The following is a 72,089-nucleotide window of genomic DNA, read 5'->3' on the forward strand; positions in this document are numbered from 1 at the left end:
TGCTTCAGAGTTCGTACATGTTTTGAAGTTTGTACGTGTTTTGTCTCTAGGGACCACCGTAAATTTTTATTTATTCACTCCACGTAAAATGTAATAAATAAATCATATAATACAAAAACCAATTATTCACATTTCAACTTTTAACTATTTAAAATTTCAGCTTTTTCTTTTTACAAATTTAAAGTGAAACAACACAAAACACTGCAAACCACAACACAATTAAAAATGAATATGAAAAAATATGAAAACAAAAAGAAGATGTATATTCTCTGTCATATGGGCCTGCATGAATAAACTTTCTGAATCCTTTATCATCCGCAACTGGAACTAGTTGTGGATGATTACTAGACCTTTCTAATGTGACGTTGTCAGTGTTGGGGAGTAATGGAATACATGTACTGCCGTTACGTATTTAAAATACAAAATATAAGTAACTGTATTCCATTACAGTTATCATTTAAAAAGGTGGTATTTAGAATACAGTTACTTTGTTGAAATAAATGGCAGTATATATTGTCGCGGGTCAGGACTGATTGGGTTTTGTTTGACAGCTATGTTCTGTTATTTCAGGCGGCGTTACGGTTGCCATGGTTACAGGGTTACGCTCTCTATGCCACTGTGTGTTTCCCAATGACTGTAGAAAGTCATTGGTGTTTCCTGGGTGAGAGAGCACCTTTTTGTTGTTGTGCTAAGCTAATAGGAAGAATGCTACAGGCATAGCTCTAAAGAATGTAGCCTCATGGGCAGTGTAGTCCGTGCTGCAGTGAGAATAGACTGCCGTACCCGTTATGTGTCTGTGAGTGTGAGGAGGAAGAAAAAGGAGAGTGGAAAAGTAGGAGTTGTGATTGAGCAGAAACAGGAGCTGGAAGCATGTAAATATACTAATAACCACTGCAGCCAAGAAGAGTGCCCAGTTGTATGTAAGCTATTCAGACTCGACTGTACACTGTGTTCGTGTTTTCCTCCGAAACAATAAGTTCGGTTGGAGCAGCCTTTCAACGCCTCTCTCTGTCTCTCGCAAGCAAAGTTGACCCAGACAACAAAGTAAATCTATTTTTCGGCTACGAACCCGACGTATTAGCCTTGTTGCAGGCTGCAGACTTTGCATCTTTTGCTGTCAAGTACAGACAGACTTTTGACCGCTTCACCTTGGCCATTTGTAATCTGTCGCTCTGCTCTAAAAGAACGTACATACCTGGGCCCGCCTACTATCCTTGCAAAGGTAAAATGATTGGCTAGAATCCAAAATGTATGAAATCTCAGGTAAAAAAAACAAAACAAAAACAGATACCGGTACCCATCCCTACTGATGATATTGTTGTTTCAATGTGTGCTGATAAAAAATTATCGTTGTATCTTCTTGTAACCTCTGAGTTTTTTGTTTATGAATGTAGATTGTGTATGCATGGAGGAGCCCAGAATGGAAAAGATAAAGCTGCTGTTAACGGGTTTGTAAAATCAACAAGCTGTGCACACAGTTTTAATAACAGTGTAACTGTGATATTTTTCTCACCTTTTGTGTTGAAGACATTGTTTCCCCTGTAGTGGCTGAGCTGAGTCCAAATGGCTGAAATTGTTCCTCTGTTGTTCCACCAGACTCTTCTCCTTCTGTTACTCACCTGGGACACAAAAAGTATATATATGTATTTTATCCCCAACAAAAAGAAGCAGAGCAAATAAAATTACTAAACTCCTCAGTGGCAACAATACCTATGAAACTTCAATGTGGAACCTGAGAAGCAGCTATAAAAAGAAAGTCATCAGTTGCCCACAAGAACTTGAAACGGAAAAAGCCACTGACCGCCCTGCATTTCACTGCCTTTACCCAGTGGATGCTACACCCTGTATATATGGACTTCCGTAGATCCACCGGCTCAAACTCAATGGTAGCAGTATAAACTCAGCCACCTGAAGCACCTCATTAGATTCCACCCACTCCACCCAGACAAGGAAAAGGGTGATTGTATGTATATATTTTCAGGAGCAGGAAGATGACAGTGACATCCTAAGGTCACATGAGCTTCTGGGCCATGCAGACTTAATCTTGTCTTAATCTTAAGCTTAAGACAAACACAACAAGAAAGTCTGTTAGTGCTATCAGTCTACTCTTCATTTGATCAGAAACAGTTATCATAGCTTGTACATTTTCTCCTTACAAATATATGTCAGAATTGAGCCAAATTTAGTAATGCCAACAAAACTAAATAACAATATTTGTGTCTTATATATGATACATCTATTTAAACACTGTCAAAGATACTTCTCTTTGAGTGAAGATTTAAGGTGATTGGAAATATAAATAAATGCAACTTTAATCTTTCCTGAAGCTCAGTATTTGACACAAAGTTCAAGTTCACTGATGTAATAACTAATAATGATTAATATAATAATAACTGTAATATTGGCCGTATAATATTTACATTACTAACGTGAGATGACTTTAGTCTCATGAACAACATTAGCTAATTGTTATTTACTAGCTAATCTTAAAATGACTGTTCAGTACAGAAATGAAGCCCAACAATCATGTTTTTACAGTCCCATGGTCTCAGATACTCAACAAATCAAAGAAAGCTCATATAATAACAAACAGATGAACAAAAACATTTTCTCCTTCATTTCAAACAGGGCTGTATGAAACGTTTCCAGTGGTTCGTATCATGGTTCCTAGGCAACCTGAGCAGCGCCACGGAGGCCAGACCGTCCCATTTCATAAGCCTCTCACTTCCGGTCTTTAAGGACGAGGCCCAATTTTGTTTGATTTGGGTAATGTGGGGGGGCTGGTTGACCTTTTGACCTTTACATTTTCATTAATATCTTTAAAACAGAAGCAGCACAAACAACAATTTTAGCAGCACAAACCAGCACAAACGTAGCACAGTTGATTGACACCCATTTTGTTTGATTTAATTAATGTGGGGGGGCTGGTTGACCTCTGATGACCTCTAGAAATTTATTTATTATTTATTTATTATTATTTTATTTATTAATATCTTTAAAATGATAATAGCACAAATGAAAATTTTTGCAGCACAAACCAGCACAAATGTAGCACAAACGTTTGATACCACTTTTGTTGGATTTGAAGAAGGTGGGGGGGCAACTTCACTCACATGGGGGGACACTTGGGCAGTGCATTTATTGCAGCATATAATGTGTTTTCTAGATACACTGTGCTTTTTCAGTGTTCAGAGACTGATGGCCCATGTCAGAGCACTGGCTATGAATTTCAGACAGATCAGGCCTTAAATTGACAGAAAAGTTATCAATAGTTCTTTTCTTATTACCCACAGCTACATCCACTTCTGTCGGGCCTAGGCTACTCACTAGGGCTGGGCATCATCACTGATTTCTATAATCCATTCAATTCTGGTTCTGAAAGTCGTGATTTGGTTCAATTTTGCCTCAGACAGTCAGAAATATTATAATTCTGATCATTTATCAGTACTGATACATGTGAGACTTCATCAGAATTGTGAACATCACAGCAGATGCCTTTGTGTCAAAGTAACTGAAAGTAAAACACAGAAAAACATGAAGGAGATTTTTCTGGCCTGGCTTTTTATAGCAGATAACCTTAAAAATATTCTGCAATATTCTGTAATTTTGCATAATTGTAAAAATTTTCAATTTCTTCAGTATTCAACAGCAGAAATTAGGCTTTCTTGTCTGATGTCATTTAAGTGAAAAAAAAAAGAAAAAGACAGCAGCCAACAGCGCTGTAAACAACGGTAGACTGGTGGGTAATAAACAAATGAATAATGCAGAAAACAGAGATTTGAGATAGGAAACTGTTCTTGAAGTACAGAGAGAGAGAGAGAGAGAGAGAGAGAGAGCTGTGCATGAAGTGAGATTTTTATCGTGGTGGAACACAATAAAACATCTCAAAACAGCAAAAGTCAGAGGCAATTAATGACGACATTTATCAAATGTGAAGCGTAGTTTGCTGCTTCTTTTGCTGATGCCTCGGTGAATTTTGGTTGGAGAGAGACAAAACCTGCAGCTCAGGATCTAGCGCAAAAAGACGTAAACACAAGAGTGGACCTGATGCATCAGAATCGGTGAGCTCCGACAGCGTTTCCGTCTACGTGGCATCGGGTGAGAAAGCCGAGAAAGACAAAGCTGACTCTGATGTGTCGGGTCCGCTCTGTGTTTAGGTCTTTTTGTGGAATCCGTGTACCTGCTCTCATTTGCTGTTTGGTGGTTGTTGAAATAGTTTTGTGAGCTTTAATCTGAGAATCTCGCGTTTCTGGCAAAACAGAGTTATATTTAAAAGTCGATTCAGGATTTAATGAATCGATATCGCTTTATTCAAGATACCCAACTCTCTCTATCCATCTCCATTTCAAATTGACCATGGCCAATCAGAGAGGTCCCGCCCCTGACTATCTCTGATTGGTTTAGTCCACGATAGGGGCATAATCTGTGTCTCTTGTTGACCACATGGAGAGTTGCAGAGATTTATTTATTTTTTGTTACTCGAACAGTTCACGACCAAAGATTTATTTTTAGTCGCACCATTGAAGATTTGGTCGCATTTGCAACCAAATTGGTCGCACTCTAGAGCCCTGTAAGGTAACAGCATTTTCACCATTTCAGCCAATTCCTTTCGCATAGTGATGGGCAGATGAAGCTTAATGAAGCACTGAAGCTTTTCATCCAATTGGTTTACCCCAGCACAAAGCGTCTTGAAGCTTCATTTGCTCTATTAGGACATCTACTGGACGTAAAAATATTAGTTGGCATGAATTTAAAGAGTGTGGCATTTTGCACACAGCCTGTAAATGTCAACAACAAAAGGAGTGTGTAAAACATGTATATTGTAGTGATGGCAGTATACTGTCTATATTTATACTGGCAGTATGGAAAATGATTATTTGGAAATGCATAAAATGGAAATGATCATTTACTGTGAGGTGAGGTGTGGTTGGGCTATGGACAGTGGTTGTGCATTTGTAACATTGAGGTATGGACAGCTACACACTGAGGCTTTGAGCCTCAGTCCTGCCTGTTCACATTTTATTCTGTAAAAACAAAATTTTCACTGCTTTTATGACCTTTTTAGTGGGGAGAACATAGCTAGGATTTAACGATTTAACAAATCTTTCAAATCCGTTGTCCTCCACAATGCTAAATGGCTGGGAGTCCTCAATCACCATGCTAACCAGGTTTTCATCTATTTGAGACACACGTAACTTATTACAGTTGTATAATATTGTTATATCATTTAGTAACATTACAGCATGCTATATTATCATAGCATTTGATGGCTCAACTGGTCTTGCTCCACAATCAGTGTTCCCCTTATTCTCATGCAAAGCTCTGTAGTGCCTAAGCATGGATGAGGTGTTGTTGTTATATCCCAGCTCCCTGGCACATAGCAAACACTTCACCTTGTACAAAAGTAAAGACAGCTTAACATAAATTGTATTGCGCCATCAGTATTATGAAAATACATCTTCTGTAGAAATTTACATACCTTGTTGGGAGGAATAAGATAAGTGTATAAGTGAATAAGATAAGTGTTCTTACACAGGGGAGGACATCCTCCTCTTCTTAGCTGGCTCCATTCTCTCCTGACTTTCTCTCCTCACTCTCCTAAACCTCCAAACTCTCTCCAAACTCTGACTAACCGCAACTCTCCATCAAACACCCACATTTTGAATGAAGTCTGAGGGGTTTATATCGCTGTCATAGCTCGCGGCAAAGTTCGAACCACTTCCTGAACCAGTCACGTGGTACAGCCTGGCAGCGAGGCTTCGGACATCATCATTTTCAGCTCCTCCCATAAATGAAGCAAGCCTCGTTACGCGCATCGTGGAAACGCCCCCTCCATTACTCGACACAAGCTTTGAAGCCTCGATACAGAATGTCACATCACTACTTTCGCAAAAAATTTTCTCTTGTGCTCAGGCAACCTGTAGGGCCATGAACACACTTTTACACCAGGCTGAGCTTCAAAGTAGTGCTCCATGAGAGCAGTACAAACAAGCAGGGGGGAGAACACATCTGCAAACTGCTGTTGCAATGCAGGAACATCTGCTTTATTGGAATGTGTGAGATGTTAATCACAAAGCATCTTAAACACACACTCTGAAAACTTCATGCCCACACCATGTTTTTAAGAAAAATCAGACATTTTTATCCTTAAAGAACATTTCAGAGTTTTTAATGAGCTGCAGGAACCATGTTCAGTGTGAGTGGAGAACAGCCAATTCTCCTCCTCTGATAAACCTCCACATGTACCACTGAAAACAGTTAAATTAGTTTGAATCTGAAATCAGGGATCAAATTATTTGTTCTGAGACTATTTCTTTATTTTTCGCACCAAACTGTTTAATAAGAAAAACTTTACACAGAGTTCATCAAATATAACTAACGCTTTAACATGATCAGGATTTCATAATACAAACTTCAGATCAACAGGAAAACAGTTGCAAACATGTGGATCAAAATGAATTCATTAAAAAAAGACACTAAAGTGAAAGGAGGAGCCAAAAATAGAGGTTTAATAGAATTTGAATTAACTAAAAGTAGTTACCTGTGATCTTTAAAAACATGTCCTGACGTGTGCTGCTGTTTTTAAATTTCAACATTTTTTTGCTGCCACTGTGAATAAGATTTGTGTTCTTTGCCTGAATGAATAAATGTTACACTGACTCACTGCTTCTGGTACAAACTGGTATTACATGGAAGTACAGCCCGAAACCAGTTTAGCTTGGGTTTCTTTTTTCTGGACATAAAGTCCCAGCAGGTGTTGTTTCAAAGGTGGGGGACAGATTTAGTTCATTTTGGAAGTTTTAAGAGCAACTGCTGTGAAATTATTTGCATATGAATGAAGGATTGAAATTTAACACTGGTCACAGCCGAAGTTCACTTCCATGTATGTACGTTCATGTTTGTTACGATGACCTGATTGTGGGAAGCTTTTGTTACAGTGTCTTCACTTGTATGGTGTCTCTCCTGTGTGGATTCCCTTATGCTTTTTCTTTAATCTCATGTGCAGTGGTGAAGGATGATCCACACTGGTCACAGATGTGCTTTTTGACCCCACTGTGGAAGAGTTCATGTATTTTTAATGTACTTGGTGTGTGGAAGCCTCTCCCACGTTCTTTGCAGTAGTTCATATTGTTTCCAGTGTGTCTACGTTGATGTGGTTTTAGGTCCCGTTGATGATTGGAAGGTTTTCCACAAAGGTCACAGAGAAACTCTTTCACACCACCACAGTGATGACAGGGTTGAGAACTGGATCCATCTGTGTTGCTCTGCTTCTAAACAAAGACAGCGTAAGTGTTCACTGCCAATGTCCAATTACATTTTATTGTTTACATTATAACACTCAGCTTACTGGGCGAAAATGATTCTTCATTTTTCAAACTGTTCATTCAGTATAACTCCATATATTTACTGGTCAGACTTGTTCCAAACAATCAGGTTAAAAATACAAGATAAAAAGATAAATACATCCTCACAGTAACTGCACTTGTAGAGTTACTTTCTGGTGTGGATCTGTTGGTGGTTTTTCAGGTGATGTGGAGCTTTAAACATCTTCTCACACAGGTCACATTTATAAGGTCTCTCCTCAGTGTGGATAAACATGTGTTGTTTTATCTGTGCATCTGTTGTAAACAGTTTCCCACACTGATCACAGCAGTAAACATCATTTCCAGTGTGAATCCGTAGGTGAATATTTCGGTAGTGTTTGTCGCTGAAACTTTTTCCACAAAAGTCACAGCTGTATGCCTTAATTCCAGAGTGGGTAACTAGATGCCTCTGTAAGTTGCTATTTCGAGCAAAAGGCTTTCCACACAACTCACAGCTGTAAGGTTTAACTCCACTGTGGATGACTTGGTGTGTTTTTAAGTCTCCAGTCTGGGTAAAAGACTTTCCACACAAGTCACAGCTGTAAGGTTTAAATCCACTGTGGATGAGTTTGTGTGTTTTTAAGCTTCCAGCCTGGGTAAAAGACTTTCCACACAACTCACAGCTGTAAGGTTTAACTCCACTGTGGATGACTTGGTGTGTTTTTAAGCTTCCAGCCTGGGTAAAAGTCTTTCCACACAAGTCGCAGCTGTAAGGTTTAACTCCACTGTGGATTACTTGGTGTGTTTTTAAGCTTCCAGCCAGGGAAAAAGACTTTCCACAAAACTCACAGCTGTAAGGTTTAACTCCACTGTGGATGAGTTGGTGTGTTTTTAGGCTGTCAGTCCGGGTAAAATCCTTCCCACACTCATCACAGCTGTAGGTTTTCTCTCCCTTTCTTCTGTGATGTTTGTCGGCCTCCTGAGAGCGCTGACTTCTCACTCCATGTTGGTCCTGCAGTGACAGAGATACAAACAGAGGCAGTGAGTGAAATGCATTTGTGGAACAAACTGAAACTCCCTCCATCAGTGGAATCAAACATGTCAACAAACACATTGTTGGTGTGTTAGCACCACCTTCTGGTCATAGTATCACATTGCAATGATCTGATACAATGAGAGTTGTAATTAAAATGACATTATTGAAGAAATATTGATCAGTGGAGAAAATCTTTCATTTCATAAATAATTGTTAGTTGAACTTAGGGGTGGGCGATATAAACGATATACGATAGAAACGATATAAATTTGGCCAACGATAGAGATTTTGACTATATCGCTCTATCGTGATAGCGCATGTTGATGATTTCATCAAGCTGCGCCTGCTTTGGGCGAAAACATGGCAGCGGCTGCAAGCATGGAGCTTACACGTGATGAGGAAGAGGAGGTGCTCGTAAAAAAGACCGGTGCGACGTCGGTCATATGGAACTGGTTTGGTTTTAGGCAGTCAGATACTGAGCAGAAAAATATAATCTGCAAAGTATGCCGAGCGACAGTGATTTCAAAGACAGGAAATACCAGTAATTTGTTTTATCACCTCAAGACTAAGCACATTTTGGAGGACCAGGAAAGCCAAAAACTGCGCACTGCACAAACGCCCAATCAGTCGAGTGGAAATAAAAAAGGTGACCTTACACGCCAGCAGACCAATATTTTCCAAGCCTTTTCCAAAGGCACTCCGTATGCCAAAACGAGTCAGCGGTGGATTGACATCACAAATGCCATAACAGTGTACTTGTGCAAGGACATGGTGCCGTTTCTCACAGTGGAGAAAAGCGGCTTTAAGAACATGGTTAAAACACTTGATCCACGTTACGAGGTACCTGACCGGAAACGTATCAGCCGAACTGAAATGCCCAAACTGTTTGACCAAGTCCGTGAGCAAGTGAAGAAAGAACTCCGGAGCATAAAACACTATGCAACTACTACGGACTTGTGGTCGAGTCGCACAATGGAGCCTTACATTAGTCTCACAGTCCACTTCATCAACAAAGAGTGGAGTTGTGCAGCAGATGTCTACAGACATCTTATTTCCCCGAGGATCACACAGGTGAACAGATATCTCAGGGATTAAAAGAAGCACTGGAGTCATGGGGACTGAAAGAAGAATTTCAAGTCTGCATAACAACCGACAATGGCGCAAATATCGTGAAAGCAGTGGAACTGAGCGGTTGGACAAGACTGCAGTGCTTCGGCCACAGGCTCCACCTCGCCATCGGTAAGTTAAACGTTTCTTTTAGTCCTAGTTCAATAATATGCGCATAAGTGGTGTGCAAAATGCGCACCAATTTTCAGGCTTTACTGTGCAAATGCGTACCTAATTTATGACTGAGACCAGGAGCCCGGTGCGCACTTCCCAACTTGGCCGAAATACATAAAACATTTTTAATTTTGGTGCGTACCAATTATAATGTCGTACCAAGTACCAATGTAGGTACTCATTAGAGTTCTAAAGCAAAAAAAAAAAAAAAAAAAAGTCAACCCCTGATTATATATGACCCATCACAGGGTTTCTCAAACATGCGCACACATACAATGCGTGTGTTATTATTACATCACTATACAGTATATAATTTATCTATATAATCTAACATTCTATATTAGTAATACTACATATTAATGACTAAGTATGGTGTGGTGTTTTTAATCATCAAATAAAATACTTAATTCAGTCTTATCTAGGATTAGATAAATACCAGTGGTATTTGTATATGCTGACAATGTGTTTGTACAGATGTTTTGTTATCTTGTGCATGTGTAACGGGACTAATAATAATATCTTCCAATTTTGTCCTTAGAGAGAAGCATGAAAGATGCCTGTGTTGAACGTGCAATTGGCAAGTGCAAGAAAATAGTGAGTGCCTTTTCTTACACTTGGAAAAGGAAGAGAGAAATGGCTAATGTCCAGGCTGAGCTAAACCTGCCTCCTCACCGCCTCATCACTGAAACGCCAACAAGATGGGGGTCTCGACAACAGATGATTCAGCGCGTACTTGAACAGGAGAAGGCCATATCACAGGTCCTGAAGGCAGACAGAAAAACCAGGCACCTGCTACCAACTTGGCAGGACACTGACCTGTTAGAATCTGTGAACAAGACACTCAATCCACTGATTGAGTTCACAGATGCTCTGTCTGGAGAAGAATATGTTAGTGTGTCATATGTCAAACCTGTGCTCCACCTTCTAAATAACACAGATCTTCCTCTAGCTGATGAAGATACAGAACTGACGAAGGACATGAAGAGTGCCATCCTCAAGTATTTAAATGAGAAATACTTAGACCCTGCAACTGATGACCTCCTGGATATGGCCTCCTTTGTCGACCCACGCTTCAGATCATCATATATAGCTGATGACCGAAGAGAGTTCATCTTAACAAAAGCAGCAGCAGAAATTCAGTCACTGCTAGAGACGCTAGCTGTGTCTGAGTCACCACCATCACACACAAGCACTGCTGGAGAAGCCCAGAAAGAACCCAAGAGGAGTAAAAGAAGTCTGGGCAGCTTTTCAAAAATGCATCTTCTCAGCCTGGCCCAGCTGCCCTCACTGACAGAGAAGTGATTGAAATTGAGCTTAAGAGTTACCTGCAGGCACTGCATGTTGACGGAGAAGCTGACCCACTGGATTGGTGGAGGCTGCACCAGGCTAATTTTCCCAGGGTGGCAAGCCTAGCCAGGAAATACCTTTGCATTCCTGCCACGAGTGCCCCCTCAGAAAGGGCATTCAGCACCAGTGGCAACATAGTAACATGCCAACGACCTGCACTAAAGCCAGAGACGGTTGACAAACTTGTGTTCCTGGCGAACAACATCTAATGGTCCTGCATGCAAGAACCATAAATACTGATGTTGTGTTGTATATCCAATACATATTGTAAGTTTGAAATTTGTTGTTCTATATTTAACAGAAAAGAAACCTGTTAAACTTGAAGGGTTTTCAGTTCAGATATGTGCATCTTTGTTTTTTGTGCAATATAAATACGTAATCAGGACAGCAGGGAGAAATTTAATGTTTATTTATTAACATTTTGCACAATTTAGAATTTTGTGTTTTACTGATATTTTACTTCCATTTATTTATTCACAAATGTTTGCACATTTATTGTCATTTTTATTTGTTATTTAAGAATTCTGTGTTACGTTGTTTGGAAAAAGTTGAAAAGTTTTGTAATTTATACATTTTTTTTTATAAAAGGACAATAAATGTTCTTTAAAATGGCATTCTGTACTTTTCTGAAGTGTGTTTATTATTCAGGAATGTATCTGGCATGTGAGTCAGTTTTAATATATCGCGATATATATCGTTATCGCACGTGCTACAAATTATATCGCGATATAAATTTTAGGCCATATCGCCCAGCCCTAGTTGAACTCATGATATTGTTGTTTCAATGTGTGACGATAAAATATGATCTTTGTATGTTCTTTTAACTTCTTTGGTTTTTGGTTGTGAATGTAGATTCAGTATAGAGATTGAAAATGTGACGTAAAACCGCAAAGGATTGTGGGTACCAGTGGCAAGCGGTACTAGCGCACGCAGCCTTTCACATGAAAGCAGTCACACAGCTATAAAAAGAAACACAAATAATGGCAGGAAGCTGTTGTATTATTAACTGCAATAGCCGGTCGCACGACAGCTACAGGAACCCGACGGGTAAAGAGATCGGCTTTTATCGGATTACGTCGTGGAAGAGAAATAGTTCAAGCCATGTTTCTGAAGTAATAAAGAGCCGACGGATGGCCTGGATTGCAGACCAAATCTAATGTTTCACAACAATCCAGCTCACATGTTAGTCTGCTCCAAGCATTTCCACAAAGGTAAGTCTTCTGTTTAGTTATTACGTAATTTATCATAACATAATTGTTGATGTAAGTTACTAATAAGTCTTATATTGATTTAAATTGAATTTGTTGTGCTATGCTGCTTTGTTCACTGTGGCTTTGTGGGCTAATGTTTGTTGTGTTTTGTAGGAAAGCCAGCCTACAAAATGCAGGAATGCGATCCAGACTGGGCACCCTCTATCAACCTGGGTCATACCAAGTTTAAAGCTACTAACACAGCGAGATTTGATCGGTTAAGAGAGAGAGAGCGATATCAAAACAGCCATGAAAAGTCCCTCATATATGTGCCCAAGTGTTGTATTGAATCAATCAAGTGATGAATAACTGTCTTCCATTATGTTGTTTTGGTATGGTTTTTTTTGCATTGTTGATTTGTTTTTCACCAAAGCAGCTAATTAAGCACAATGGAATACAATTTTGCCTCTTTCCTGTAAGATTCTAGAATAGAATGAAACAAAAATGCCAGTTATAAATAAAGACAATAAATTGAATGAATTATGAAACACTTATTTTATTTCTATTAGATCTGAAAATGTTGTGTAATACTACAACCTGAAACAACAAATAGATAAAGAAAAAAAATTAACAACAGCTGTGAAATGGAATAGTCCAAATCAGCAAAGTAAACTGGACCTGGGCTTGTTTGCAGGGATCTGAAATTACTAAACATTTTGTGTCTTTGTTTTTCTACATAACTGCGTTTGAGGCTAATAAAATGCAAGTTGGGATTAAAACCGCAGAATTAATGATTACAGATGCTGGAAATGCTACTGCTTGATGCAGTGCTTTGATTTTATTGCCACTCGTACCCACAATGAAATGCGCGAAAGTCACATGGTCTTTCAATCTCTATATATGGATGAGCCCAGGATGGAAAGGTTTAAAGCTCCTGTTTTTAAAAACCAACTAGCTGTGCACACAGTTTCAATAACAGTGTAACTGTGATATTTTTCTCACATTTTGTATTGAAGTCATTGTTTCCTCTGCAGTGGCTGAGCTGAGTCCAAATGGCTGAAATTGTTCCTCTGCTGCTCCACCAGACTCTTCTCCTCCTGTTACTAAGCTGGGAGACAAAAAGTATATAGACGTATTTTATTCCTGATAAAAAAGAAGCAGAGCAAATAAACATTACTACACTCCTCAGTGACAACAATACCTATGGAGCTTCAAGGTGAAACCCCAGAAGCAGCTACAAAAAGAAAGTCATCAGTTGCCTGCAAGAACCTGAAAGGGAAAAAGACACTGACTGCCCTGCATATCACCACCTTTACCCAGGGGATGCTACACCCTGTATTTATGGACTTCCATAGATCCACAAGAAGGGAGTCCCGCTCAGACTCGTTGGTTGCAGTATAAACTCAGCCACCTACAACATTTCCAAGCACCTCATAAAACATTTCAAAAATCACTTTGTTAATGTGGAATTCAAAAATGATTTTATAACTGCAGAATTTATTCTACAATTCATTATGTAAGCACAAAGTTCTATTTTTTTAATGTGTGTGGCTATTGTAATCCTTCATATAGGGAGAGCAAAAATCAGATAGGAAGTGGCACACATCATGAGGGGGTACCTGTTGAAGGTGTTAACAACACACAGTGTGGTTGGCTAGGTTAACTGGCAAACAGGATTTAGCTGTGCCTGACTACAATAGAGACTTTTTTTTTGTTGCTTTTTTAATGTTTTGCTGTTTTAATGTTACTGAAACAACAAGCTAGCAGTAGAAACTTAATTCGACATAAGAAGTTCTGCTATCAGCAATAAACATATGGGGACTGACTGGACTGATAATGGGGACAAATATTTGACTGACTTTACACTTTTTAACGAACCAAGAGGGGGACTGAAAAGAATTTGCAATGGTGAGCTGTTTTTGATTAGGGAGTATTTTCAACCGGACCAACGGGGAAAGCCTTGCTGCTGCGATTATTGGGTGCAGGTTCCTAGAAACTTAACGAGTTTGGGTATTCTAGCGTATGGTTTCTTGGACCGGTTTTAGGTGGTGGAAAGGACATCTCACCCTGGCTGAAGAGCAAGGGAGAGACATGATATCACTGGACCCAGTGCGCAGCAGTTGAGGAGCCTGGGAGACGCATTGCGGAGATCCAGAAGGATCTGACCAAGCAGGTCCAAAGCCCTGACTCAACTGAGTCAGAAAAATCCCAGACACCAACTGTAGGGGCAGAAAAATCTCTTGGTCTCTGGAACAACAGATCTCGGGGCAGTCTACCCCTGACATTGAAGCAAGAGGAGGAAGAATGCAGAGAATGACCCAACATGGACTAATACTTGTAGAGCATATTTTAATGGAATAGACGTGGACTACGTTAGGGTCCACTACGGCCTTTACTTGCAGTTGACCATGGTGACCTTGAAGTGGAAACAGCCGCTGAATAGTGTGATCTCTCTAAGACAGATCTTCCCAAAGTGTGGGGCCCACCCCCTAGGGGGGGCGCAGAGCCATTGCAGGGTTGGCACGGTATGGAAGAAAAAAGAGAACGCTTGGACACTGCTAGCATAGTGGACAGGTTTTTGACGGCGCTCCCACACAAACGCAAAGCAGGAGATGAAGCATCGACAAATATGTTTTCTTGTAAAACAAAGGGGAGCCTAGCAAAAAAAGTTTGGGAACCACTGCTCTAAGAGATCAAAAAGGGGATCGTAAGTAGAATAAAATAACAATTAGAACAGAATGTGCTTAGGTTTGCTTAGAGAATAGAAATTGAAAATGTGACGTCATTCCAGGGTAAAACAGCAAAGGATTGTGGGTATGAGTGGCAAGCAGTACTAGCGCACGCAGGCTTTCACATGAAAACAGTCAAACAGCGATAAAAAACACAAATAATGGCAGGAAGCTGTTGTATTATTAACTGCAATAGCCGGTCGCATGCCAGCCACGGGAAGCCGACGGGTAAAGAGATCGGCTTTTATCGGATTACGTCGTGGAAGAGAAATTGTTCAAGCCATTGTAACTCATGTAACACTGGTGGTGCAATACTAGTAGTGGGCATGTAAGACCTGTTAGTGTTACTTCTTGCCTTCTTTGCATGTAGTACAGGCAGTGTAGTTACCTTTAACCACAGTACGAGGACAGAAGGGAAATATGGGCCAGATCAGACAGGTTCTAGATTCGTAGGAGCCAAGGGTGTATGACAACAGAGGACTTGTACACAGTAGGTGTAGAAAACACAATTGCATTTATTAGCAATTATTAAAATTTAGCAGGTTGTGCACATTTAACAAAAGTAGAGCGCGCTTTTTAAAACAAAAATAAAATAGAATAAACCCCACAAATGGTCGACCCAAGGATATATTGTCTTTTGTGTCTTTTTTTTAAAGTCAATTTCAGTCTGTCAATGTTCAATAGTCACTCAGTGTGTTTGTAACCAGTCAGGTTACAATCTACCAGTTCATCCGGCTCTTTGGGCTGGGCTCGCCATCCAGTACTGGAAAAGGGATCCTCGATTCTTCTCAGGTCCTCAAAACCAATCCAATCCAAATAAGCAAAGGAAAAAAACCTGACCTGGGGACCAGGCCAGAACACAGTAGTTCAACATTTAAGCTATGATATCTGTAACTTATTACTACTAGTAGTTGCTTGTAGTGTTTCTAAATTTCTTTCAAAATATGTTGTACAACAAATTATTCTAATTTCAAAAGGGAAAAAGTGCATAGGAAACACACATTTAAAATAATACAAAATAGCTCAGCAGTGCATTAAAAATACACATTGGCTTGAGACTTATCAAGTTCCAGCTAAGTAAAGTGCAGGTGAAGGCACTTAACTTCACGTTGCTAATACTCAGTGTGCAGAACTATAATTAGCACCATGAGAAAAGTGAACATGTGCTAACATAACTTCGCACAAAACCATACATTACACATCAATACCACAGTAATGTGACATGAACCTTTAAAGAACATTTCGTATAAAGTGCAGCAGACTCAGTGCTAATTGCTTTAGCCTCCGAAAGGGCACTTTCATTGCAAAATGGCTAGCGGAAGTTAGCATCGGAGCTAGCGGCAAGTAGCATGCTATGCTAGCGCACGTGCACTGCCTGGGACTTACCATGTGAAGCAACAAATGCTACACGGGGCTTCACAGTGCTCACGCTGGCTCACGGCCTCTGGAGTACAGTATCACTCTTATTATTCTCACCGAAAACAGGACTTTTACTATCCAGCTAGCTTCTTCACCGCACGGGTAACCGGACCTTTCACCGTCTGTGTCTCTGGCGTTTCTGACTGGCACACGCAGGCACGCACAGGTGTCTGAGCAGCGCACACAGACTGGGGGAGGGGTCAGACCGGCCAATGATTGGTCGCTCAGTGGATCTAACAAACACACTCCACAGGACTAAGTCCTGCCCCCACACCATTTATATATTACATATACATACGTACATATTAATTAAACTTATGTTTACATGCTTTTTTCAATATTTATTATATTTACCTTCTTTTTAGCAGTATTTATTACCATTATGAAATTAGTATTTTAATCAAATGAGTATTCATATTTATGCTTTTAATCCCGTTTTTAACACTGGGTTACACTATCCCCCCTTAGAATCATGCAAGTCCCTTTGCATGGGATAGCTAAACGGTAATGACAGGGGAACCAGCATTCATGGGGATGACCACAGGATCTTGTTCTGTCAAGGCATTGGTAAAAGCCAGGCTTAGACCTTGAAACAGGGACTGGGCAATGGAAACGAGGGGATTTCCCAACTGACTATATTGTAGTCGTTCTGGTTGGGTTCTTGTTCTCTCTGAGCGCCTTATAGCCGCTGCAGCTTCACTCTCAGTATTTGACTGACTTGAGTTTGCTTGATTATCATTTGAGTTGTCTTCTTCCACTGGCCCATCACAGGTAGGTCCATCGGGTAAGTTAGAGTCACTCTCGCTTTCATTGTCAGTGTTTGAGTGTTCCACCATGGTTTCACTCTCCTCTAGGCTTCCACATCCAAGTGGATTTCCACTTTCAGGTAAGTTGTCACATCCGGTTAAATTGTCACCTCCAGACAAGTTGTCATGTTCAGGTAAGTTGTCACGCCCAGGCAAGTTGTCATGTTCAGGTAAGTTGTCACGTCCAGGCAAGTTGTCATGTTCATGTAAGTTGTCACATCCAGTTAAATTGTCACCTCCAGACAAGTTGTCATGTTCAGGTAAGTTGTCACGCCCAGGCAAGTTGTCATGTTCAGGTAAGTTGTCACGTCCAGGCAAGTTGTCATGTTCATGTAAGTTGTCACGTCCAGGCAAGTTAGTTTCAGCATGGTTGTGATCATTAGGGTGTGTCTTTGGCTGGGGAATCTCATAGACTCGAGTGACCTTTATGGGCTCTTGAATAGGTTCCTCTCTGAACCAACAGACATCCTCATCCTCCAGTTCCGAATGATGACATTCCTCATGTTGTTTAGGTGATTGCCTTGTTTTTGGTTTGCGTACATGAGTTGGTTGGACAGGTTTCTCCTCAACAGGGGCAAGAAAACAACAAGGGAGCAAGAGATCGCGGTGGACTGTGCGGACTGGGCCCTCTTTCGTTAGGGGTTTTATACTGTAGACGGGCAAGTCACCTGCTTGGTTCACCACAACGTGAATATCAGTCTCCCACTTGTCGGCTAGCTTGTGCTTGCCTCTGAGACGGACTGCACGCACCAAAACTCTGTCACCTGGGTCTAGTTTTGAGGGTTTCACTCGCATATCAAACCTTGTTTTGTTTCTTTCTGCTATTTTGTTAGCATGGTCTGTTGCTAGTTTGTAGGTCTCTTGTAGAGTTGCCTTTAGTTTTGTTATGTACTGAGAATGCGACTTGAAACTTTTGTTGTTAAAGGGCAGCCCAAATGCTAGATTGACTGGCAATCTTGGCTGACGGCCAAACATCAACTCATATGGGGCAAAACCAGTTGTATCATTTTTCGTACAATTGTACGCATGAACGAGTGGTTTGACATAGTTGTGCCACTGAGTTTTGTCCTTTTCCTCAAGAGTACCTAGCATACTTAGTAACGTTCTATTGAAACGTTCTACCGGGTTCCCTCTGGGGTGATAGGGTGTTGTCCGAATTTTGCGAATGCCCATGATCTTGCAAAGCTCTTGGATAAGGTGGGACTCGAAGTCGGGACCTTGATCGCTATGCAATCGTTCGGGTATCCCGTAGTGGACTATGAAGTTGTCCCAAAGGGCTTTTGCAACGGTCTGAGCTTTCTGATTGCTGGTAGGGATGGCTGATGAATATTTTGTGAAATGATCAGTTAATACAAGCACATCCTTTACATTACTTCGATCAGGCTCAATGGACAGGAAGTCCATGCAGACTAATTCGAGGGGTCTGCTGGATTTGATATTCACAAGTGGAGCTGCTTTTTCTGGAGGAGTTTTACGTCTTACACAGTGGTTGCATGTTTTGATCTTGTGTTCTATATATGCTGCCATGCGAGGCCAATAGAACCTTGTTCGGGCAAGATCTAAGGTACGCTCAGTGCCTAAATGGCCCATGTCACAGTGGAGGCTTTGGAAGACTGAGTCACGGAGCTGTTCAGGTAAGACAAGCTGGTAAGTAACATCTCCTCCATCTTGGCGAGTTCGGTACAGGATGTTATTGTGCATCGCCAGTCGATTGAGCTCTCGGAGTAAAAGATTGATGTCAGGAAGTTCAGCTCGCACAGTTGGTGGGACCTTCTCTCCAGTTTCAATTTGTGCAATGACTTACCTCAGACAAGGGTCTGTTCTTTGTTCGTTTGTGATCTGTTCAGGGGACATATGGGGTATAACAGGAAGACCACCACAGTCATTTTCATTGACAAAGTCACCTGGAATGGCAGCTGCAGAAATGGCTAGCGAGTGAACCAAAGGGATGGTGTCATTTTGAGAGCTGCATACAAGATGTTTCTCACAAATAGCAGACACTACTTCAGGACTCAAACTGCTGTCAGGTAGGGACAGGTGAGTCTGTGTGAACTGCTGTATGCGGTCGAACTCTTTTTGGGACACTGCGTCGTTAAGCAACTCGCCATGTGGCCTTCTAGAAAGGCCATCTGCATCTGAGTTAAGCTTGCCTGCTCTGTACTGGAGCTTAAAGCTAAACGTTGACAGGGCAGCTAGCCATCTGTAACTCATGGCATCCATCTTAGCAGTAGTTAATATGTACGTCAGAGGATTACTGTCTGTCATGACAGTAAACTGATTTCCATATAAGTAATCTGCAAACTTTTCCGTCACTGCCCACTTCAAGGCTAAGAACTCTAACTTATGGGCAGGATAACGGGATTCACTCCTGGACAACCCACGGCTTGCATAAGCTATCACCCTGGTCTGGCCATTCTGCTCTTGATAGAGCGCGGCGCCAAGCCCTGTAGTGCTGGCGTCGGTATGGAGCGTATATGGCAGTTTAGGGTCAGCAAAACCCAATACAGGCGCAGTACTGAGCTTTTCAATGATGGTTTTGAAAGCAAGATCACAAGAGGGAGTCCATCGCTCGCCGAAAGGTGTCTTGGGGTCATGGTACTTTACAGACTTAGCTTTAGGCTTTGTGCTTTTGCGCAAAGGAGGGTAGCCTGATGTTAAGTCAGTGAGGGGCGCAACGATACTCGAATAGTTCTTAATGAACCGCCTGTAGTACCCTGAAAAACCTAAGAATGAGCGGAGCTGTTTAAGATCACGAGGCACAGGCCAGGTACTTAAGGCTTCCACCTTTTCAGGGTCAGTCTCCACTCCCTTGCTGGACACAATATGCCCGAGATATCTGACAGAAGTTTGGAAAAACTTGCATTTCTCGGGTGAGAGTTTGAGCCCGTATTCTTTCAGGCGATCAAGAACTTTCATTAAGCGAGCCTCATGTTCTTCAAGTGTCTTGGAGAATACAATGATGTCATCAAGAAACACGATCACTTCACGCAGGTTCATGTCACCCATACATTTCTCCATGAGTCGCTGGAACGTGCTGGGGGCATTTGTAATGCCTTGGGGCATTCTATTAAATTCCCAAAAGCCGATGGGACATACGAACGCCGTATGTCCCATCTCAATTTGGTGAGATGGGACATACTCACCAAATTGAGTGAGTATGTCCCGGGGTACTACCATCTCAATTTGGTAGTACCCCGATTTTAAATCCAGGACAGAGAACCATTGCGACCCGATCAAGGTGGAAAACGTTTCCTCCAAATTGGGGAGAGCGTAAGCATCTTTTATAGTCTGCGCGTTAAGCTTTCTGTAGTCGATACAGAGGCGGACTTCACCATTTTTCTTCCGCACGACTACAATGGGTGAAGAGAAAGGGGAGGTAGATTCCCTGATCACACCAGCTTCTTGCAGTTCTTTGAGGTGCTTACGGACTGCTTCCAGGTCGTTCGGATGGATGGGACGCGCTCTATGCTTGAACGATGTTTAATCTGACAATCTGATTGTGTGTTTCACTTGATCCGTTTTTCCAAAGTCGAGATCAATTTGTGCAAACACTTCGGGCATTTGGCTTAGCTTTTCGGTTATGCGCTCCTTCCATTCAGCGCTAAGAGGGGAAGAGTCAAAGTTATATGTTACATTTGACTTCTGCTCAGTTTGGGATCTTTGAGTTCTCACTGAGTGCTCTTGAGATAGAACTCTTTGATATGCACTGACTTCTCCGATGACACAATTTAGAGGGATTGTCACATCATGTTCGGATTCATTGGTAAGTATAACTGGAACAAGGTAAGGTGCTCGTTCAGGTAGGTCTATGAGACAAGGTTTCACAAGGATGTCACCAGGTAAGGCTGACATTCGTGGATACTCTAACAAGACGGACTTTTCACCATTACCGGCTGACACAGCTACAGCACCATCCAGAACAACAGTTTGGCCTGCTGGAATCAACTGTGGCTGTTTGTTGTGCATCGTCACTAAACCAAGACTACTGTCTTTGGACTGTTTGTGTCGTGACTCAAGAACTTTTAGAACTGCCCTATAGCCATATGGCATGTTCAGCTGCAGTTCATGGCACGCGTCAGAGTACAGCTCATAAAGTACATCTAATGTGTTTGTGCCAATTAGCACTAAGGACTGAGAAGCTGTGCGCACATCGGGGACAACTAAGGCAAGTGTTGGCACTTCAACTTCAATGCCAAGGAAGTCTTTTGGGAAAGTGACATGCAGTTCAATGTAGCCTAAGTAAGGCACAGACTGACCGTTGGCACCTTCAACTTCTAAAAGTTCAAACAATGGCTTAATCTCATGAGAGGACAAATGCTGATGATAGTAGGACTCGGGGACTGTAGTCACCTGGGAACCAGTATCTAGCAAACAACTCACTGTGTGACCATAAACTTCCACTTGTGCAGTACTCTTTGTACCAATTAGACCTTTAGGAAGGTCAAAGGAATCTGTTCTTGTGTGTGACTTTAGGCTGGCTTTTAACTTCTTGTCGATTTTCTGCAGTACGCAGGAGAAGCAATAGCTCTGCATAAGTGGGTGGCTCCTTATGCTTTAGCTCCAACTGCAACTCCGTTAGCAAGTTATCATCCCAGCAGCCTCTGTAAAACTGTTTAAGAAGCTGCTTATTTACTTCATGTGGTTCAAGCCCACCTCTGCGCACGGTGTGATTGAGCGCCACCTGCAAACGAAGCAGATAAGCAGAGGGCTTTTCACCGTGATCTTGGAGGGTGTTCATAACGCGTACAAACAGTTCCTCACCGTCTTCGACGGTGCCAAAAGCTGAATCCATAAGTTTAAGATAGTCTGCAGGAGTGGCTTCTGGCCCAAGAGGGCGGATGACATCAGAAGCGGGAGCAAGGAGACTTTCAAGAATCCTACGAGTTTTTTCCAACTCAGACAAAGAAGCATCTTCCATCAACAAGTCAACGTGAGAACGCCATGTTTCATAGTCAGCTTCGCTGTAAGGTCTGGGCATCTTGCCAGAGAAAGCTCTGAGTCTTAATGTAGAGTGAGCATGTGATGTCTTCTCAACACTCTTGACAACATGCTCAACTACTATTTTCTGAACCTCTGGTGGGTTGAGGTCAGTTGGGCTCAACATTTGAGGTGTCAAGTTTGGTCTCATGGGGCGTTGGAATGTGCCCTGAATGGGTTCAGGAGGGTGAGGCAGTTCAGTTAAGACTGAAGGTGAGGCTCCAAGTTGTGTGGATCCTACCACAGGGCAAATCTGATCAGCAGTATCATTTTCGGGGTTTATCTCAGCTGTCTCAGCAGCTTCGATGGTCTTCCCTATTGTGGACATGGCCTCCCGCAACACTTCTTCGAAATCCTTCCCACTTAACTTGGCCAAACCCTTCACGTTGCTAATGTAAGCCTCAGTAACACTGCCCCCTACGCTCTTAGTATAGACGTCCGTTAAGGCTCGAATGCGGTAACTGACATCTGGATTGTCAGTGGACTGAAAGAGGTAAGGCAGCTTAGGTGCTAACATTTCAACGGATGCACCGGACTCGAACTCTACAATCTGACTTTTGTGGAATGCAGAAGAGTCATCATCGACAGCGAGCACTCTACGAATAGTACCATGTTGCTCCAGAAACTCAAATACCTCTTTGTTTTTCTCTCTATCTGTAACACCGCTAACAATAATGGCATTTGGTACTTTAACGGCATACTTCTCGACAAAATCCATTTTCACCGTATGTGAGCGTCTGATCAAAGGTCAAAGAGGATTCCAATGTTGTCACACAACACTCTAGGCTCCTGGCTGGCTCGCCACTTTTGTAACTCATGTAACACTGGTGGTGCAATACTAGTAGTGGGCATGTAAGACCTGTTAGTGTTACTTCTTGCCTTCTTTGCATGTAGTACAGGCAGTGTAGTTACCTTTAACCACAGTACGAGGACAGAAGGGAAATATGGGCCAGATCAGACAGGTTCTAGATTCGTAGGAGCCAAGGGTGTATGACAACAGAGGACTTGTACACAGTAGGTGTAGAAAACACAATTGCATTTATTAGCAATTATTAAAATTTAGCAGGTTGTGCACATTTAACAAAAGTAGAGCGCGCTTTTTAAAACAAAAACAAAATAGAATAAACCCCACAAATGGTCGACCCAAGGATATATTGTCTTTTGTGTCTTTTTTTTAAAGTCAATTTCAGTCTGTCAATGTTCAATAGTCACTCAGTGTGTTTGTAACCAGTCGGGTTACAATCTACCAGTTCATCCGGCTCTTTGGGCTGGGCTCGCCATCCAGTACTGGAAAAGGGATCCTCGATTCTTCTCAGGTCCTCAAAACCAATCCAATCCAAATAAGCAAAGGAAAAAAACCTGACCTGGGGACCAGGCCAGAACACAGTAGTTCAACATTTAAGCTATGATATCTGTAACTTATTACTACTAGTAGTTGCTTGTAGTGTTTCTAAATTTCTTTCAAAATATGTTGTACAACAAATTATTCTAATTTCAAAAGGGAAAAAGTGCATAGGAAACACACATTTAAAATAATACAAAATAGCTCAGCAGTGCATTAAAAATACACATTGGCTTGAGACTTATCAAGTTTCAGCTAAGTAAAGTGCAGGTGAAGGCACTTAACTTCACGTTGCTAATACTCAGTGTGCAGAACTATAATTAGCACCATGAGAAAAGTGAACATGTGCTAACATAACTTCGCACAAAACCATACATTACACATCAATACCACAGTAATGTGACATGAACCTTTAAAGAACATTTCGTATAAAGTGCAGCAGACTCAGTGCTAATTGCTTTAGCCTCCGAAAGGGCACTTTCATTGCAAAATGGCTAGCGGAAGTTAGCATCGGAGCTAGCGGCAAGTAGCATGCTATGCTAGCGCACGTGCACTGCCTGGGACTTACCATGTGAAGCAACAAATGCTACACGGGGCTTCACAGTGCTCACGCTGGCTCACGGCCTCTGGAGTACAGTATCACTCTTATTATTCTCACCGAAAACAGGACTTTTACTATCCAGCTAGCTTCTTCACCGCACGGGTAACCGGACCTTTCACCGTCTGTGTCTCTGGCGTTTCTGACTGGCACACGCAGGCACGCACAGGTGTCTGAGCAGCGCACACAGACTGGGGGAGGGGTCAGACCGGCCAATGATTGGTCGCTCAGTGGATCTAACAAACACACTCCACAGGACTAAGTCCTGCCCCCACACCATTTATATATTACATATACATACGTACATATTAATTAAACTTATGTTTACATGCTTTTTTCAATATTTATTATATTTACCTTCTTTTTAGCAGTATTTATTACCATTATGAAATTAGTATTTTAATCAAATGAGTATTCATATTTATGCTTTTAATCCCGTTTTTAACACTGGGTTACACCATGCTTCTGAAGTAACAAAGAGCCGACGGATGGCCTGGATTGCAGACCAAATATAACGTCTTAGAACACTCCAGCTGACATGTTAGTCTGCTCCAAGCATTTCCACAAAGGTAAGTCTTCTGTTGTAGTTATTACATAAGTTATCATAACATAATTGTTGATGTAGGTTACAAATAAGTCTTATATTGATTTGAATTGAATTCGTTGCGCTATGCTGCTTTGCTCACTGTGGCTTTGCGGGCTAATGTTTGTTGTGTTTTGTAGGAAAGCCACAGTGAGCAAAATGCAGGAATGCGATCCAGACTGGGAACCCTCTATCAACCTGGGTCATACCAAGTTTAAAGCTACTAACACAGCGAGATTTGATAAGAGAGAGAGAGAGCGATATCAAAACAGCCATGAAAAGTCCCTCATATATGTGCCCAAGTGTTGTATCGAAGCAATCAAGTGATGAATAACTGTTTTCCAGCATGTTGCTTTGATATGTTTTTTGGCATTGTTGATTTGTTTTTCACCAAATCAGCTAATAAAGCATAAAGGAATACAATTTTGCCTCTTTCCTGTAAGATTCTATACAAGAATAAAACGATGACGCCAGTTATAGATAAAGACAATAAATTGAATGAATAATGAAACACTTATTTTATTTCTATTAGATCTGAAAATGTTGTGTAATACTACAACCTGAAACAACAAATAGATTGCGTTGGCCTGTACACGAGATGGAGGAAAATAATTTAACAACAGCTGTGAAATGGAATAGTCCAAATCACCAAAGTAAACTGGACCTGGGCTTGTTGCAGGGATCCGAACTTATTAAACATTTTGTGAGTGTATGCACTCACACTTAAGACCATATATGTGCGTGATGAAAGTTAGGCAGCAGACTAACTGACTTACCGTGACTACACTAAGTCACGTGGTCTGTCAATCTCTATAGGCTGCGGCTGTAGATCAGAAGAAAACGATACAATTTGTAAGTGTGTGTTTTGTTAGGATGACTTTGTTAACCCCCGTTTAAAGCATAAAAGTGGGGTATTGTTCTGCAAACATTTCATGTCATCTTAAATCTCACAAGAATGAGATTAAGTTGCTGAAGTATTCAGATGTGACACAATTAAAATTACCACTACAAATAATATTAGCAGACAAAAAATTACATTTGGAACAGAAAAACAATCTAAACGAGTGGACTAAAACTCCTTAAAGATATGGTATGATGAATGCAAAAGCCTCAAATCAGTAGCCGACATAAAACAACTCAGATGGGTCACATATGATAAGGAATTTATCCCTGCACAAATAGATGGATTTTATACAAATTGGTTAACAAGGGGAATTGGACCATTTTGCTCAATGTCAGGAAAAGAAGGATTACATAGTTCTGAAAATCTAAGAGACACCTATGGTTTCAAAACTAAGATTTTTTCTGATATCTCCAAGTCAGGTCCTATTTTAACAGTAACATAAAAACTACAGAAGAACATAGTAGAGGCCTAGTCCCCCTTATAATAGAGGCTTATAAAGGTAAGATTAAAAATAAATTGATAGCTAAACTTTATAAGAACCTACAATAATTGAAGGGTCAATCAACCAATTATATTAAAATTAAATGGGAAATTGAGGCTAAAGTCAACATATCAGAGGAAAGTTGGTTAAATATATGTGGAACACAGATGAAAACTACTAGTTCGGGTTATTGGAGGGAATTCACATGGAAAAATTATATTAGGGTTTTTTTTATAACCCCCCAAATAAAATACAAACAAAAAGGTCAACCGAGAGATGGATACTGCTGGAGAAACTGTGTGGAAAATATGGTAGATCACTTTCATATATTTTGGAAATGCCCAGTAATCCAACCATACTGGAGTGAAATCGTCAAATCAATTTACTTGGTGACTGGTAAATCAATTTACTTTGGTGACTGTACACAGTACAGAAATCCAAATTTAATTTGGATTTCTGTACTGTGTATTTGGGCTATATCCCATAAGCAGTCTCCTTAAAGGACAAATATTTGATAAATATCCTGTTGGGAGCAGGTAAAAAAGTTCTTACCAGGAAGTGGCTGGAGAAAGACCCCCCCAACAAAGAAAGATTGGATAGGAATAATGGAGGAAATATACAGAATGGTGAACTTACATCTCTTTTGAACCTCAAAATGGACCAATTTCATAAAAACTGGAGGAAGTGGGAGAGATTTGTTGAAGGTAGCAATGTGGGATGATGGTTGGTGGGTTATATAACCAGAGTTTAGCTAAATATTTTCACATAACCACTGGAAGAAGAAAAGCCTGCTAAGGACATGACCACTGCTTTTAGAAGGCTCCTCATAAAATAGACTGGAAATACCCTTCCGAACATCACCAGGGGTCGACTGTAAAGTGCTACATGGCAGTAGCACAAAACCTGAAGACATGGGACTTAAGAGGTCGAGGGGAGCTCCCCCGGACCAGGCAGATCTGATGGTTTCACTGTGCCAATATGTTATTGTCAGTGTGTTTTATTGTTTTTTTTATGTGGATGAATGTCAAAACTATAAAACTTTCAATGAAAATAAAGTCTAAAAAAAGCCAGATAAACAGGTACCAGCCTGGAGGACAGGCCGAGCACCCCACTATATGGCTGTATCCCAATTCAGGGTCTGCAGCCTTGAAGGCAACAAATGGGCCCTTCACTTCCCCGGATTTGAAGGATGGATCAGGTGTATCATTCGCAGCCCAGCATATCCTAGAATTCATAGAGCAGCGGTGGCTTTGGCTAATTTTTTCACAAAAACAAAAAAAACCAGCAGCGTGGTTGCCAAAAAGTAAACTTTTAAAACTAAGTACTGAATGTTATACTACTTATTTATGTGCAAATGTTTAATAACAAAGAACACTAAAACATTACTGTTGGCCACACGTTGGCAAAGGTATGTGACATTAGTGATGTTTGTACTTTGTGCGTTAACTTGGTTTTAAAGCTTTGACTTTAAAGTATACGCCGTTTAATAGTCGACCTTAATATTACAGAGAATGTGATGATTTTATGGATAATAAGTCAGTCATATATCCACAAACACAACAAGCTGAAAGTCAGTGATGCTGCTCGGTTTGCAGTCCTGAATATCACGGCCAGCAGCAGCTGACAGATGGAGAGAATAGACAGACTGTTCCCTGTTTGTGAACGACTGCTATAAAAGTTTAAAATAACTAATTGTCTGTCCTGAATCAGTCTTATTAGGTAATGCTCAAATAAATTTTATCATTCCGTTTTTTTCAGTGTGGGAGAAAGCACTCAGGGCCTTCAAGTTACACACTATGAAAGGCAGCAACAAGTTTAATGTTCAGAAACCTAAAGTATGTATCAGCAGCAGAATGGAGCTAAAAATAAATGTTTGTTTCAGTTCTATGAAGCTTTGAGTATTTTGGATTAGTAGTACTGCTGTGTTTGTTGTATCATATTGCTTATATTGTTTGTATGCTTTAAATATTCTCTTTAAACATGTATAAGCACTGAGCCAAATTTAGTAATGCCAACTTAATGAACGAACACTACTTGCCTCTTATATATATGATAAATATATATGTACACTGTCAAAAATACTTGTCTTTGAGTGAAAATTTAAGGTGATATAAAAAACTGACATGTGAATCTTTACTGAAGCTCAGTGAATGACACAGAGTTCAAGCTCACTGCTGTAATATATCATAATAATCTGACAATAAATATAATATTGGCCATATTATATTTATGTTGCCAAACTGAGACGACTGTAGTCTTCTGAACAACATTGGCTAATTGTAATTTATTAGCTAATCTTAAGATCATGTTTTTACAGTCCCGTGGTCTCAGCCTCGGATACTCAACAAATCAAAGTGATGTCATAAAAAATGAACGAAAAAAACAAACATTTTTTTCTCCTTCATTTGTGTCAAACAATACTGTATGAAACATTTCTCGCGGTTAGTATCATGGTTGCTAGGCAATCTGTAAAGCGCTAATAAGGCCAGACCGCCCCATTTCACAAGCCTGTTCGTAGTACCGCTGAGCGTAGTACGCGAAGTGTGTGTACTACGAAGCATGTGGTCGCTAGTTTGGGACACAGCCATGTTCTTACCCCGTAGCAACCGCCATTTCATAATGTTGCAAGCAATCAGAAAGTCTACAGTCTAACTCCAATATATACCGAACAATCTATTATTTCTCAACAAAGCTAAACTCAACATAAACTGAACCCACATTAAAGTTAGCTCGGCGCTTACCTTTATATGAGCCCACAAACCGAGAGAAACTCCGTGATGAAGCTGGAAGTTTTTCCAAACACAGGAAATAGAAAAGGGAGCAGAGACACCCGTGGTTCACGCTGATCTCAGCTACGATCCAGGAGACAAGGGTGTGCAGATCGATGGCGATATCGATCCAAACGTTGGTAGTGGTATATGTTCCTGTAAGTTTACTAGTGTACTCCCGTTTCATGAAAAAGCAGCTCTCTCTGCGCGACGCCCCCCTCCGCACGCAGGCACACACACGCATTGCATCAAAACACTGCATCAAGCGCTAGCTTTTCCAGCACCGGTAATCATTAATAAAAAAAAATATGCTCCTACTCATGCTGCCCCGACATCCTATGGAAGCCAGTTTCCGCCACTAAAAAAAAAACGATACTTAACTCGAAATTTCGAGTTATCTTTCTCGAAATTTCGACTTATTTTCTCGAAATTTTGACTTAGTTTCTCAAAATTTCGAGTTAGTAACTCGAAATTTCGACTTAGCAACTCGAATTTTCGACTTAGTAACTCGAAATAATGAGAAAAATAACTCCAAATTTCGAGTTAGCTCTGCCAATCAGTAATCTACGTGGCTGACGTCATTTCCTTGTTACCCGGAAGGATATGGCACAAAGGCGCGCGCACTCAAAACTGGATCGTCTCGTGAGCTACGGTGAGCTACAAATGGCGCCAGGTTCTTCAGCTTTGAATGCCTTCCTACAAATGATAACTGGATAAAAGGTATGCAAAAACGCTGTGACAGCGATTGTTACATACAAAGTTGAATAGAATGCAACGTGAGGGTTAACCAAAGGTACCTATAAGGTTTCTGGTGGTGGTCAGGTGGCGCCAGTGTCCGGCAGCCTCGCCTCTGTCAGTGCGCCCCAGGGTGGCTGTGGCTACAATGTAGCTTGCCATCACCAGTGTGTAAATGTGTGTGTGAATGGGTGGATGACTGGATATGTAAAGCGCTTTGGGGTCCTTAGGGACTAGAAAAGCGCTATATAAATACAGGCTATTTTACCATTTATTTACCATTTCTGTTACACACTAATGACACCTGTTACGTTTGATGAAACAGACGTTTTGCTGAAAGCATGCGTAATAAGTGTACAGCACTGTATAAAACAAAATCACAAATCACCCAAAACAGGGAATATGACTGAAAAGTATATAAATAAGGAATAAAACCAATAAAAATGTAACCAGAAAACTGAGAAAATGTGGGATTGACTGTATTGTGATGCAGATTGTAGTTACAGTGCAAATGGACACTTAAAAATGCAATTCCCACTTCTCCACCATAGTCAGATCTCATAATGTAGGCACAGATACTTTGATGATAATATTGTGGCTTTATAATAGGTAATTTTAATTTACATTCTTCCTTACAGCATGGGAGACTTGATTGAATTCTTGAAACAAAGAGAAGTCTCTGAGGAAATTATACAGACCTTGGAGAATGAGAAGGTACTTAATTCCAACAAGATACTGGTTGAAATGCAACTTTTCCTTATTGTTCTTAAGTTAAAAATAGGATTGTATTTTCAAGGCTGGTTGTTTTAATAAATTAAATTATTTTTCCATCTTTAGATTGATGCCAGTGTCATAAGTCTAATGACAGATGAGGAGCTGAAGACTTATTTGCCATCATATGGTGATCGTCTAGCAGTATTTGGATTTTGCAGATGGAGGGGCAGCAGCCGCAAGTCAGCGCTTTTTGAACGGCTGAAATCCAAACTGTCCAAAAGAAAATTATCTGAAGAGGATGGCAGTAGTACACAGCAAGAAGAACATTCCCAAACAACCCATAAAAGAAATGCTCTGAAGAGAAATAGAAAAATAGAAATAGGATGGATGCATTATGATGAAGACACTGAGGTTTTCAAGCAGGTTAGAGCTAGACGAGGAGGAGGAACAAGAAAAATAGACATTTGCAAGGATGCCAAGAAAAGGGACATATTACAGGTTGCAACAGGCCTGTTCTTTCCAGATGGAGGAAACATTCAGGGGCCCTTAACAGATTTTGACTGTTATCTAAAGGATTATCAAGAGATGATAGTCGATGATGCATTGACAGTAGGAGAACTTTATCATGCCACAAAACTAAATATCCTCAGGTTCTACCTCACCACAAAGAAAAAATGACAGCCTTCAGAATTCCAGCCCAGGTTTGCATCCATCTTCAGAAATTGAAGAGAGTCCTCAAAACCAAACCTCTTCTTTTACTGTCACTACAGTCCAAACATCTGCTCCATTTGAAACAATCAGCCATGATGTGACATACATTGAAGACACTCCAAACGATAACCTTCCACAATCTTCCACGCAGTCTCTAAGTGCTAACACTTCTCACAGCAGTGACATTATTTTTGTTGGCCCCTTTTCTGACAGTGAGCCAATAAATTTGGATGACACCCTGATTTTTTCTCCACACCCTGGTCCATCCAGTGAGAGAGTGAGGAGAGTAGTGGTGGTCCACAGAGGGCAGGTAATGTCAGAGCTCATTTCACATTTTAGTGATAAGTACCTTGAAGATGTCGACATCAAAATCCAGTTCGTACTGCCTGATGGAACACCTGAAATGGCCCATGATGATGGGGGAGTTGTGAGAGATTGTCTTTCAGAATTCTGGAAAGAATTCTATGACCAGTGCACCACTGGAAATGTTTGCAAAGTGCCCTTCTTAAGGCATGATTTTGGGCAACAGGATTGGGAGAGTGTGGGCAGAATCATTGCATTTGGATGGGTTGGAGAGAAATATCTGCCTGTGAAAATTGCACCTGCCATTCTAGAACAAGCTGCCTTTGGATATGTAAAGAGTGATATTGTGGAGGATTTCCTTAAGTTCATGCCTGAATCTGAGCGTACAGTGTTAGAGGCGTGGCGATCAGACTTTAGCATCGTGGACCAAGAAGAACTTATAGACATACTTGATAACCACAGCTGCAGAAAGATACCAACAGCCTACAATGCCACTGAAGTCCTATTGGAGCTTGCACACAAAACACTTGTCCAAGAGCCTGCCTATGTTATTGAACAGTGGGCAAGAACACTCAGCACTGCATGGGAAAACATTTGTGATCTATCGTCACTTTTTGAAACCCTCCAACCAGGGTTGAGAAAAGTTCTCAAGTGTCTCACTTTCCCTGAAACAATGACGGCTCACCAGAAGCTGATTCAGAAATATCTAACTACATATGTGAAGAATGCTGAGAAGGAACATTTGTGTTTGTTCCTCAGGTTTTGCACAGGTTCAGATTTACATCTTGGAAAGAACATCATCGTTGGGTTTAACGAACTTAAAGGTTTCCAGAGACGACCTGTGGCACACACGTGGATGTGTACTGGAGCTGTCGATAAATTATGACAGCTATCCTGACTTCAGATCGGAGATGAACAGTGTGTTGGAATCAAATGTGTGGGTCATGGACATTATCTAAAGGTTTGATTCACAGACATTGGCTTAAAAGCCATTGTTGTTTTACAACAAATTATATTTGAGTTGTGAACTAAAACTAAAGTGTTCCCAAGTGAATGTCCCATCAAAGGTTTCAGGTGTTTAAAAACTGAGTTCTAAGAAAAAGTCTTTGGTGAAATACCACTGTAATGTAATTTGAGGTACTTCTTTGTGTTTGTGTTTTCGTATTACAACTGAGGCAATATTTTTCTAAACACTTGTGAAATGCATTTCTGCAGAGGTCTCAAAGTGGCAGTCTGGAGACCATTTATAAGAATTCCCATTTCCTCAGTCAGCATGTCTGCATGTGAACAATCAAAGCAGTTTTCCCACCTTTTATTCAATTTTCTATTATTTGAATCCAAAATCAACTTAAAAATGCATTAGGTTAATTTTAATTTGTCAAATTTTATTAATGTAATGTCACAAGATGACATGTATTCTAGTGGCTCACCAGAAAATTTGAGATTGAGACCCCTGCAATATGTAGTATGTAGTACATGTAAGAGATATATTCAATATCTCCTACATGTTTTATCATTGTGCACACATTTTACAGTTTACAAGTCAGGTTTTATTATATCATTGTATTTTAATACAGTTATGTTCGTACAGTTCTGTTTAGCCATCTGGGTTATGTTGACTTTTGCTAAATTGAATGGCCATAAGGAACACCTATATGCTTTTATTTGGGATTTCTGTGAAATCAGCAATTGCTGAGCTGAAGGTTGACTTTTGGTTGGCTTTTCCTGATTTTTGTGATGGGGAAAAAAAACCTTGTTTATCATAGCCCCCCTTTTTTAAACTGCATAGCAGATGGGGTAGTTATTTAAAAGATATTTTCCTATATTTGTTTTCATCTTCGAGCCTAATGTATTTGCTTCATAGTGGTTTTAGACCACACTGTTCTTATTCTTTAAGTAATTGTAGGATATTGTTATCAGATCTTGCCATATTATCCTCAATCTCTTCTTATTGTCCCATTCTCTGTTTTTAGAAAGTTTGTATTTTTAATACTAATTGAAGTTTATATGAAGTTAATATTGCATATTTTTGTTATGTGTATTGTCTTACTTTTTCCAAGTCTTGTGCTTGCAATTTGATTTTTATAAGAATACTTTAAGTTTTTTTGTGTAACTGTAAATACAGTACAGTTATTTTGCTTTAAGATAAGATGATGGCAAAAGATCTGTGTTTTATAATAAAGTGTTCAATGAGTCAAATTACATCTTTCATTTTGGTAAATTCTGGGTTTTTATTATTCTGAGGCGCAATCTGAAAAAAAAAAACATAGGTCCATAAATGTCCATATGCTAAAAAATATATAATTATACTGCCCATAATCAGGAAAACAGTCAGTATATATAAAAAAAGTCTCAGCAGTAAAAAAAAAAAATGACTGAAAAAAAAATTACTGCTATATAACCAGATATTTCAAAATATCAATAATTACTCAAATAAAAAGAAAGATAAAAAAGCATATTTACAAAAAGTTGAAATCATAATTCCAAGGTGACATTTGTTGCATATCCTTTATGATGTCCTCCAAATAGCAGGTTTAACAGACATTATGTGTACATATGTTTTAATAATAAGGTTTTTAACGCAAAAAAAATGGTTTGTTAATTGAAATAAACCATCCCAAAAAAAAAAAAACCTCCAAAAATTAAATGCAATTTTTATAGCCTTTTTCACTTGGCCCTGTTTGTGAAATACATTTTCAGGCCCCCAAAACCCATGTATGTGTGCCCCCAAAACGACAACCATCCATGAATTAATAACTCATAAAAGGTTAGACTTTAAATATCAAAATACAGCATTAAAAAAGTGTCTTTTGGGGTAATATTTGTTGCAGACAGCAAATGCAGCAAAATTAAAACCAAACAAAAGGGGGGGGGGGGGGGGGTGCCCTAAATATCCCTAGATGTCCCTGAAGGACAAGGGTCAAAGAATGTGTTTTTGCCACCTCAATCAAATGCATAATGATGTCTAACCTTTAAGGCAAAAGCTCCAACTCAGTAAGCATCAACTGCCTTAGCTTTACATACAGATCCACTGTATGAAACACATCATCTGAGAAGTCCAGGTTATGTTCTGACATGAGTTCTACACAGAGATGAAAAACATCCTCTTCACATGGAAAGTCTTTGAACACGCATTCTTCAAGGCAGGCTTCAACTTTGTCCATATTGATATGTTTGAGACAGTCCCTCGCGCCATAAATGTCTGGGAGGGCATACATAAAAGATGGTCGGCCGTGAGGACTTCGGGAGTTGTGGACTGGGCGCATTCTGTGGTCATTCCAGGCCAAAGCAACTTCATTTAATTCTTCCTAGATGAAAACAAATGCACAAAAGAAACATTTTCAGGCATACAATATGAAAATGTTAATGTACAATAGCACAACTAACTTCTACATTGATTTTCTTAGCTTACACACCATTAATGTAGCTTTGGTACACACACACACACACACACACACACATATATGTATATATATACATATATATATATATATATATATATATATATATATATACATACATACATACATACATACATACACACACACACACACACACATCATGGACAGACAGATACTTATTTACTTAGTTTTGGCCCACCAAAAATGCTAACCGAGTACTGAGACAGGCCTAAACACATATAAATCATCAATGTGTTATAATATATAATTGTGTTCCTTGATATATATGTGTAATTTTTTTTTAACAAAACTTTTTTTTTTTTAAAGCACTCTACTTTTCACGTGTACTTTTATATATCTGATATTTATATAATATGCAAAGGCTGTGTGAGTTGTTACAAATTACAAATTAAACAGTTACAATACATGTCGTTTACACAATCACCTATGTAAACTCACCTGTATAATGTGAAGAAAACAGAACTGGACCAATGATTTGTCCAAGAAAGAGTCTGAGAAGTGGCCATCCTCTCTTAGTTTGTCAAATAGTTCAATCCAGTACTGGATACACTGGCTTCGTAAGATTAGCCACCATCTTTCAATGCGTTGATTTCCTGTACTTGCTCCAAATATGATGTGCTCTCTTTCTGGTTCATTGTCTGTAAAGTGCAAAAATTGTTGCATGTGAGCCACATGGACGTTTTCTGTTCCTAGATCTAATCTCACTCGATCAGGGCAACCACCTTGTTGAATCACGGCATCCATGAAGTAGCCAGCAATTACTCTCGGGCCATTATTTGTCTTGTAAGCGTCTAGCCATATTACACTCCTTGAAAAGCCGTCAATGCATCCACTGATTGCAATCCCAAATGGCTTCAGCTTATCGTAGCCGTCGATATGCCACACATAGTTGGGGCCTCTGCTATGATCAGTGTTGGGAAGGTTATTTTTAAAATGTATTCCATTACAGAATACCGAATACATGCCCCAAAATGTATTCTGTAACGTATTCCGTTACGTTACTCAATGAGGGTAACGTATTCTGAATACTTTGGATTACTTAATATATTATCATGCTGTTTACAACTACATGAATGTACTATTGCTGTGATTTATTACTGTTACTGAAGGTCCACGGCTCCGAACCGTAGTAAAGGGACATCTGGCTAATACGGTGGGTTCCGTGTCGGGTTCGTAGCCGAAAACTAGCTTTACTTTGTTGTCTGGGCAACTTTGCTAGCGAGAGACAGAGAGAGGCGTTGAAAGGCTGCTCCAACGGAACTTATTTTTTCCGGAGGAAAACACGAACACAGTGTACAGTTGAGTCTTAATAGCGTACTTACAACTGGGCTCGTTCTTCTTGGCTGCAGTGGTTATTATTATATTTACATGCTTCCAGCTCCCGTTTTTGCTCCGTGACAGCTCGGACTTTTCCTTTCTCTCCCTCCCTCGCTCACAGACACATAACGTGTATGGTAGTCCATTCTCGCTGCAGCACGGACTACACTGCCCATGAGGCTACATTCTTTAGGGCCATGCCTGTAACACTCTGCCTTTTAGCTTAGCACAACAACAACAACAAAAAAGCGCTCTCTCACCCAGGAAACACGCAGAGAGAGAGAGAGCGTCACCCTGTAACCATGGCAACCGTAACGCTGCCGCCTGGAACAACAGAGCGTAGCTGTCAAACAAAACCCAAACAGTCCTGACCCGCGACAATATGAAACAGGAAAGTACCGCCGTGTAATCCATTTATTTCAACAAAGTAACTGTATTCTGAATACCACCTTTTTAAACGGTAACTGTAACGGAATACAGTTACTCATATTTTGTATTCTAAATACGTAACGGCGGTACATGTATTCCGTTACTCCCCAACACTGGCTATGATACACTCCCCTCCGCAGTCGTCTACGTGACCTCAAATCCACACCTTCTCCATCGAATAAATGGAGCAGAAGACGAACGGTTTCTCTGTCAGTAACAATGCCATTCATCCAACACTTCTGGTGCATCCAACGATACCCATGACACTGTCCTGAGGTTGCCAGTTGTGCTTGTATAAAAGCTGCCACCTCTCCCACCTCTGTTTTGTTCTTTCTGCGCCAAAGTCGGTTGTTGTGTAAAATCCTTTCAAGTGTACGAAGGCTGATAGTAATGCCATGTGATTCAGCTAATAACGCAAGAATCTCCTCATTTGTGAAGCCACGGTTAAAATACTCAGCAATGTGTGAATTCATGATCCGTATCTGTAATACTGTTAGCATATCTGTAGCATTTGTAGCTGAGGGATTCAGCTTCCGGGTAACACGGAAATGACGTCATTCACGTAGATTACTGATTGGCAGAGCTAACTCGAAATTTTGAGTTATTTTCTCGAAATTTCGAGTTATTTTTCTCATAATTTCGAGTTACTAAGTCAAAAATTCGAGTTGCTAAGTCGAAATTTCGAGTTACTAACTTGAAATTTTGAGAAACTAAGTCGAAATTTCGAGAAAAATAACTCGAAATTTCGAGTTAAGTATCGTTTTTGTTTTTTTTTTTAGTGGCGGAAACGGGCTTCCATAGACATCAGCCAGTGCATATTGGGAATGGCACAGGCACCGATCGGTTTTCTATCGCCCATTTGCTAGGAGTAAGGGTGCCCTCCGTTTGCGAGGTGCGCCTGCTGCTTGCGGCACAGGAAGGAGAGGGCAGGGCGGCGGGGAAGTCTCTGGCTTGCTGGAGCGGTATCTAATAACCAACTCGCAAAATAAAAGAAAATAAAAACAAACCATCAAACATGAAAACAACAGACATTATGATACAGACTTATAATTTGCACAGATGTTTTTTCGAAATTCTATACACGAAAAGTGAGCGCGAGAGCCCTCGGTGCGCCTGCTTGCTGCTGAAGTCAAAGTAAACTTTATTGTCATCTCCGCTACATACAGTCCAGTATATGGAGAGACGAGACGAAGAGGCTCCAGTTACAGCAGTGCAAGTAAACAAACAATAAATATAAGAAGAGTAAGTAAATAAATATACACTTTAGTACTAGGGATAAAGGGATCAATAACAATTTAAAATTTGTAATTTAGAGTTTGATGATTTAAAGTCTCACACACAACCCGTCGAAAGGGGAGGAGACCTGGCTGCTTCCAAATAGGGCTTTGGAGCGTGATGTCACAGGGGTGGGCGTGGAAAGGATTTTGGCCCGATCCGCCATGTTGGGGGTCTAGCGCAAGTGAAAAGGGAGCGAAGGCACACTACAACATGTGAGTGAAGTTGCCCCCCCCACCTTCTTCAAATCCAACAAAAGTGGTATCAAACGTTTGTGCTACGTTTGTGATGGTTTGTGCTGCAAAAATTTTCGTTTGTGCTACTATCATTTTAAAGATAATAATAAAAATTTCTAGAGGTCATCAGAGGTCAACCAGCCCCCCCCCCCCCCCACATTAATTAAATCAAACAAAATGGGTGTCAATCAACTGTGCTACGTTTGTGCTGGTTTGTGCTGCAAAAATTTTCGTTTGTGCTGCTATCATTTTAAAGATATTAATAAAAATTTCTAGAGGTCATCAGAGGTCAACCAGCCCCCCCACATTAATTAAATCAAACAAAATGGGTGTCAATCAGTTGTGCTATGTTTTTGCTGGTTTGTGCTGCTAAAATTGGCATTTGTGCTGCTTCTGTTTTAAAGATATTAATGAAAAGGTAAAGGTCAAACAAAAATGTTTGTTTGTGCTGCTATCATTTTAAAAATTTTAATAAAATAACGTCTTGATGCGTGCTTAATTATCCAGGTAAGTAAATCCCAAAAGGTTGATTCTGTTCATCTGGACATTTTCAGTTGGAGAAACGTTTCATCACTCATCCAAATGACTTCTTCAGTCTCAGCTGACTGCAGGTTTCCCCAACCTTATAAACAGTACATTTGCATAGTGAAGGAAACTAGCACCACTGAATGAACATAGTGCTTGGGGGTTAGTTCCATGATTGTTAGTATGCAAATTCTTATGACCATTGACCAATGACAACTAATCAAAGCCTACTGATCAATGGCCATGAGTACCGATTCAGAGATGGTCAGCATCCTGACAGCCCGATGAATGAAGCTGTCTCTCAGTCTGTGTGTTCTGGCCCGGAGGCTCTTCAGTATCCTTCCTGATGGCAGCAAACTGAAGATGCTGCTGAAGGGAGGAGTGGAGTCACCTGTAATGGAGAGGACCTTCCAGATGAGGCAGGTGCAGCTGCTGATCCCCAGCAGATCCAGTTTGTGAATGAGTTGCTGGGGGATGATGATGCTGAAGGCTGAACTGAAGTCTATGAACTGTCTATGAACAGCACTCTGACATATGAGTCTCTAGTGTTCAGATGTGTGAGGGCTGAGTAAGGGGCAGTTGAAATTCCATTATCGGTTGAGCGTTTTGACCGGTATGCGAACTCAAATGGATCCAGGTTGGGGGAAAGCGATAATTTGATTTGATGCATGACTAACCGTTCAAAGCACTTCATAATGATGGAGGTGAGTTTGACAGGACGGTAGTCCTTAAAGCAGGAGGTAGATGACTTCTTGGGTACAGTAATGATGGTGGAGGCTTTGAGGCATGTGGGAACGACGGCCTGACCCTAGTGATGTGTTAAAGATGTCTGTGAAAACATTTGTGAGTTCCACAGCATAGTCCGTCAGTGCTCGGTCAAGAATGTTATCAGGACCTGGAGCTTTGCGTGTACTGATTTTGGCAAGGGATCTCCACACACTGTCTGGGGATTTGTTCACCACGGTCTGCAGAGTAAGCTTGTAGTCTGTGATGGTTTGTATTCCTTGCCACTGCCTCCAAGTATCTCTGCTGTCGCTGAAGCTTTGCTGTAGCTGATGCCACGTGACAGGTTTGCCCTTGCTGTTCTTTGGCTCACCTAATTCCCGGCTCTGAAGGCTTGCATTTTTCAACCTTAGGAGCATTTAAACCTGACCTGTGAGCCATGGTTTCTGATTGGCCCGGACAGTGATAGTCCTGGTGTCACGACCTGCAGGATTGGCAAGGTGCTGATCAGAATCTCTCCACTCCTAGCCCTCCTTCTCTTCTCTTTTTCCCTCTCTCTCCACCTCTCACCTTCTCTCCCCTGTTTTGCAGGGGCGGAACTCATGGCGGCTTCACGCCCTCGGTCCACGCCTTCCTGGATTGGGAACACCTGGGCCTCATCGGACCAGCTGGTATATTAGAAGGAGGAGATCAGCTGTTCAACGCTGGATTGTTGTGAAGGCTCTAGTCTGTACACGTCTAGCTCAAGTTTCCTGTGCCTCCATCTCAGAGACTTAACGAGTGTTTCTTTGTTCCTAGATTCTCTGGACCCGTCCCCGTGTTTCCCCGTGTGGAGTGTGGAAGGAGTGACTGGTCGCTAGCGGAGAAGAGAGAGGTTGAACTGAGCGCGTGTGTGATTTCCCCGTTTTCCCTGGAGCCCTGGACCCCTGCCCCTCACGTCTTGTATATAGCACTAACCCCGCACTGTCTGTACATACACTTGGTGAAGATCTGTAAATAAACCGTCTCTGTTTAAACGCTACTCAGGAGTCCTGCGAGTGGATCCTCTAAGCAACCCGTGACACCTGGTCTCTGTGACATCATCGATGCATTTTGGGATGTAGGCAGTAACAGTTTCTGTATATTCCTGAAAGCCTGTGGTGGAAAAGCAGTCTTGCAGTGCCTCTGAGGACCCTTCTGGCCACACCTGTAACGGCTTACAAACTGGTTTCGTGACTTTGACCAGGGGCCTGTGGGAACCCATGGCACACCTAGGTTTCTGCCTGTAGTACTGACATTTATGCAAAATAGGTGGAATTAAGACACAGTTCCAAATGCAAACACAACTGATCAGTGCTGAGAGTGGTCCTGTTGCTGAGGTTGGGGTGATCCTGTAATCTCTTATGAACTACCTCCAACGCTTCTATGACTGGGATGCAAGTGAAGACAGATGTAACATCTCTCTCTCACTGTTCATGTACTGTTTATAAAATTAGGGAAACATAACCTGCACAAACAAAATAATTTGCAGGACAAATGTTTGACATCAATTTTGTTCGATTTGAAGAAGGTAGGGGGACCAACTTCACTCACATGTGAAGGTTGGGGAAACCTGCAGTCAGCTGAGACTGAAGAAGTCATTTGGATGAGTGACGAAATGTTTCTCCAACTGAAAATGTCCAGATGAACAGAATCAACCTTTTGGGATTTACTTACCTGGATAATTAAGCACGCATCAAGACGTTATTTTATTAAAATTTTTAAAATGATAGCAGCACAAACAAAAAATTTTGCAGCACAAACCAGCACAAACGTAGCACAAACGTTTAATACCACTTTTGTTGGATTTGAAGAAGGTGGGGGGGCCAACTTCACTCACATACACAAAACAGCCATGATTCATATTTGCTGTGTGGTCGGCTGCAATGTTAGATCGCACGACCGGCAAGAGAATAAGCTTGAAAATGGTTTATTTTTTCATTCTTTCCCAACCTGGAAGCAACATGAGGCAGCTCGTGTATCGGATGTTACCAAAAGAAGGCGTCTAGCCTGGACAGCAGCTGTGAGACAAGCTGATATCCAGTTCTCTTCCATCTCCAAATATCTGTTGGTGCTCCAGACATTTTCATTCCAATAAGTTCTAAATATGTTCATATCACTCTTTATAGCCTGTTAGTTTTATTTTCGATGCGCTCTGAGGTCATAGCAAATTAGAACAAACATCCTACTGAGTGATTTTGCAGAACTACCTTCTATTTATAGAGTTGCTAATTATTTGGCATTATTGCAGGCAAACCAGCCTATGAAATGGATGAAACACATTGTGACTGGGTTCCAGCGCTACATAAGGGACCTGCTTCAAACATACCACCATGCCAATCAGATTACTTCTTCCATGTGAGGGTGAAGAGGTGACCCTTCTGGATAAGCTGGTGAAGGTTTGCTGTGTTTTGGTGAACAGTGTGGTAGTAAAACCAGGGAAAATGAAACTTGCTGCTGTTAAATATTCTTAAGTCTTTTGCTGTATAAATAGTGGTATTTTTTTTTTCAAAAGATAAAGTAAATAATGTTAGTAGTGGGTGATATCATGTAACACTGTCATGATTTTATGTAAACATTTTGTCTTTTATAAACTATAAATGACATGGATTCTACACTGTAACTGATGTGATGTTCTATAAAGTGGTTTTAATAATAAAAAAAGAGGCAAAAATTAGTTTGTTTCTTTATTCAATTTTTGAACTCAGTCAGTACATTGGTTTATGTACTCAGTCAGTAGATATTCAGTAAATGCAAATTATTTACATGGCAGTGCACTTCAGGCATAAATCTAGACCCCTATATAAAACATGATGGCATTATAGCAGTGACAACTCCTCCACAGTAGCAGGTGGGATTTTTCTTTTTTGAGGACAGCTCCTTTTACCTTTCAGTACGGATGGTCTGTTTATGTTTTGATCAAGAGCCTTTTTTTGGGCAGCTGAAGAGGAGAAGTCTATCTTATGGCCAACCACTGACTGTATCTTGGTCACATAACCCAGCAAAACCCAGTATGGAGGTTCATCTGTAACAGGCCTTGTGCCACAGATCCGCACTGTTGCTTCTACATTAAACAGAAGAGCAGCGACATGGCTGCAGGTCTCCACAACTCCGGCCATATAGGTGCAGTGGGCGGCTTCAACCTTCCCTGTGATGCTCACAGTGACCCATGGCTGTAATGCTGGTTCATTCAGTCTTTGAGAGTGCAGCACCTGAAACACACACAGACATAGTTAATTTAAAGACAAGAACTATGAGCCAAGGCCGACATAAATGTGTTTTATCTACTTTATCATAAATGTGACAGTGTTTAGAAAGTTAGCACATACATGTAATTTTTCATTTCTTTATGTGTCCATCTATAGAACGCTGCATTTTATAGGGTAAATCTGCCTGTTTTCTGTCAGAAACCTGCCTGCAGAAAATGAACCTAAAGTATGTAATGCAAGGATGTAATCGCTTTAGAGATGGAGAAAGCATAAAGTGACAATTATGAATCACCTAATATGATAAGGAGATTCTGCAGGTTATTAATCAATGTATAAAATTAAAATAAAATGTATTTTTAGTGACACAAGATACAAATATTGAAGCAAGATCTATAATTAGAATTATTTATAATAAATATGAATAAATCATTGCAATTTCTTTAACCATAAAGAATAACTAAATCCTTCATGTCACATCAATGCACTGAACTCACTATGTTATCCACCTAACAGCCTCCACATGTTCTCACTGTAATTTCCCCCTCATGAATGAATTTATGCTGCACTAATCTGAATGTTTGCAGGGAAATCAAACGCATTTCACACGCAGTACTTGAGCTGACTTACCTTTGTTTGAATGACGACTTGTACGCACTGACTCCACAGATAAGGTACGAAAATATGACAGGCTATAGCGGTTGGTCTTCAGGGTTTCTACTCCACGGCCGTGTTTCATACGGGTCCACATTTCCAATGCATGCTATTTTCTGCAAGTACCACTGCTTCGCCTCTGGACGCAATCGGTCTCTATACCGTCCGTTTTCTTTGGAGCAGCTTTTAAGCATGATTCTTGTCATCGTCCTTACAACACAGTGTCTGTTTTGATTCGTAGACCCCGAACATGGCGCCGCGCTCCCACAATGCATTGCGGGAAAGCCCTATAGAGCACATTTCATTCATAATGTTGTAAATCCAAGCCCATTATGTATTCATGATTTGAATCCTGGGTTGTGTGAAATCCCAGAAATAAACCCTAGACAAAGCGAATCTGTGAACTAAGGTGTAGGTGTATTAGGTTATGTTGTGGTGATCCTCGAGTTGGTGGATTTGTGTTCATACTGGAGTGCCAAATTAAAACCAATGGAAGATGGACAAGAAAAGTTCAAAGCCATCACGTGCTCGGTTTAGAAAAAATAGAAAAGAAGAGGAGGAGAAACAAGCAAAAGATACAGGTAAGCAGATGTGTCATTGAATAATGGCAGGTCATCCTGAAACAATCAGAATCAGAATAATTTATTAATCCCTAAGGAAATAATGTGGGTTACAGTTGCTCCAAGAAGAAATGGTAAAAATAGTAACAGTAACAGACTAAACTCCAAACAATACATTATGTTACAGATTTTAATATTAATTAGTCATTGTCAATTGTTGATTTGTCCTGTTCTCATTGTATGACGAATTATGATGGCTGTTTGGTAGCCGTTTGCATACAATGCATACTCTCTCTCTTCATATGTGTGTATGTGCGTGTTTCTCTGGTGAAATTCTGTATGACGCCAAACAGGCTAGGACCGCCACTGACCCCAGGTCCAGTTTACTTTGGTGATTTGGACTATTCCATTTCACAGCTGTTGTTAAATTCTTTTCCTCCATCTCATGTACAGGCCAACACAATCTATTTGTCGTTTCAGGTTGTAGTATTACACAACATTTTCAGATCTAATAGAAATAAAATAAGTGTTTCATAATTCACTAAATTTATTGTCTTTATTTATAACTGGCATTATTGTTTCATTCTATTCTAGAATCTTACAAGAAAGAGGCAAGATATTGTATATGTATTCCATTATGCTTTATTAGCTGCTTCGGTGAAAAGCAAATCAACAATGCAAAAAAGAAAAAAAAAAAACATATCAAAACAACTTACTGGAAAACAGTTATTCATCACCAGAGATGGGCAGTAATGCATTACAAGTAACCGTGATTCTTTTACGAGAATGTCTCATGACAGTGACGTAAGCGAGTGCGACGTTTGTCACAACAGCTGTGTGAAGATCAACAATGGATAATATATCAAGTGTGGGAGAGAGTATAAGCGTCCAGCTTTTAAAGCGTGGAAGTACTGACCATACTTTGAGTTTGATTCCATAAAAAGTGAAAAAAACATTAGCATCCGTTGTGCGTGCGAAGAAAACTTCTTTTTACAGCGGAAAAACCCCCCCCTAAACTTCCGAGCAAGCACCGGGAGTGCGCTACCACGGAATGGGAAATTTACAGAGAAACTCGCGGACTCTTCTACTGACCGCTGCGGCACACCTGCACCACTCTCAGAAAAATTATGGTTCTTAAATGGTTCTTCAGATGTCTTCATGGTTCTTTAAAGAACAAAAGGTTCTTCATCCTTAGCTATCTAAGTTTGATGGTGTAAAATGGCATAAATATTTATTCACTATAATGAGGGTGTGAATTATACTGTGTGTTTTGTTTGTGTGCGTGTGTGTGCGAAGGGGAGGGCGGGTTACCTGGCAATTACCTTTTAAGAGTAGATGGTAGGAAACTGAATATTCAAATAAAAGTTAGAAATACTTGCTTAAAAATATACTGGTGGCAGGGGTGGGGGCCAAAGCCTAAAGACCCTACCCCCAACACCCCTAACCCCGCAAACCCACTGATCACAAATAATGTGGTAATAGAATATGGAATTAATTATTAAGACGTTTATGAATATGATGAGTTAACAAACAGTAGACACAATGCACACATTCAAATACTGTACTTTAGTTTTAAATTTTAATAAAGTATTACTATTTTCTGCTTCAAGGCATTACTTTTTTAGGTTATTATATATATTAGAAAATATAGCATCATTATAATACTAGTTATTGTAAACTTTACAAACCACCCAGCAGTATGTAAATTAAAATTATAAAATACAAGTAAATAACAATTGCTCAACAGAATGTCAATGTAATGAACACACTTATGTGTAATGAACACACTAATGTGTTCATTACCGACGCACTTACTTAGTTGACAAAGCACACTGCTTAGGTAAAGGATCTCAGTACTTGTTTATCACTGAGTAATTTGTTGTGTTTCGAGCCAAATAAATGACAGAGAGAGAGAGAGAGTGACGTTAGAACACGTTGTAATGTGGCAACCTCCCGAAAGGGAGGGGGTTCAATCGTTGGGATGCGCATGCGCAGGCAGATTGCGCGGCCGGCGGGCCTTGAACTTTGTAAGGGAAAAAACAATTTCTCACGGACGGTGAGAGCGAAACGGATAACAGTCTTGAGTACCTGCTGGTCTTTGAAGCTCTGGATCCTGGGACTGTTGGAAAAGTTAAAACATTTTCATTAAAACCTTTTTACTGTTTTGTTTTTGTTACTCGTCATTGTAGCTTGCTGTTAGTGTTGTGCTAACAATAACGGTTAGCTATGTTAGATACGTTAGCCGTTGACGTTAACATAATTTAGTATCCGGTATACAGAACTGTTTTCCTAACAAAACCATGTTATAATTAAGTGAAGGTGCTCCCAACTAATTTGAACCTTTGGCTTCTAAAATATGTGGTTCTATTGCGTGCTGCGTACAGAACGTAATGTCAGCTAGACCGATTAAAATTTATAATATTGTTAAAGTCACTAAAATGGTGCCTGAAGCCTGTTGTGATGTGAGCTGTGTCTGCTCTAGAAACTCAGAAATTCATTAGAGCTGAGCCGTACATTAAATACTCACATGAACCTGTACTTTGAATTCTGTATGAGCTGTATAAAACACAGCAATGCATAAGTGTTTTGAATGAATAGAAGTGTGACACATGAGAAGGTGTGTCTTTGACTCTTCCTGTATAACTTATTTTCGGACTAGTTGACAACTTATGCTCCGGCCATTTGATGTTACCAAGATAGATGTCCTTTTGTAATATAGTTAAATTTTCTTTATACATTTCATTTATCCACCATCATACATTAAGCCAAGAAGAGTTCATTATACTAACAAGAGGTATCAACGCTGGGCCAAAGTTCAGCACGTGGTTAAAGTTTGTAATCCAGCCAGGGTGTAAATATCACTCAGCAGCCAGAGCTGAAGCAGGTAGCATCAAAATATAAATCTACTCTTCCCGGCTTAAATCACAAGACCACAAGAAAGATGACTTGTTTTAGTTCACCTCTATTAAATACTGATGTGCAAAATGTTGTGGAAAACCACAGAGCAGGCACGTATAGTGCATCTGCAGGTAAATGAACATCAAATCTCTCAGGCTAAAATCTGTATTATACTTTTAGTCTTAAGAACATATGCTGTATATTTATCACCCTTATGATAAAACCCATGTCAGCCATTGGTTTATGGACTTTGTATTTAGAAGCCTCAACATTTGCTTTATTGCTATCGCTATGTTGTTTTATTGTGAGCCTTTTGGGACCGTATTAGGATGAGGAATCAGAATCTGGAGTCGTGCACACTACTGTTACATTTAGCGTGTATCCATAAGATTTGTACGGCAGATCCAAGTTGTGCCTTGAAAACAGGAAAGTCGTCTGCATAGAGGAGAACTGTAATAGCAGGCTTGTACAAAGTGAAGCTTTGTGCTCACGCAAGAACTGGACTTGTTTATTGTTATAATGTGTTCTTGTGAATTAATTGTGTATCGCATACATTTGATTTGACTTTCTGCGAGACAACAGTCGTCCGCTGGCCAATAAAGTTTTCCAAATACCTCCACGTGATCAAGACTGGATTTAGAAAAGAATAGCAAAAAAATCTGCACCTCCTGCTTCACATGCAATTTGTATGTGTGTGTTCAGAGGCGGCAGCGAGAGGGGAGACCTTGGCTCATCCAGCTGGAGAGCCTGATCAGGAGGCGTCGAACATTAACTCTGCTCTTCCAGGGCACCCTGCAGACTCAGCTGCTGGCAACAGCGAGTGAGTGCGGCCGCCGCTGGGATGACGTGAACGCCAAACAGGAGTCCATCACAGGTCGACTGCAGGTATGCGAGTCAGACCTTCTGAGGAGGGTTTCACTTTTCTCTCTTCTTTATAATTGACCCTTGTTTTCTCTCTCTCAGCTCCTTGTCTCAGAGTGGGAGGGATTTGAAGCACAAAGGGAGGAGCTTGTTGTTTGGTTGGCTGATATGGATGTCCACCTGAGTGAATTTGACCAGCTAACAGGAAACACCTGTGAAAAGCTGAAACAACTGCAGGTGTGGGCTTGTTTTGATATGACATATATTTGATATGATACATACGTTAAGAGACATTATCCTAAACTGGACTAACAAAGGACCATGAGTCCAACATGAAACTAACCTTACATAACGTAAGGCTGAAGTTCATTGATAATTTTAATCCAAAACTTTGTTTTGTTGAAATATTTTTACTGAACATGCAAACATCTGCTGATGAAAATGTCTTGATCTTGATTGGTCTGTGAAGCTATTGCTATTTCTAATGTGTTTTTTATCACTTTCTGATGTTTTATTACTTAAACAATACATGTATTAATTGTTGTGTTATCTTTATTGTATTTATATATATTTATTTATTTATAGTATAGTAAAAATGTTTAATTATTACTGTTTAAATCACTAATATGTGACATGTATTAGTAGTGATGTGATGCTGAGGGTTAAAATGCCTTTTTGTCTTTTGGTATACTACAAAACAGCAATAAACCATTAATATATGTCTATGCTGTGCTCATATTTATTTTACCCTACTCAAGTTCAATTTATGATACATTTTATTTTGAAAGATTTAAAATGGTTCATTAAAGAACCATTTCAAAAAAGGTTCTTTGAAAAACCATTAAAGGTGCCCCAAAGAACCATTTCTTGATGGTTCTTTGGGGCACCTTTAAAGGTTCTTCAATGAACCACTGAAAGAAATGGTTCTTCAAAGAACCATTGTTTGAAAGGTTCTTTGTGGCACCAAAAAAGGTTCTTTTATGACATCAGTCTAAAGAACCACTTTTGGTTCCAGTTGGCACCTTTATTTTTCTGAGTGCAGGGCAAACCTCCGCCTACCCCACTCCTGCTTTACAGGTGAAAATAGAGCAACAGGACCGCTAGTCTTTGACTTTATTTATTTTCTGCTGTGTTTTACTTGCATCTATTTGAAAGAGTGAGTGTAAACACAATATTTTATTTTATGTACTAGAATGTGCAGAAAATAGGTTTAAATGTTAAACAAATGTCTTCCAGTCAGAGAATGTTGCATATAATTAAAAATTTTAAAGGATTAAAACTAATGAAACAAGTTTTAAAAAGAGACATTTCCATTTGATTACATTTTGTATGATTGATTATGCAGAAAAAGTAGAATTGGGCTGAAAAATCTATTGCCTTATCACCTATTCAGGTTGTAAATCGTGTTTTTAAAAAGTAACTAAGTAATTAATTACTTTTGAAAATAAGTAATCAGTAAAGTAACGGGTTGACTTTTTGGGGAAATAATCAGTAATTAGTTACTGATTACTTTTTTCAAGTAACTTGACCAACACTGTTCATCACTTGATTACTTCAATACAACACTTGGGCACATATATGCGGGAGTTTTTGTGGCTGTTTTGATATCGCTCTCTCCCTCTTAACCGATCAAATCTCGCCATGGAAGCAGCTTTAAACTCGGTCTGACCCAGGTTGATAGAGGGTGCCCAGTCTGGATCGCATTTTGTAGGCTGGTTTTCCTACAAAACACAACAAACATTAGCCCGCAAAGCCACAGTGAACAAAGCAGCATAGCACGACAAACTCAGTATAAATCAATATAAGACTTATTTGTAACTTACATCAACAATTATGTTATGATAACTTACGCAATAACTACAACAGAAGACTTACCTTTGTGGAAATGGTTGGAGCAGACTAACATGTAAGCTGGATTGTGCCTGAAACGTTATAATTGGTCTTCAATCCAGGCCATCCGTCAGCTCTTTGTTACTTCGGAAACATGGCTTGAACAATTTCTCTTCCACGACAGAATCCGATAAAAGCCGATCTCTTTACCCGTCGGCTTCCCGTGACTGTCATGCGACCGGCTATTGCAGTTAATAATACAACAGCTTCTTGCCATTATTTGTGTTTCTTTTTATCGCTGTGTGACTGTTTTCATGTGAAAGCCTGCGTGTGCTAGTACCGCTTGCCACTCATACTTACAATTCTTTGCGGTTTTACCCCGGAAATGACATCACATTTTCAATCTCTATTGCTAAGGACTCAGGGAAAGAGAGGAGCGGCTGAGAATTGGAACAGCCTTACATTCGTCTCTCTGTAACAATGTGACACTGGATGTCCGCCTGTTGAAACTACATTGTGCTGAAGATGGACTACAAAACAAACATCTTACTTCGTCACAATGTCTTCTAACCCTGTTGTTTTATGGAGGTCATTGTGGTAGGACTTGACTTAAGCGGTCAAAGAAGTGCAGGAGACTGATGCTGTCCAGTGTAGCAAGTGATTTATTTACCATTTTGTGACCCAAATAATACTTAAAAAAATAAATAAATAAGAAACTCAACTCTATTATTAACTTAGTTCAACTAAATATAACTGAACTCAAATCAACGGAAATTAAGGTCAAACTGCACACATCTACACTGACCTGAACGTTTCTTCTCAAACACCTGAGTTTTTCTGCTTAAATAGTCCACTTAACCAAACAATGGCTGTGTCCCAATTCAGGGTATGCACGCTTGAAGTACGCACACTACGTGTACTACGGACGGTGCGTACTATAAGTACGGGAAGTGCGGAAGTGAGAGGCTTGTGAAATGGGATGGTCTAGCCTTCGTCGCGCTGTTCAGGTTGCCTAGCAACCATGATACTAACCGCGAGAAACGTGTCATACAGCTTTGTTTGACAGAAATGAGGGAGAAAAAAATGTTCTGTTGGTCCTTCATTTTTGTCATGACATCACTTTGATTAGTTGAGTATCTGAGGCTGAGACCACGGGACTGTAAAACATGATTGTTGGGCTTCATTTCTGTAGTGAACAGTCATTTCAAGATTAGTTAGTAAATAACAATCAGCTAATGTTGTTCATGAGACTAAAATCATCTCACTGTGGTAATGTAAATATAATATGGCCAATATTATATGTATTCTCAGATTATTATGGTATATATATATATATATATATATATATATATATATATATATATATATATATATATATATTACAGCAGTGAGCTTGAACTCTGGGTCAAAGAATAAAGTTGCAGTTATTTATATTTCCTATCACCTTAAATCTTCACTCAAAGACAAGTATCTTTGACAGTGTATATATAGATGTATTATATATAAGAGACAAATATTGTTCGTCTAATATGTTGGCATTACTAAATTTGGCTCAATGCTTACATATATGTGTAAAAAGGAAAATGTACGAGCTGTGATAACTGTTTCTGATAAAATGAAGAGTAGACTGATATATTAAATATTCCTTTATTGGGTGAGAAAATCAGACCATGTCATAACTGCTTTAAGTCATACAGAATAGATATCAGAGCCTTAAACAGGCTGACTTCTGCTAAATGGGTCAAACTGGGCAGAAAGTAAACAAACACATAACATCCTTATAGAATATGATGGAACACTATAGATCAACTTACCTCAGAATATATAAAGCATATAAACAATTACAGCAATATGATGCAACAAACACAGCAGTACTACTAATCCAAAATACTCAAAGCTTCATAGAACTGAAACAAACATTTATTTTTAGCTCCATTCTGCTGCTGATACATACTTTAGGTTTCTGAATATTAAACTTGTTTCTGCCTTTCATAGTGTGTAACTTGTCTCCAAAACAAGACAAAACTCCAAAACACAGACTTAACAACGTGGTGTATGCTGTACAGTGCAGCGAGGAATGCCCAGACCTCTACATTGGAGAGACCAAACAGCCACTTCACAAGCGCATGGCACAACATAGAAGAGCTACCTCCACGGGACAAGACTCAGCAGTCCATCTGCATCTTAAGGATAAAGGTCACTCTTTCGAGGATGCCAATGTTCACATTTTGGACAGAGAGGACAGATGGTTTGAAAGAGGAGTGAAAGAGGCCATCTACGTCCACTGTGAGCGACCATCTTTGAACAGAGGCGGTGGTTTACGTCACCAATTGTCTGCCATCTATAATCCAGTTTTGAGATCCCTTCCCAGACGCCTTAACGCCCACTCACATTCTGGGCCATCTGACCTCAGGAATTCACATGACAGGGTGGGGCCAGGTTTAACAATGAGCTCACCCGAAACCCTGGCTGATTAGGTCCCACACCCGCTTTCACACCTTGGCTCATGTGATTAGAGGATCACCAGGGGGTCCTTTGTCCCTCTTTGGGGGGATACTCCCACTGGGTTTAAATCTGGGACTCTCGGCCATTTGACCTTAGAACTGAAGAAGCTTCTCGGATGAGAGGTGAAACGTCTTCAAGCAACTTTAAGAAGTCCAGACGCTTTTCTTTCCAAGCTCCTTAGACTACGATGACCTGGATGACTGAGAACCTTCACAGACACTTGTGACAGAACAATAAATATTTTATTTTGATTATATAAGTAATGTAAGTACAAAACAAACTTGTGGTAGGCCTAAACTTATTTTCAGAATAATTACATCTGAGACTTTGTTTCATTGTAAGATTATAACAGTGATGGCAATATAATTGTGTGTTGTTCAGCAGAACAGTGTCCAGTATGTTGGCTGTTATACGTTGTTGTGTTTGAAAATAAAAGTTGGGCTCATTTTAACATCATTACAAAAAGTGTTGTTAATTATTTTTAATCATATTCATGTTACCACAAATTGTTTTTTCATTTAGTTGAACTTGAAATGTTTGTCAGTAGGTAAACAATTAGTATTGTACAGTCAGAAATATCAAGTTATTCTTAATACTGCAGACTTGCAATGTATAAGTTGTCCTAACAGTTATCTTAAGTAAGCTTTACTTAGTTGCTTTGAGGCATCGAGTTTCCTTGATTTTTTGAGTTCTGGGAACTAACACGGCTGTACAGAGTACTCAAAATAAATACGTTGTCCCAATTTAGTCATTTTTAGCTAAGCTTTACTCAATTTTTTTGAGGCAACGAGTTTCCTTAATTTTTTTGAGTTCTGGGAACTAATTAGATTTTACAGTGCAGCAAAATATTAAATATAAAGAAGAATTGAAATTTAACTGAGGTAAATGAATAAATTAAAAAAAGAAGTTAATTTTGGAAACACTAAGAAAGTTCAAAAGAAAGATATCTATCTATAGATATATAGACACACACATATAGATATAGAGATATATCTCTCTATATATCTATATAGATATACATATCTATACATGCAGTTTCCTAAATGTAACATTCAGGATTATTCACTGCAGCTCCAGAAATCAGAGCTACCTCATTAGATCCAAGTGTGACATCAGCTGACACTCTTTACAGGAGATTCCATCTGAACTCTGTGGAGCCTGATCTCAAGGTTTTTAAGTCTGACCCTGAAACCAGAAGAGGCTCTTTCCCTCTCTTCAGATTCATTGTGATCCAGTGATTTCAGTCCTGCATGATCAGGCTGATGTTTGCACAGAGCAGATAATGAAGTGAATGGTTTTGCACATTGGTAACAGTGAAACAGTTTATTTACAGTGTGGGATCGTTTGTGTTCGGAGTATGAACTGACATTCCTGAAGCTCTTGTCACACTGGTCACAGCTGAAGTTCACTTCCATGTATGTACGTTCATGTTTGTTATGATGACCTGATTGTGAGAAGCTTTTGTCACAGTGTCTGCACTTGTATGGTGTGTCTCCTGTGTGGATTCCCTTATGCTTTTTCTTTAAACCCATGTGCAGTGGTGAAGGATGACCCAAACTGGTCACAGATGTGCTTTTTGACCCCACTGTGGAAGAGTTCATGTATGTACTTAGTGTGTGCCTCTCCCACATTCTTTGCGGTAGTTCATTTTGTTCATTTTGTCTTCAGTGTGTCTACGTTGATGTCATTTTAGGTCCCATAATTTATTGGAAGTTTTTCCACAAAGGTCACAGAGAAACTCTTTCCCACCACCACATTGACAACAGGGCTGAGAACTGGATCCATCTGCGTTGCTCCACTTCTAAACAAAGACAGGGTAAATCATGGAATTCCTTCAACATTTTTATCCTGAACATCGCCTGAAATAAAGAGCATCTCTGCCAACGTCCAATTACATTCTACTGTTTACATTATAACACTTAGCTTAGTGGGCGAAAATGACTCTTCATTTTACCAAATAGTTCATTCAGTATAACTCCATAAGTTTACTGATCAGACTTGTTCCAAACACTCAGGTTAAAATTACAAGATAAAAAACAAAATACATACCTCACAGTAACTGCACTTGTAGAGTTACTTTCTGGTGTGGATCTGTTGGTGGATTTTCAGGTGATGTGGAGATTTAAAAGTCTTCTCACACAGGTCACATTTATAAGGTCTCTCCTCAGAGTGGCTAAACATGTGTCGCTGTAATTGTGCACCTGTTGCAAACAGTTTCCCACACTGATCACAGCAGGAAACATCATTTCCAGTGTGAATCCGTAGGTGAATATTTCGGTAGTGTTTGTTGTTGAAAGTTTTTTCACAAAAGTCGCAGCTGTACGCCTTAATTCCACTGTGGATGAGTCTATGTTTTTTTAAGTTTTGAGACAGGTTAAAAGACTTTCCACACAACTCACAGTTGTAAGGTTTAACTCCACTGTGGATGACGTGATGTGTTTTTAAGTTTTGAGCCTGGGTAAAAGACTTTCCACAGAAGTCACAGCTGTAAGGTTTAATTCCACTGTGGATGAGTTGGTGTGCTTTTAAGCCTCCAGCCTGGGTAAAAGACTTTCCACACAAGTCACAGTAGTGTGCTTTAAATCCACTGTGGGTGACTTGGTGTATTTTTAACCCTCCAGCCTTCGTAAAAGACTTTCCGCAGAACTCACAGCTGTAAGGTTTAACTCCACTGTGGATGAGTTGGTGTGTTTTTAAGCTTCCAGGCTGGGTAAAAGACTTCCCACACAACTCACAGGTGTAAGGTTTAATTCCACTGTGGATGAGTTCGTGTGCTTTTAAGCCTCCAGCCTGGGTAAAAGACTTTCCACACAAGTCACAGCTGTATGCTTTCACTCCACTGTGGATGACTTGATGTTTTTTTAAGCTTTGAACCTGGGTAAAAGAATTTCCACACAAATCACAGCTGTATGCTTTCTCTCCACTGTGGATGACTTGGTGCTTTTTTAAGCTTTCAGCCAGGGTAAAAGACTTTCCACACAAGTCACAGCTGTAAGCTTTAACTCCACTGTGGATGAGTCGGTGTCTTTTTAGGCTTCCAGCCCGGGTAAAATCCTTCCAACACTCATCACAGCTGTAGGTTTTCTCTCCCTTTCTTCTGTGACGTTTGTCCGCCTCCTGAGAGCGCTGACTTCTCGCTCCATGTTGGTCCTGCAGTGACAGAGATACAAACAGAGACAGTGAGTGTGCTACAATCAGAGTTGTAATCAAAATTACATATTGAAGAAATATCGATAAGTGGAGAAAATCTTTTACTCATAAAGAGTTGTGAGTTCAACTGATGATATTGTTGTTTCAATGTGTGTAGATAATATATAATCTTTGTATTTTCTTGCAACTTCTGTGGTTTTTGATTTTGAATGTAGATTCTGTATATATGGAGGAGCCCAGGATGGAAAAGATAAAGCTGCTGTTAACATGTTTTTAAAAACCAACCAGCTGTGCACACAGTTTCAATAACAGTGTAACAGTGATATTTTTCTCACCTTTTGTGTTGAAGTCATTGTTTCCTCTGTAGTGGCTGAGCTGAGTCCAAATGGCTGAAATTGTTCCTCTGTTGCTCCACCAGACTCTTCTCCTGCTGTTACTCAGCTGGGACACAAAAAGTATATAGACGTATTTTATCCCTGACAAAAAGAAGCAGAGCAAATAAACATGACTAAACTCCTCAGTGACAACAATACATATGAACCTTCAAGGTGAAACCCCAGAAGCAGCTACAAAAAGAAAGTCATCAGTTGCTTACAAGAACTTGAAAGGGAAAAACCCACTGACTGTCCTGTATATCACCACCTTTACCCAGGGGATGCTACACCCTATATATGGACTTCATCCACAAAAAAGGATTCCCGCTCAGACTCATTGGTAGCTGTAATGAACCGCTGATCTGTACCATAAGTCATCCTTGCGGGAGTTGTCGGAACTGGATGCGCAGTCGCACTAAGGACAGATGTGCTCAGAGGCATGCCCCGTAACGTGTATGAGCAGTCTGTCGTGCGGCAGGAATAAGTTTTACAAAGTCCATGTAAGTTACAATAATACTTTGATAAGTATGATAAGTGTGTTTCTAATGTAAGGTATGTTATTGCGTTTGTATTGTGAGCTATCTGAAAACCTTTTGTTCTGTACTTACGTTACTTACATCCATGTGCTATTCTTAGCTTAGACATGTGTGTCATGCAAGCTAGCAGCACCTCATGAGAAACGGGCCGAAGTGTTTAAGTGTTCACCGGAGTTTGCACCCTTGGCAAGCGGACTGAGGTATGTGATGAGAGGTGATCTGTTGTTATATTTTATTTGACCGAACTGTGTAACCCTTTGATGTTGTTTGAAGTAACCACTTTTTGTTTTATTTAATCTGTGACTGTATATCTCAGAATTACTTGTTTGAACTTACCTGAATTAACTTAAGCTCATTGTTGTTATTGCTCATTGTTATACTTCAAAAGGGCTGTAAGGGTATCAATTCTTTTCTTATTTTATAGTTTTCACGGTGCTCAATGTCCAGAGAATGAGCCGTGTGTTGTGAGGAAATAAATGGCTGCACCCGTTAGAGACTCTTCTATCGTTCTTGATGCCAAGGGCTGCTACAGTAGCAGTATAAACTCAGCCACCTACAACATTTCCAAGCACCTCATTACCATCCTAGACGCTAGATGTTTTTTACATTATTCTGAAACAAGAAGGTGTAGCAAACAGATTTTTGTTTGGGGGAAAAAAAAGGGGGGGGGTAATTAAAATGACATACATGAGCACAAAATGTATTAATCTTACTAACACATACACACACATGCAATAAAGCTCATGAAGACCAGATGATTTTAAGCATGTTTTTCTGATTTTATCATCTTGCTCGGTTCACTTAGTGCAGGGGTCTCAAACTCAAATGAGCCGCACGCCACTTCTGGCTTCATTGGAGGGCCACCTTAGTGTCCAAGTAGTACAAAAAAACAAACAAACATGAAAACACCCACTAATATTTCCTAAAATGTAGTGTTTTGTTTTATTTAATTCCAAATATTGTGTAACAAGACAAAATTGCAAACATGAACGCAATTTTTTTTCTCACTCTTAACTATCTGAAGCCTTTCAGTTTCATTTCTCATGTGCAAGTTAGCACAGGGTCAACATTGAAATGAAATGTATTTGAGGAGCAGAAGACAGTCACTCAGCAGTATAGTACAGTATAGTACAGGTTCTGGCCAGACATGTGGCAGCACTTTTGCTACAATTTTGTTTGTATTTAACAAAATAAAACTGCAGGGTTAAGCGTACACATTAGTTTTTCGACTGCAAGTGAAAATTGTTTTCTTTCCAAATAAATCTCTCAATGAGATTCAATCAAACATATCCCTCAATATGTCTGGGGCTGTGTCCCAATTAAGAGAAGTACGAATTTTGAGACCTATTAAGTCACAGCGACGCAACAACGGCTGTCCCAATCTGAAGTGTACTCCAAATATTCAGAAACCTAAAGTATGTGTCAGCAGCAGAATGGAGCTAAAAATAAATGTTTGTTTCAGTTCTATGAAGCTTTGAGTATTTTGGATTAGTAGTACTGCTGAGTTTGTTGCATCATATTGCTGTAATTGTTTATACGCTTTATATATTCTGAGGTAAGTTGATCTATAGTGTTACATCATATTCTATAAGGATGTTATGTGTTTGTATACTTTCTGCCCAGTTTGACCCATTTAGCAGAAGTCAGCCTGTTTAAGGCTCTGATATCTATTCTGTATGACTGAAAGCAGTTATGACATGGTCTGATTTTCTCACCCAATAAAGGAATATTTAATATATCAGTCTACTCTTCATTCTATCAGAAGCAGTTATCACAGCTCGTACATTTGCTTTTTACACATATATGTCAGCATTGAGGCAAATTTAGCAATGCCCAAATATTAAACAAACAATTAGGGGTGGGCGGTATAAACGGTATACTGTATGAATTTGGCCAACGGTAGAGATTTTGGCTATACCACTTTACCGCGATAGCACATGTTGATGATGTCTTCAAGCTACACCTGTTTTGCAGTGATGGGAATAACGGCATTACTTTTTCAGGAACGAGTAATCTAACTAATTACCATTCCTATCGTTACAACGCCGTTACAGTTACTAACAAGAAAATGCGGTCCGTTACTATTTTTCGACAAACAGACGGTTGAAGCTGTGTTCAGCTTACCGCGTCTTATATCAGTTGCACTAGCCATACGAGAAGTCCGATCACTTTCTTTCTAAGCTTCTTAGACTCAGAACAAAAGCTGTCCAGCTTTGTTTGTCTATCAAAACCCTTTTTACAAATCCTGCTGGAATACGTCAGGTTACAGCTGCAGACAAAGCAAGATGGAAATAATTGAACAAGCAAGCAAGCGCTCAGCTTCTCCCAGCATGCTGAGCTAATGATTAGTTCGTGTTTTTCTGCAAACACTCTCTCACCCTTCTCTCAAGACACCGAGGAGAGCAGCAGAAGACTTCATTCAGGAGCTGTTGAAGTTTTTCACTGATTCTTTTTGATGGCAGCGATCAGGACTGCGGTCAAGTGAGCCCTCACTTGCGAAGTCACAGTCAAGCTAGCCGCCCCGCCAGCCGCACCTAAAATGTGGTTGCACTATTCTTACGCATATTACGGTATGGATGCCGACTGGCTTAGAAACGCAGTCTTTTGTGTCCTGACACTATTTAACTTCACAATCCACTCCGTTTTGGTTCATCTCCACTTTTCCACAGCCAAGATTACTGTACGAATCAGAGAAAATTAACAATAAAATTTGCCTAATATACAGTACTGTACTTTTAATATCTTCATCTTTGACCTCAGAATACATTATAAACTGTAAGAGGTGCCGCAGATATCTCACTGGATTCTGACTCTAGGCTGTCTCCACTCTTCACCCTGTGATCCACAGACAAATTTACTGTACTCTTTTTGAGAAAATTGATATTAAACTTTGCACAATTTACTTTACTGTACTCTATTTATTCCCATCTTTGACCTCAGATTACAGGAAAACTGTACGAGGTGCCGCAGATATCTCACTGGATTCTGACTCTGGGCAACCCCCACTCTTCACCATGTGATCCACAGACAAATTTACTGTACGGTTTCTGAGATTGCTGTGTTAACAGAGTATGACAGAGGCTAAGAAAATATACTGCCTAAAATATTATCAAATTTAAACAAGAAATTACAAAATTTCTACATTTGCTGTCATTGCCGTGTGTTCAGTAGAGCATTATTTAGTCATAAAAATACATATCATTGAAATATCATCAGTAAAAGAAATACTCTCACTATGTAAGACATGTTAGCAAATTCAGTTAATAAATATCAAATCTATACAGATGTTTAAAGGCATAATGCATAGCATGTTTGTTTCTTATGGCTTACAAATGTGTTTGCCTTTAACATAATTTACATTTAATTTATACAGTTTCACAGACGAAACAATAAAATAAGTTTCCTGAACTGTTATTCATGGCCAAGATTTTGAATCCTTTTGAGGGTGATGCATTATCCATGAAGGTGGGCAATTTGTTCATTGACCTCTGACCCTCGCTGACTCTGACGCCTCCTAATTCTGCTTCCAGCCTTGATGATTAATTTGTTCTTCCTTTTGGCATCCCTGTCACTGATGCTGTCACCAGTTGTCCACCAGTCTAATCTGCAATTCCGGTGAACCCAGAATTACCTGTATCTTTGTAATGTTTCCAAAAAAAAAAAAAAAAAAAAAAAAAAAAAAAATATATATATATATATATATATATATATATATATATATATATATATATATATATATATATATATATATATTGATTTTTGTTACAGTGCTCCATAATCAACAGACATTAACAAGACAGACAATACACTAACTAAGAATAGTACAATATATACAGGCATATATATACATAAGTCGTTTATTAATAAATAGCTAAAGAAGAAAAAGAAAGAAAAAGAACAAAGAAACATGTGTGTGTTAAGTGGATGAGTTATAGAGGGAGATGGCCACAGGCAGGAATGATTTCCTGTGTCGTTCAGTGGTGCTTTTCGGTACTCTCAGTCTCTCACTGAACGCGCTCCTGTGACTGACCAGCATGTCATGGAGTGGGTGGGAGGTGTTATCCAACATTGCCTTTATCTTGGACAACATCTTGAGGGTGTCCAGCTCCATCCCCACAACACTACTGGCCTTACGGATCAGTTTATCGAGTCTGTTGGCATCTGCGACCCTCAGCCTGCTCCCCCAGCATGCAACAGCATAGAGGATCAACCCGTTCTCACTCCCAAATCGTAACATTTTACGCTAGGTGACAAATCGTCAACATATTACGTTTTCGGGCACCCAAGCCGTTCCTACGTCACGACATCAGAAAACTGCGGACACATGAGAACCGTTTGGACTCAATCTACACATCTTCGCTTTTTCCCTTAAAATCGCTTTAGAAAACACTATTTCACCTCATTAAAGTGCTGGTTAAGGTTAGGAATAAGGTTATGGTTAGGTTTAGCGATAAGGTTAGGTTTAGGCTTAGGTATACGGTTATGGTTAGGTTTAGGGATAAGGTTAGGTTTAGGCGTAGGGATACGGTTATGGTTAAGGTTAGGAATAAGGTTATGGTTAGGCAGAAGGTTATGGTTAAGGTTAGGCATAAGGTTATGGTTAGGCTTAGTGATAAGGTTAAGTTTAGGGCTGCAGTACAGGGCTGGAAACCGCCGCGTACCATAACAACGTGGAAGGTCACCTTTCGCGTTCCTTAGGAACGCCGCAGGACGTGACAAAACGTCGGGATGTTACGCCTCGGGAGTGAGAACGGGCTCAGAGGATCGCACTGGCCACAACAGACTCATAGAAAATCCTGCCAGAAAATGCTCAGAAAATGCTAATTTTCTCTGATTCGTACAGTAATCTTGACTGTGGATCACAAGGGGAAAAGTGGAGATGAACCAAAACGGAGTGGATTGTGAAGTTAAATAGTGTCAGGACACAAAAGACTGCGTTTCTAAGCCAGTCGGCATCCATACCGTAATATGCGTAAGAATAGTGCAACCACATTTTAGGTGCGGCTGGCGGGGCGGCTAGCTTGACTGTGACTTCGCAAGTGAGGGCTCACTTGACCGCAGTTGCTGCAAGCAGCAGGCGCACCTCGCAAACAGAGGGTGCCCTTACTCCCAGCAAATGGGCGGTAGAAACCGATCGGTGCCTATGCCATTCCCAAAATCTGCTGGCATGATGTCGGGGCAGCATGAGTACAAACATTTTTTTTCTTTGCCGATGCCCGTGATGTCGCCCCGGGCTGTGCTGCCACACATCTGTTCGACCAAAGCCAGTTAATCTGCGACGCCTGTTAAGCTGAAACACCGGTCTCTACTCAAAATGGCCAGCCCTGAATGCATCTGGAGATCTGAAGTCCAATTCTAAAGGCTGATTTCCTTCCTCAGGCTTGTACCTGTGGCTTCCTGTCCTTTTCTGGGGGTTGGTTGTTCTCCTGCCCTGCACCCCATCCTTTTGTTCATATCCAAAGACTATTTTTCTATATCTGTTCTTACCCCCTAAAAACCGCCATATTATAATGTTGCAAGCAATCAAAAACTCTACAGTCTGTCTAACTCCAGTGTATACCAAGCGATCTATTATTCTCAACAGAGCTAAAATCAACATAAACTGAACCCACATTAAAGTTAGCTCGGTGCTTACCTTTAGATGAGCCCACAAACCGAGAGAAACTCCGTGATGAAGCTGGAAGTCTTAAGAAACAGATCAGGGAGCAGAGACCCACGTGGTTCACGCTGATCTCAGCTACAATCCAGGAGACAAAGGGTGTGCAGATCGATGCAGATATCGATCCAAACGTTGGTAGTGGTATTTGTTCCTAAGTTTACTACTTTACTCCCGTTTCATGAAAAAGCAGCTCTCTTCTTCTTCTTCAGTCAAGTTTAACGGCAGCTTGCATCCAAAACTGTTGCATTACTGCCATCTCCTGGCTGTTAATCATCCGTCACTCCTGAATCCTTAGATCCTCTTGATGAGACCAGTATTTCTCAAAAAACGAAAAACCACCACTTTCCCTTCACCATGACTTAACTTATTAACCACTTGTTCAAACGTAAGTTCCCTTCCACCACTCATTTCACCCCACATCACCCTCCTGTGACTTGCATACTTCCTACAACCAAGGAGTACATGCTCAACCGTCTCCATATCAGTGCACCCATCACACAACCCAGTCGGATGTTTACCTATCCTAAAAAGAGTACCATTTAAAAAGCAGTGGCCCATTCGTAGTCTACTGATAACAACCTCCTCTTGTCTCTTTAATCCGCTACTCCTCTTAGCATCTATTGTGTTTTGCACCCTATATAAATGTCTCCCTTTTGTTTCATTATCACATGCCATTTGCCAGAAGTTCTTACTTTCTGCCCAAACTATACTTTTCCCTTCAGATTTTGACAGTCGTATCTGTACATCTATGTCGACTCTTTTAACAGCTGCTTTGGCCAACCTATCTGCGCTTTCATTACCCAAAATACCCACATGAGCCGGAGTCCACATTATTACTACATGTTTATTTTGGTCAGACAGTCTATGATGAGCAAAAAGAATGTCATACAGAATTTGCTGCTGGGTAGTTGTGTTTTCTTGTTCAATACTTAATAATGCGGACAATGAATCACTGCATATCAGTACTTTGGAGACTCTGCTGTCTTCCATCCATTCTAGAGCCAGCAGTATGGCATACAATTCAACTGCATATACACCCAGATGAGTTGATGTTCTTTTCGCAATCTTGATATTTAATTCCGGAATTACCACTGCTACAGTAGTTGCTTCAGTGTTAGGATCTTTTGACCCATCTGTATACACCTGTAAAAAGTCACTGTATTTGCTGTCCAATCTGTTATAGAATTTTTAAAGCAGTTCTCTCTGCTCGACTCCTCTCTCCTGCACACACACTTTGCTCCGCCCTCTTTACCAGGGTCTGCTGTGATTTGTTGCTGTGCGATCACGTGACTCAGCTGCACAACGTAACCACGCGGGGTATTTCAAAATTAGGGCCTGTCTCCTTTTCCTAAACTCTTTACCGTGGCTCGAGGAAAACGTCATTGTGGGAAGGAGATTTGCTAAGGACTCAGGAAAAGAGAGGAGCGGTGCTGACAATTGGAACAGCCTTACACTCGTCTCTCTGTAACAAGGTGACACTGGATATCCGCCTGTTGAAACTACATTGTGCAGAAGATGGACTACAAAACAAACATCTTACTTCTTCACAATGTGTTTAACCCTGTTGTTTTATGGAGGTCATATAAACGAGAACAGCTTATTAAAAATATCCCTTCATTACAACGTTTGAATGTTAAAGAAGAAGGAACATTTAGGGTCAGATTTACTAACATCTGCAGCACAGTGGCGGGGTGGGGGGGGGGTGGCTTACTGGGCTTAAGCCAGGATTGTTTTTTCAGAAGCCCGGGGTCTTTTGGAGTGTAATTTTTTCATAGTTAGATGCCTGACTGACAACTGTATAAAACAAAAAATATTGGTATGATCCGAGCACAGACACTAAGCGACTGAGCGAGGGGGGGAGCTGGTGCCTGCGAGTGCGCTGTTGGAGAAACGGAGCCAGGCAGACAGAGAACTGAAGTTTGACCAGGTACCAAAGCAAATCATTCGTACTGTACAAATAATGTAAATATGACGGTGTATCACGAACTGTTTGGAGGCTGGAGGCTATGAACAGCAAGAATACTGTTAACATCAAGACCATGTTCTTGGAAGTAGAATCTTTGAAGAATGTCACCCAAACAGTTAAATCTACTTGTGAAAAAAACAGCAGCAGATTGTCTCAAGTAGAACTGAAGGTCAACGAAGCTGAACGATACCATCGGAGATGGAATCTCAGGCTCTCAGGTGTCCCTGAGCAAAAGCAAGAAGACATCACCACAAAAGTACTTGACATCTGCTGCACTGTTGCCGGGGAAACAAGTGCAGGATTCAAAAACAGCATTGATGTAGTTCATCCCCTGGGCCGCTACAGCAAAACTCAGAAGAAACCAAGGCTGGTTATTATTCAATTTGTGACAAGATCAGCTCGCGACCTGATCTGGAGGAAAGCTAAAAACTGCTCCTTTCTGAAAGAAGATTACATTTTGTGTTAAAGCCACACTGTCTATATCACTTTGTTTTCTCAATGTCAGGGGTTTAAGAGACACTGTTAAGAGAAAAGCTTTGTTTTTGTTTGCAAATCAACAGAATACTGACTTTGTTTGTTATTTTCTAGAATCACACTCTGTTATTAAGGATACTGCTTTTTGGAAAACACAGTGGGGCAAGGACCTATGGTTCTCAAATGGATCAGAAAGATCGGCAGAAGTTATTACTCTGAAGAACAAATTTAATGGGAACGTTATGTACTCTGAAATGGACTCAGAAGGACACTATGTGTTAATGATTGTCAACATTGATGGTACACTTCTTCTTCTTGCCAATGTGTATGGTTTTAATTTCTAAGTCTCAGAAAGACTTCTTATTGGATGCCTTGAAACACCCTTTTTGTTCTGGTTATCCAAATACCCTAATCTTCTGTTATTAGTTGGAGGCAATTTTAACATTGCTCTAGATCCTTCACTAGACAGATGGCCACCTAGTTCAAATAACTCTCTGTCCTGTTGTTTAAATACATTTATGTAAATTTTTTATTTAATAGACATTTGGAGAATTAAAAACCCTAAAGCCAGACTATTTACAAGGAGTAACAAATCCAACTCTTCTAAATCCCGTATTGACTTCTGGTTAATATCTGATTGCTTAAATAGGAATAATGTTATAGCCAATATAATGCCAACTCCACTCACGGACCACAAATCGGTATCACTGCAGGTCTTTTTCAATACTAATGCTGCCCAAATTTGCAGGAGCTGCTACTGGAAACTTAATAATTCCCTTCTAAAACATGAGAAAGTGATTGAAGATATTTTGTCATTAAATAAACGTTTCTGGGATACAGCCCTAACTAGTCATCTCTACTGTCAAAATTGGGAACTCTTTAAATTTGAAGCCGGTAAATATTTAAGAGAGTATGGCTCATCTGCAGCAAAACAAAGAACAAATCAAGAAATTAATGTAATTACTAGGATATCTGCTCTTACTCAGATCCCACCAGAGAACATATCTGAAGAAGATAAAACTGACTTAGCTTTGCAACAGAGTAAGTTAAATGATATCTATGAACTGAAAGTAGAGGGAGCCTTTGTGAGATCTTTGTGAGAAGATGGTTCGAAGAAGGTAAACAACACTCATCGTGCTTTTTAAATTAGAGAAATCTCGTTCTAAACTTAGTTCTGTTCGGAGACTTAATATTGACGGTATTATAACTGATGTCCCCTGAAAAGTCTCCACCTATTGCTCCAATTTTTATAAAAATTTATTTAAATTATTCAATTAAAACCATGTCCAAAAATGTAAATTGCTCCATCAAACTACAAGCAGGTACACTGTTGGGTCTGTCTAGCACAGGCCCAGCGCTGGAACGAGACAGTTTAGCTACACAGCAAAGGCACTGAACACCAAGTAGCCAAAGTTCTTTGTGTTACTCATGCATGAGGGAGATCTGCCTGGAGCCAAGTGTCGTTCCACCCACTTGACCTCCGTCAGACTCTCAGCCAGGTTCCCGATAGGACTCCTTTTATTGTGGTTACATGAATATGCTTAGGTTCATTAACATATAACATCTTACATAGGAATACATGTGAACAAAGAATACCTTGTCTGTGTGTGTGTGTGTGTGTGTGTGTGTGTGTGTGTGTGTGGGGGGGGGGGGTCAAGATGTGACCCGGTGAAGACTCCCCAAAGCTGGTGCCAGGAGTCTAGCAATCCATCTAAACAAAAAGCACTTAGACTAAAACTGACATCCTGCCATAAAACAATAAGACAAGGTACGGCCTCTCCCATGCTCCCAGAATGTGGGTGTGAATGCCAGAGCACTCTGGAATGCACACAAAGCCTTTGCAGCCTACTAAAGATCACACATCCTATCACTACACAATCGATTATACACCTCTAAGCATATATGGTTAAATATTTCTTAATACAAATGACAATAATAAAATCTAAACCCATCATCTCCACCCTGTATTGTCATTTTTTAAGGCTATAAATGTATAGCCTTATAATGTATATATATATATATATATATATATATATATATATATATATATATATATATATATATATATATATATATATATGTATATATATATATATATATATATATATATATATATATATATATATATATATATATATACATATATATATATATATATATATATATATATATATAAGCGCTCAGCTTGTTCAGCAATATTATGTCTGGCAGTGGGTCTGCCACTTGAGGCCAGGCCAATAAGTCGGTTTGCCCAGAACAATTCACGTTCAGAAGTGGCGACTTACTCCAGGTGATGTTCAGAGGTGTACTATAGTTGGCATTTGACCAGAGGACTCTGTAGCCAGGATGAGTTGCTAAGCCTAACAGACACCAGCTTCTGTCCTCTGGTATGCTGTACAGCCACAGTCCAGATGTATACGCGATCAACGGCATATGAGCACACACATAGCAGTCCGTCCTATTGTTCAAGTGAGCAGTTGTATTCATAAACTGCCACCAAAAGTTTGTAGAATAGCCATGAGGGTATTGGGTGTGGTTCCCTCAGATATACAGGGTCTCCACTGCTGACCATGACGACGTCAAAGCCATTACACCCAGCAGGGTAGACAACACTTTTCCAGCCATTCTGATGAGTACCTGTGGCTCAGTTGGTTTCTTCACCGGATTGAGACGAGGGGCCCTGGAGGCTTTCCCTCCCCTTTGTACCCGGTCTTCCTGCCACTTACTCCAAGCTTGCCTGGATGTGTGTCACCTTCTTGCAGTGGCTTTGGTGTATCCAGGTGGGTTGTTCTGCGATTTTCACAGCTGTTGGTGTTGTCACAGTTGGCAGAGCGTGGTACGGTCTGTCCCACCGTGGCTTTGACCAGCACTTCCTCTTTATGACCTTTATCAGCACCCAGTCCCCTGGCTTCAGACGTTCTTCCTGTACAGAAAAAGAATCATCTGGCAGATTATTTGCACTTATGACTTCTTTGCTTTTCAGCATTTTAATCATCCAGTCTGCTAGTGTTTTTTTTTCTGCTGCTTTATCATTCTCAGTACAAAACACTGGTACTCTAAATGGCCTGCCATTTATTATTTCAAAGGGAGTTAAGCCATTATCAGTTGGCGTGATTCTCATATACATTTTCACTAGCTCAATGCAGTCTACCCATGTTCTGCCTGTTTCCTCCATTGTTTTCCTAAGTCTCAGCTTTACTGTGCCATTGGTCCTTTCAACCAGCCCTGCACTTTGTGGGTGGTATGAGCAGTGGTTTTTCAGTGTTATCCCCAGATGTTTTGACATTTTCTCAATTACTTCCTTCACAAAATGAGGACCATTGTCACTGTAAATAGTCTGGGGGATCCCATGCTCTGGGATCACATTTTTGCATATTGCCTTAGCCACTGAAATAGCATCTGATTTTTAATGGGGACAATTTCAACCCACTTTGAGAATGGGCACACAATTACCAGGCAGTACCTGTAGGTGTTACAGTTAGACAACTCAATGAAATCCATATGGATTACTTCAAATGGGTAGCTGGCTCTGGGAAACCTTCCTCTTCTAGGTCTGAGGTTCCCCTGAGCATTATGTTTACAACATATTAAACATGCTTTACAAAAATCTTTGAATAAGCATTGAATCTGTGGGATTATAATATTACCTTATGCCATGTTATACCCCTAATTAAAGATGTAAGATTATGTAGTTTTAGTTTGCATTATTCTCCTGAATTAGAAGAAGGTGATAACTATTACATCTGTTAAACTGATTTGCATTACATTAGACTGACTTATTGTGAATGAATGATATTGTTTTATGATGCATTATACGGCTGAGTTATAAGAAATACTGTTTTCAGAGAGTCATGATCTTATTTGTCTGATTAGAAGAGAACAGAACATACCGGAGAGGTTTTCTGCCCCATCTCAGCAGGAGCAGATAAACAGGGAGCCAAGGTCATAGCTTAGGCGCCGTGTGAGAGAAAGAATGTGAATGTTTAGGCTTTTATGACTAGGTGGGGTCCACTAGAGGTTATAAGAGTTTGAGCAGTGCTCCACCATTTTGAGATCTTGTGCTGTCTGCGTACAGTATTCATCTCCCACACGTGTGTTCATTAAAATCATCGTTTGACTCAACCCGGCTGGACCAGTGTTGTTATTTTGGTTTTCCTCTTGTATCCATCTCCAGTACTTTTGAACTCGTAACAAATCCCAGTGTGAAAAACTGCTGTTCCACTGCTGCCACCATCCCAGCTGTGGAGACATGGCAGAGCCCATGGCTCAAAATTGCAGCAGTCCTATAAAATCTTTAGGCAATATAAGTTTATCACAAAGATAGTAGACATCACCTCTCAGGCTTGCTCCTTTAGTGAGCCACAGCTGCTTCTCAGCTGCAGGTGAGTGTGACTGCATGTCTGCTAACACATCATATGTAATGGGCATAGTTTGCTCCTGAGACGCCAGAATATGAACCCCATGTGTTTCAAGGGCTGCTTCCTTTGCAATTTTATCTGCAAAGGCATTACCTAACACAAAAGGGTCAGTGCCACGTGTGTGTGCTGCACATTTACAAACCGCAACTTTACTGGGCAGTAAGACTGCTTTCAACAGGCTCTGTAAAAGTTTTGCATGCTCCACAGGTTTCCCTGTTGATGTTGTCATGCCTCGTCTTGACCATTGAGCGGCAATGAAATGAAGTGTGGCATAGGCATATTGACTGTCTGTATATATAGTCACTACCTGTCCCCAGCTACTTGACAGGCTTCTGTCAGAGCCACTATCTGCTTGGGCAGACATGGAATGTTATAACTGCCCAGCACAGATGACCTGTACATCATCCACAACAGCAAAGCCCGTTTTAGTCTTTCCCTTTGATGTTTTAAAACTGGAACCATCAACAAACCAAACTTGTACCCTCTTCCTCTGTGGGTAACAGTGTAGAGGGATTCAAAGTTGTACACCGCTTAATAGTTATGTGTGGCTGGGAGAGCAACAATGACATTAGAGATAAGTGTCTTGCAGGTGACAAGAATGTCATTTTAGTCTGCAGCAATAAAACAGCCACCTCATGTGGAACTAGCAGGGTCAAAGGGTGAAACAACACAATTTCACCAGAACACTTTACGGCTTCAGCAGCTGCACACACAGATCGCACACAGTGAGGTAAGGCACAAGCCACTGAATCCAGCCTCTTAGAATAATAAGCCACTGGCTTCATTCTACCTCCACATTTTTGCGCTAACATGGATGTCATAAAATGCCCTTTACAGTCAACAGCTTGAACAAAAGGATTGTTATAATCTGGAAGCCCTAGAACTGATGCTCCTGTCAGCATCTGTTTCAGCATGCACAGAGCTTGCTCCCCCTCAGGGGTCCAACTCAAACTTTCTGACATAGCTAAAGGTTCACTGTACATCATATCTAATAATGGCTGCGCAATTTCAGCGTAATGGGGCATCCACGATCGACAGAAATTTAGCAACCCTAGAAATTGCATCATGTGTTTCTTTGTCTCTGGCCTAGGTGCTGCCAAAATAGCTGTTTTCCTCTCTGGATGTATGCTCTTCTCTGCAGCACTAAGCAGATGTCCTAAAAATTTCACTTCTGTCTTTACCCACTGTAGCTTTGAAAGTGAGGCCTTGTTACCTGTTTCAGCTAAGTGAGTCAGCAATGCCAATGATACGTCTCTACAGTTCTGCTCTGAATTGGATGCAATTAAAATGTCATCAACATTTACCAACATCTGCGAATGTGATGGAATTACAAAATCAGACAGACAATTTGTAATATTCTGTGTTAAAATTGTAGGACTATCACAAAAACCTTGCGGCAATCTGGTGTATGTGTATTTTTTGCCTTGATACGTGAAACCAGCCTTGTGAATTCTCATGCACTGGTATTGAAAAGAAAGCATTACTCAAATCTACCACAGTGAAGTGTGTCTTGTCTGGCTTAAGCTGATTTAACAATGTGGGGGGACGGGGACGCATGGAGCTATACTCTCCACTGCCTGATTTACAGCTCTTAAATCTTGAATCATGCGCCATGACTGTGAATCAGCCTTTCTAACTGGGAAGATAAGTGTGTTACATACTGCTTGTGGAGCTTCAACTAGTATCCCTGCTTTAATCATATCCTCTATTACTGGTTTAATGCCTTCCACTGCATCAGGCTTCAAGGGATATTGTTTCACTCTGTGCCTAAAAGACGTTTTGGGCTTTATTACTACTGGCTTCGCTGTGGTCATTAACCCCACATCAGTCTTCCCAGTAGACCAGAGCTTCTCTGGGACCTGTTTAAGCTCCAGGTGATCTCTGACATCTACAACATATCATTCTGCTGTGTCATTCTCACCCCCTCTTAGTGTGTTTGTGGTGTAGTATGTGCCACCCATCCCATGCTGTGCTGCATGTCTGTCTCCCAACCCCCTCCAGCTTGCTGCCACATTCCAACACTCTCCCCCTGCCAACAATCTTGTTGTTACCCCAAAATGTGTATTTAGATACGCGGTGATCAGCTGTTCGGGAGTCTACCCAGGACTGAGTGTAAAAGTAGAGGAGATAGTGCTTTTGCTGTAGCAGCTCCAAAACTGTGGAACAATCTGAATTTAGAGATAAGACAGGCCACTTCTGTTTCTTTTTTTTTTATTTAATTATTTCGTACTGTTTTATCATGTTTTAAATATAAGGCTGTTTTCATTTTTATGTATTATGTGCTTTTTTTCACGGTTTTCTTTTATTCTGTTGTTCTTAACTTATTTCTTGTACAGCACTTTGGTCCTGTGCTGGGTATTTTAAAGTCCTTTATACATAAAGATGGTTTGGATTCGATGAAATTAAATACATCTTGTTTTCTGAGAATTCACTGTTGTGATCCAGTGGAACTATTTTGCTCCTCCCTTGTTGTTCAAACCAAGTATTGATTTGATTTAGATGCATCTTTTGTTAAAGTCCTTTATAAATAAAGATGGTTTGGATTCGATGAAATTAAATAAATCTTGTTTTCTTAGAATTCACTGTTTTGATCCAGTGGAACTCCTTTCCTCCTCCTGTCATGGTCCTGGGCCATGTTGGCCCAGTATTCTTAGTTTTCATGTATTTTTGTATTTTGTTCCTTATTTAGGCCATGCTTCCTGGGTTGCTCTGCTACGTTGTTCCTTTTGTGTTTTCCCCTGGTGACTCTTACCCCCTGTGTGCCCCTCTGTGTATCTGTGAGCCCTCGTCTCTCCTTGTGTTTTATTCCATATTTTCCCCAGCCCGTTATGTCTGTGCTCTCCCCGTGCTCTCTCTCCTCCTGTCTGAACCTCTGTGTACTTCCTGTTTTACTTTGACAGTCTCCAGTCAGTGTTGCGTTTACTCCTGCTGTGTCTTGTTATGATGATCAGTGTCACCTGTGTTCCCCGTGTGCTCCCACTTCCCTCGTTAACCCTCTGTGTATTTATGTCTGCGTCTCCCTCAGTTCTGGGTCGCGTTCTCCCTCATGACTGTGTGCCCCTCCATGTGTTTCCTCGTAAGTCAGTTCCTTAGTACTTCCCAGTTTAGTTTCATGTTATTTTGTATTGCTGTTATCTTTTGTCAGCAATAAAGCTGTATTTTGAGTTCAGTCCTGTTTTCCCGTGAGTTTGTGTTTGGGTCCTTATTCCTGCTTGCCACACAGCCACACCCATGACACCTCCCTTGTTGTTCAAACCAAGTATTGATTTGATTTATATGCATCTTTTGTTCATTCACTGTATTTTGTTGATTGATGGAAATATGGTGTTTTTTTTTGTTGTTGTTGTTGTTAGAACAGAGGTCAGTCGTATTTGTAGGTTATTGCCAATGACCTTTAACTATTTAAATACATTTTGCTAAAGTGACTTTAATGTCTCCTGTTTTAGAACAAAATAAGAGAAAACAGATAACCGCTGTTGTGATGCCCTTTATCTCTCACCTGGGTTTGTTGGTTCTGTCAGGTCAAGTAATACAAAGGACTGGCTTTGAGCTTCCTCAGTAAAAACACTCCCACAGGTAAACACTTGTATTTTTTGTAGTAAACTTACATTCTGGCAACTTAAGCTCACCGTCTACAAACTTGTGAAGTTCAAGGTTACAGAAAACAAACTGAAGGAGAATTAAGAACTAAAAGTATATATTTGTTTTTGTTTTTATCAGTACCCGTGATAACGCTGTTTATACTGTGTTCTCTCTGCAAAAGGTTTCTATCAATACATCTCAGAAAGACACAGCAGACATTTACTGTCAGTGATGGGAATAACG

The 72,089-nt window shown here is 40.2% G+C and overlaps 1 protein-coding gene and 2 long non-coding RNA genes across 5 annotated transcripts; 1 reads left to right on the forward strand and 2 right to left on the reverse strand.

Annotated features, from left to right (window-relative positions):
- Window positions 1-6,040: 6,040 nt before the first annotated feature.
- Window positions 6,041-29,305, reverse strand: LOC134623238 (zinc finger protein 492-like). Of its 2 annotated transcripts, XM_063468413.2 has the most exons (4): window positions 28,739-29,305; window positions 13,161-13,266; window positions 7,473-8,316; window positions 6,041-7,271 (listed from the first exon to the last, which is right to left on the reverse strand). In XM_063468413.2, the coding sequence occupies exons 2-3, from the start codon at window positions 13,176-13,178 to the stop codon at window positions 7,492-7,494; spliced, it is 843 nt and encodes a 280-aa protein (XP_063324483.1). In that variant the 5' UTR covers window positions 13,179-13,266; window positions 28,739-29,305; the 3' UTR covers window positions 6,041-7,271; window positions 7,473-7,491. The 2 variants fall into 2 exon arrangements, with proteins under 2 accessions (XP_063324483.1, XP_063324481.1); XM_063468411.2 differs by having other exon boundaries at window positions 6,042-8,316; window positions 28,739-29,304.
- Window positions 29,306-29,396: 91 nt separating this feature from the next.
- Window positions 29,397-33,149, forward strand: LOC134623235 (uncharacterized). Its single transcript, XR_010093268.1, has 3 exons — window positions 29,397-29,485; window positions 30,139-30,214; window positions 30,338-33,149. It is a non-coding gene; the product is annotated as an uncharacterized LOC134623235 (long non-coding RNA).
- A 19,518-nt stretch (window positions 33,150-52,667) lies between these two features.
- Window positions 52,668-61,597, reverse strand: LOC134623236 (uncharacterized). 2 transcript variants are annotated; one of them, XR_010573438.1, is made up of 4 exons: window positions 61,383-61,597; window positions 55,173-55,313; window positions 53,737-54,837; window positions 52,668-53,488 (listed from the first exon to the last, which is right to left on the reverse strand). It is a non-coding gene; the product is annotated as an uncharacterized LOC134623236 (long non-coding RNA). The 2 variants fall into 2 exon arrangements; XR_010573437.1 differs by having other exon boundaries at window positions 55,173-55,278; window positions 61,383-61,596.
- Between the last annotated feature and the right edge of the window lie 10,492 nt (window positions 61,598-72,089).

This window comes from Pelmatolapia mariae, unplaced genomic scaffold (genome assembly GCF_036321145.2).
Source record: "Pelmatolapia mariae isolate MD_Pm_ZW unplaced genomic scaffold, Pm_UMD_F_2 NODE_ptg000484l+_length_81885_cov_1, whole genome shotgun sequence".
In the NCBI taxonomy this organism is placed as follows: domain Eukaryota; kingdom Metazoa; phylum Chordata; class Actinopteri; order Cichliformes; family Cichlidae; genus Pelmatolapia; species Pelmatolapia mariae.